The 67,492-nt window shown below is 39.5% G+C and overlaps 1 protein-coding gene across 2 annotated transcripts; it reads left to right on the top strand.

Moving 5' to 3' along the window:
- Nucleotides 1-43,083: 43,083 nt before the first annotated feature.
- STYK1 (serine/threonine/tyrosine kinase 1) lies at nucleotides 43,084-67,264 on the top strand. Of its 2 annotated transcripts, none has more exons than XM_075842425.1 (10): nucleotides 43,084-43,164; nucleotides 45,267-45,365; nucleotides 46,022-46,150; nucleotides 48,917-49,156; nucleotides 51,241-51,422; nucleotides 54,120-54,203; nucleotides 56,061-56,269; nucleotides 60,930-60,970; nucleotides 62,084-62,180; nucleotides 63,758-67,264. In XM_075842425.1, the coding sequence occupies exons 2-10, from the start codon at nucleotides 45,296-45,298 to the stop codon at nucleotides 63,960-63,962; spliced, it is 1,257 nt and encodes a 418-aa protein (XP_075698540.1). In that variant the 5' UTR covers nucleotides 43,084-43,164; nucleotides 45,267-45,295; the 3' UTR covers nucleotides 63,963-67,264. The 2 variants fall into 2 exon arrangements, with proteins under 2 accessions (XP_075698540.1, XP_075698539.1); XM_075842424.1 differs by having other exon boundaries at nucleotides 48,914-49,156.
- Nucleotides 67,265-67,492: the final 228 nt, after the last annotated feature.

Raw genomic sequence — 67,492 nt, 5'->3', positions numbered from 1 at the left:
GGATTTTCGGGGGAATTTCGGCCGCAAAAACACGGTCGTGTGCATGAGGCCTTAGGCTTCTCTATAGGACTTCAAAAATGCCATAAAAAAACACATGTACAAAATGACACTAATTAACAAATGTCACTAAAAATTCCACTAAAAATGTAATAGAAATTGCATGTTACATTCTAATACCGCTAGTGATTTTAGAAGTGATTTTTGATGCAGTTTAAATTGCCAGAAAAAAGTCTGTGTGTGAAGGTAGCCTAAGGTCTCTTTGACAGAATTTATTTGGCGTTTTAAACTGTATAAAAAAAATGCATGTAAAAATGGCAGTTTTGTAAGATGGAACAGTGTTTTTTGAAGGTTTTTAGTGGGGTTTTTAAGTTAGTGTCAGTTTTTCATGCTTTATATCTGGCATAAAAGCCTAAGGGAAAGATTCTTTAAAAACGGCAAACCCAGATGCTGCGTTTGGGAAAAGAACTGACCACAAAATTCCCTCTAAAAAGGTCACAAACCCAAACGTAGTTGTATGTAGTTAATTTTATGTTTCACTATAGATTTTGTAACATCTGGCCGCACTAAAAAAAACACATTAAAAAAACGCCATTAGAAATGCAATAATAATGCACAAAAATGCATCAAAATGCTGTGTGTGCATCTAGCCTTAAAAACAGTTACATTTTACAAAACTCTAGAGTTTTTTTTACATGCAGTTTAAAACACCAGAAAAAAAAATCTGTGTGAAGGCCTAATAACATTAAAAAAAAAAAATCTCTCCAAAAGCAAGAGAAAGACCAAGCTATTTTTATACATAAAATGAGTGTCATACATGACACGTTCAAGTTCTCAGGGTGGAAATATTGATTTTGTGACTCACACTGCGTTAAGTAATGGAGAGCACATCAGATGATGTTTGCTGATTAGGCAAATGTGCAAATATAGTAAATCTATTAGTCTTAAAAACAAGTACAAAAAACATGCAGACTTATGCCTCTGGGTTCATGCCCTCTGCATCTTAATAATGGATATATAGTATTGCCCCAGTCGTAAGGCTATGTTCACACACTTAACAAAAAACGGCTGAGAATACGGGAAAACAGCCTCTGATTTACAGCGGTATTTTAAGCATCAAGCGTTTTTTACGGCCGTTTTTGGAGCCGTTTTTCTATTGAGTCAATGAAAAACGGCTCCAAAAACGGCTGAGGAAGTAACATGCACTCTTTTTGCGAAGCGTTTTTTTACACGGCTGTTTTTAAAAACGGCCACGTAAAAAAGGCCCCGTGGGAACGGAACGCCGTTTTTCCCATTGAAATCAATGGGCAGATGTTTGGAGGCGTTCAGCCCCAGCATTTTTAGCCATTTTTCAGGGTGTTTACGGCCCGAAAAATGTCTGACAATAGGTTGTGTGAACATACCCTAACAACCCATAGAAAAAAATATGTTGTTTTTTTCCCATTCCTCCCATAAAAAGAATTATAAAAATGAAACAAAAAATGATGTGCACCCCAAAATGGTACAAAAAAAACCTCCACATGGCTACTCCCCATATGGCTACGTTGACGGAAAAAAGTTATGATACTCAGAAAGTAGCATCACAAAAATAAATTTTTCCCATAAATCATGGTTTTATTCGGAAAAAGTAGTAGAGCAGAAGTAAACTATATGAGGTCTCATTCACATCTGCGTCGGGCTTCCTTTCATGGGTTCCTTTAGACTTTTCCGTCAGGGGAACCCATGAATGGAAAGCCAAACGGAAACCATAGCTTCCGTTTGCATTACCATTGTTTTCAATGGTAATGCTTCCGTTGCAAATGATTTCCACTTGTCTCCGTTCCGTAAGGTTTCCGTTTGTTTAACAGAAACAATAGCGTAGTCGACTGCACTGTTTCCGCTAAAAAAAAACCAGACTCCTTTATGGAACGGAGACAAACGGAAACCATTTGCAATGAAATCAATAGTAATGCATACGAAGGCTATGGTTTCCATTTGGCTTTTCGTTCATGGCCCTGATGGAAAGGTCTAACGGAACCCATGAACGGAAGCCCGACGCAGATGTGAACGAGGCCTAAATTTGGTATTACCATAATCGTGCTGATTCATAGAATAAACGTAACACGTTATTTATACCTTATGGTCCATGGCATAAAAAAAATTGCTATTTTTTTTCATTCCCCCCAAAAAAAAGACTAATAAAAATTGAATCTATAATTTATATGTAACTTAAAATGGTGCCAATAAAAACAACAACTTGTCCTGCAAAAAACAACCCCTTATACAGCTTTGTCGGCGGAAAATGAATAAGTTATATCTCTTTAAAAGCATAGATAAAAACATGAAAAAAGATCGCTTGGTCCTGAAAACCCAAACAAGACAGGTCCTCAGCCCCTCAGATGGTGCAGGTGCTTCGTCTACAGCGGCGTCTTCTGGTGTCACTGTAAAAAAGGCTCATGAGCGCTCCTGTTAAGTTCATCCTCTAAGCAGGAGCTGTAAATTACAGCTCCTGTACTTAGAGCAGCCTGCTGAACGCAGCTGGGATTGGAAAGCATTCCAACTGTTTAACCCTGACTGTCCGGGACTGCGGCATGATAAAAAGGAACTCCCCTCTTTGATCGTGTCACTGGAAACCTAGTGACACAATCAAAGACCGGGGAACCTCTCTGCAGTCAGCTATGGGGACCTAGAAAGGACCACAGGGCTGTCTGTTCAGTTTGCCTGCTGTTGGGGAACACTACAATATGTGCTGCCCTAACAGCAGCCTGTGTCATAGTGACACAGTGTAATGTATAAGCATACCAGAGTATGCTAATAAATTATAAGTAAAAAATAAAGATGTAAATAAAGTTATCCGTTAATGGGATTCAAAAAAAGTACGGTAACTAAAAAAATAAAAAAATGTCCCCCCAAAAAGAGTCTCTGACACGCAGGATCGAGCTGTTACCGTTCACATCTAAGTTCATAACTTAGATGTGATTGATTACAGGTGGATCCGACCTGCTTTCACTGAACCCGTCAATCCGCGAACCTGACGGATTCAGCTCTTAGTGCATGACACAGCTGCTCTGTATACAGAAGACTGTATGCATATGAAAACGTATAAGCAACTGGTAGTCTAGATAATTAAATAGCCCCCAACACTTGACTTCTTTGAATGTGGGGTTGACCCCGGAGTCGGCCACAGCTTTATTACTTTGAATAAATAATTAAATAACATTTTGTTAACCTTATCAAAATATCAAAACGCTAAATGACCTTAACCAAAGGTCAATGAAAAACCTGTATGCCTGCCTATTCCAAGGACATGTAGGTAAATACCCTTCTAAGGGTCAGTTCACACAGAGTTCTTTGACACGTTTTTTGACACAGAAACCGGGTCGGAAAACGCGCTAAAAAACGGCCGAAAATGCCTCCCATTGATTTCAATGGGAGGCGGAGCCATTTTTTCTCGCGAGCGTTCACACCTCTGACCTCCCATTGACATCAATGGGAGGCAGAGAAAGCGTATTTTGCGGCATTTTTTGCCCGTGGCGCTCAAAACCCTGCCAAAAACGCTGCAAAAATCGGCGTGCAGGCAGAGCAAAATCTGACTCAAATTCCAAATGGAATTTTGAGACAGATTTTCTGCCTGCAAAAAACTCAGTGGGGACCCAGCCTAACACCGCCAGCTCTGACATAAAACAAAACATCATCCAACAAAATTACCCCATCAAGACACCACTGTGCCAGAAATAAAAGGTGTGAAAAAGAACATCTCTTCTTTTTATTTTTTTTATGTGATCGTTGTTTTAGTGGTTATTTTTATTTTATTTTAAAGTATTTTCATGTGTGCGGGTGGCATATTTTTATTTATTTTTTGAAGAGACATCAAATGCAAAATAAACAAAACAGGTACACAAATAAAACCATAAAATTACAAAATAAAAAAACACAATCACCACAACCATCATGCTACCAGGGAGGGAAGGAGGGAAAAAAGTTTGACCAAAAGAAGCTGATGAGGGAGAGGACTAAACTATATACTGCCCCCCATTACCATAACCCCCAGCCTGCACTACCCATACACTCTACCCCTCCTAGAATTGCTGACTCACCGTAGAAAAGGAGTGAGGGAAGACCCCCTCCTACACTACCTCAATCATAATTAACCCCTTAGCCAGCAACAGTCCAATCACACTGATAGACATTTTTATAAAAAATAATACAAAAAAAAAACAACTATTTCAAAGGTGTACATAGCCCTTAAAGACAGTGAGGGATTTTTACTAAACTAAATTCACCAGAACTGTGGTGAAGATTTATTATGTGTTTTAAAAACTTTGCGGATCTCTAGAAAAGAAGGCATAACTTAGCATAAAGTTGGCATGGCTTAAAATGCATCTAAAGTTAGTCAACCAAAAGGTAGCGTAAGGAAAATAAAAGTGTCTAATATTTCTAGCAAGATGCTCCGAATTTATCATACCACATGCACGCTTGTAATAAATTTGGCGCATTGTGTGTGGAATTTATAAAGACTGGCATTTCATACGTCAGTCTTAATCTAAAAAGTGCTGGAGTAAGATGCGCATAATTTATTAAGAGGTGCTCGTCTCTTAATAAATTAGACGCATCTCTGGCCCTCTGTGCACTAGAATGTCAAATGTACATCAGCTATGAGCTGGCGTAGATTTGCGCTATCATTTACGCCAAACTCTGGCACAAATTATAGTAAATTTGTTTGGCCGTGGGTGGTCCCGCTCCCTTTTACTAACTCTGCTGACTGTTCGGTAAAGTGACGTGAGAGGTGCAAACGCAGAAAAAGTTGTGACTTTTGTGGCATTTTAGGGTATTGATAAGTTCCCCCGTCTGCCTTCCTGGTCTAGTATTTTCCTCCAATAAGATTACGAAAAGGGATCTATTTTTTATTCCTAAAACAGCTCAATACCGCTGGAATTTGGTATTGCAACTCAGCCCCTTTGCTGCAATACCAGACACAGCTCATGGTCACGATTGGTGCTGTTTCTTGCAAAGAAGCAAATCCTTTTTTGTAATCTCAGACAACCCCGTAATGTACGCAGCTCATCCATATCATCAGCGGAAGGGACACGTTGTATAACTAGCCCAGTGTGACAATTTGAACTTTGATCTCAATTGATAAAAAATTTTAATCTATATTTTGTTTTGCATATTTTGTTTCCCTGTCCAAAGATCATCAGTGAACAAACAGAGAAAACTGTCATATAAAAGGCTGCACTTTACAAATATTGATCTAGTCATACTGACATACTGGGTGGTTTAGGTAATTTCCATTAAAAGATGCCAAACTGCCGTGATAGCAAACAAATACACACATGACTGGTGAAAGCTGTTATCTGGATCCTGTAGCTTGCATCTATACATTTTTACATAAGGACTTTCACGATCAATTGTACCAAGACGAAAAGAAGGTGCAAAGGTGAATGGAGTAAAGGGACGACTGAAAGATGGCAGATAAGAATTATGCAATGCTGACCAAAGGAGCGTTTATTCAGAGGAATTAAAATTATGGCAGGAAGAGTAAACTAATATGAGAGAAAGAGGAATAAAAGAACAAAGGAAGAAAAAAAACTGTTACAATAGATAACAATACTCAAAACGGGCCCTGAATAGGGAAAAGCCCATTCATCCAGGAATAAGATGTCCTACTAAGGTTTTCTAGTGGCTAGAGCGGCAATCTTGAAATTGCACCCCCTGTATCCTGATGGGGAGTCTGATCATAGCACATCGTATTTTCTTGTGCAGCTCTAATCCTTTTATGCCCAATAGGGTCACTTGTCCAGCGGCTATACAGGTTCAGATCACCAAATCGGTCGGTAATTCGATCTCTCTCAGCACCTAAGTTTGATAGAGAAGGATCAGAAAGACTTATTTAACTACAGTCTGTATTAGACTATGTGAGCCTTTTCAGTGATGCAGCTTCACTCACGTGTACAGCTCCATTAGGAAATCTTATAGATACCCTAATTTAACCCCTTAAAGTCCAGACCAATTTGAGTTTTTCATTTTCGTTTTTTTCCTCCCCGCCTTCCAAAAGCCATAACTTTTTTATTTCTTCATCGACATAGCCGTATGAGGGCTTGAGGGCTTGTTTTTTGTGGGACAAGTTGTAGTTTTTCATGCATGGCACCATTTATTGAAGCTGAAAAAAATTATTTGTGTTGTGAAATGGGCAAAAAACAGTGATTACACCATTTTTTGGGGGATTTTGTTTTTACGGCGTCCATCAGGCGGTAAAAACGACTTAGTCACCTTATTACTACAGGTTGATACAATTACGACGATACCAAATTTATATGTCTTGTTTTATGTTTTTCCACTTTTAGAAAAAACTATTAGCTAAAAAAAAAATGTTTTGTGTGGCCATATTCTGAGAGCCATAACTTTTTTATTTTTCCATCAATTTAGCGGTGTGAGGTTTTAAATGAGAGCTAAGGTGACCAAAAAACAGCAATTTGTGTTTTATATACTTTTTTTTATGGTGTTCACATCATTAGGCTGCTATGATAACCATCGGTACCCCCCGATCGTGTCTAATTCTAACCATTTAAATGCCATGGTTGCAATTGACTGCAGCATTTAAGTTATTAAACGGGCAGAATCTAAGTGATCTTTGATTCTGCCCATTGCAGTGAAGTGTTGGCTGTATAACACCCACTGAGTATGGAGCGTGATAAGCCCGTGAGCCCGACATGTCGTTAAGGGGTTAAAAAAATCTGTATGGTGACAGATCATCTTTAATGCGGTGGGGTAGATTACACATTATGGAGGGTGGCTCTAGGTCCAGAACTTTTAATCTAGTTTTTAGCTCTGGTATCTGTCTAAAGATGACAAAAGTAGGTTTGGCCTCATTACATCTAACCGCAGCTATAGTACAATAGATAATTCAAAGTCATAAGCAGCATGCTGGAAAGCCACAGATGTAAGTGTAAGGCTATGTTCACATGGAGTATTTTGGGGGAGGAATATCTGCCTCAAAATTCCGTTTGGAACTTTGAGGCAGATTTTCCTCTCCCTGCACGCCGATTTTCGCGGCGATTTTCGCGCCGTTTTTCGCGAAATACGCTTTCTCTGCCTCCCATTGAAGTCAATGGGAGGTCAGAGGCGGAAGCGCCCGAAGATAGGGCATGTCGCTTCTTTTTCCCGCGAGGCAGTTTTACTGCTCGCGGGAAAAAGACGCCGACGCCTCCCATTGAAATCAATGGGAAGCGTTCTCGGGCCGATTTTGCCGAGTTTTGCGACGCGGTTTCCGCGTCAAAAAACTCGGCAAAATACTCCGTGTGAACATAGCCTTAGGCACAGGAAAGGGTATAGGAAAGGCTGCGGGTCGAGAGCTGTGCAGCAGCATGTATGTCATAAGCAGTGAATTCTAGCTTAGTGCAAGGAGACACAGAGATGACTGGCTGGCTATAGCGTTACATCATCTACAGTAGGAAGCCTGGATGTAGGGACAGACACAGACAGAAGCGGGCCCCCATGCACGAACAGTATATGTGCCCCTTGCTCTCCGATAGCTCATCATAGATCACCCCCTTTATATCTCTCCAACAATGCACCAGTTATAGTGACCTGTGAAATTCATAAGCTCAGTCCTCATATAATAGGCATTAAGAAACTGTAAGCTACTGTTAGGGGGGCAGTGGGCCACCTTACCTACTGGGTCCTTGTGCAGCTGCACAGGTCGCACGTACGGTGCCTGGAGGAGTTTCTATAACAACAGCAGAATACACAGGGTTATGCAGCTTTGCAGTTATTACCCAGTGCAGTCTTGGATTGCTGCTGTGCAATATTCCAGGCATATTCTGGCACAGACAACAGTGACGTCAAACATCATAAGTGCAAATGAGAATTCACAAGGGAATGTATGGTTTTGATCAAGGTGAAATGACACAGTCTTAAAGGGTACCTCTAATGCTGTTGGTTTTCCTGTCTCCCACTAAAAATTTAACTCTGAAGGCAGAAGACACACTCATCTTGAAGATTAGATAGTACTGTTGCCGGGGAGACCGCACAAAGCCTGAAGCCTATGCTGCAAAACTCCTATGTAGTAGAAGGCTTCTGAAGTCTTACGCTTGCCTTGGCAATGGTACTGTCCTATCAGATATAAACTTTTGGCCGGCGACGAGACAGCCAGAGATACTGGAGGTACCCTTTTGTTATTAGTTTTTTCCACTTTAGTGCATCATAACCACTATTTTTACCATAATCTGGTTCTATGGCCTATATTTCTAATAGTAGTAAAAGGGGCTTTATAAAGTCGGGTTTTTTTCTGAGATGGTGCCAATGTGGTTGAGGTTTTCAATAAATAAAAAAATTGTTTGTTAATGCCGTTGGGTTATAGTGCGTTTTTATGACATGTCTACAGTAAAGCCATTTGAAGTCTCTTGGCATTGGTGTGCGCTATTTATGTTTAGTTATTATGTAAGTTACTCCTTGTGCTTGAACCCATGATATAGCCATACATGATGTATGTCCTGTGTACATTGCAATGTTGTAAACTAAAAGAACAGAACACGGATGTAACATTTCTCAGCAGCTATGCAGTGTGATCAGGTAAAACTTTATAAGTGTTGTAACTTGTAGTTTATCTAGAACTCTATTGATCAGATCTAAAGAAGTGTGTCTCTAAAGCAAACTCCACTGTACATACAGGATCAGAACAGTTCTTAGAAAATCTTACTTTCTCTCAATCAGTTTTCTGATTGTTTTCTGTCAACAACAATGTCACTTTTTTTTGCCTTTGATGCACAAAATCCATAGTGTCATTAGTATTTTGTATGCATAATCAAGTCTATTTCTTGTTTTGAAGCCCCCTTCCTGAACCCGCTACCGCTCTGTGCCGTAACTGTTTGGTGCGGGGATCACACGGTGCTTGCACCATCACCAGGGGTTTTTAGCTGTGAGTAAAACAGTAATGGCCAGGATCGATGATAACTCTGATTCCAGGCGCTTACTCCTTAGATGCTGAAATTAATATCAACAGTAACACCTAAGGGCTTAGACAAAGGTAAGAGGCTCCCTTGTCACCACTATTGCTGGCTGCCCAAGGTGTGCTATGGCAGCTGGGGCCCCCAGGGCTGTCTTCACAAAGATCCTATTAGCACCCTGTTTTCCTGTGCATTATTTTTTAAAACGAAAAATAATCAATAAATATCCCCTAGTGAGACAAAATAATAAAATAAAAATTCAATAAAATTGTGTTGAAGGAAAAGTAAAAAAGAAAAAACTAATTTTTCCATTAAAAGTTTTTTTTATTGACCAAAGGTGAGCAAGCTTAAAAGGACTATACATATTTAGTATGACTGTAACTTTGATGCCCTTAACAATAAGTTGAACCTGTCATTTGTGCAGTGCGGTGAGTAGCGTTTTTGCAGCCACATTTTTTTATGCAGTTGTGGTGCAACAGGGTACCGCATCCGAAGCAAAACATAAACATGTTCTACCACAAGACACATCTCTTCTTCTACTACTTTGATGTATGGCTCCCAGGCCGCCCAAGCATGGGAGCCACTGACTGACGGACAATGTCTTCTTTAATGAGTTTTACCCAGCAGTCTCTGCTTGTGGGGCTGAGTTTTTCATTAACTCCGGAGGTCACAAGCCCATGGGCAACCCTTTTACCGCTATAAAGTCCTCTGCAGGAAGGCCCCTTTTTCCTCTTTGGACCTGCCCAGGCAAGGAAAGACCACCTTCCCACCTATCCTTTTGATATGGTCATCATTGCGCTTGATATTTATATTTATTATTTCTTTTTTATGTGTTAGGTCGTGAACTTGTTCACGAGTGGATGTTATAATAGTTGTATTGGCATATTGTAACATACTTTGTTGCATTTATAGATATCACAGCGGGAAGGGTTGAAAGACTTTGTTCCAGTTAAGAGCTGGAAGTATATTGGTTACCTGACGAACGTACCCGCATGCGACGCAAAGGGGTCCAGCTCTAGTTAGTAAAAAATGTTTACATATATTTGACCAGACAAGCAGACAAGGTTCTCCATGCTTTAATAGAGCTGCGGCCTAACCTGACTTTATACCCAAAACATATGTCTCCGTTTCGTTATTAGTTATTTCTAATTGCCCCACGGATATGTATTTTGTCTTGTCAGTCGTAAATAGGAGACTATTTTGCTGCTGGCATGTTGTGCAGTGCTATACAGAACATGAATGCATGCCACTTCCTACTTCTAGCAGCTTATAGTCCGATTTTCCTATCTCAATATATTTCACTGTATTTAAAACTGGTTCAGCGTTGCGAAACTAAGCAAGTTACTTCACAAATAAGGAAGGCAATAAGCACTCTGTTCAGGAACATACTTTGCTGTATGAAAATTAACCCCCACTGAAAGAATTTTATGGCAGTAAACCTTGATCTATTTAGTTTTCCTAATCTAATATGCAATGGGCAAAGTACACAAATTAATTTGAGATTATTGTCCAACCTTGCAAGAAACATAATCATGTCTTTGGCAAATTTGGGAGGGATTTTATGGTACGCAGAACCCCCCTCTGAGCAGTTTGGGAGTAAGCATATTAGATAGGGTATAAGACATACCTCCCAACTTTCAAGTATCGTAGTGCAGCAATTTTTTCCCCTGTTAAGCCATGCCTCTAACCCCTACCATACACAACCGATTCAGCTCACACAGTATCATGGAACTCCCATAGAAACCCACACACAATATAATGCCTCTATAGCTGCCTCCCACACAGTATAATATCTCATAGGGCCTCCCACACAGTATAATGCCAAATAGCTGCCTCCGAATAGTATAATGCCCGATAGATGCACCCATACATTATAAAGCCAACACAGATGTCCCCATACAGTATAATGCCCACACAGATGCCCCCCTACAGTATAATACCCACACAAATTCCCCCATACAGTATAATGCCCCATAGCTGCCCCATATAGTATAATGTCCCCATATAGTATAATGCCCACGCAGATGCCCCCATAGCTGCCCTATACAGTATAATTTCCACACAGATGCCCCCATACAGTATAATGCCCACACAAATTTCCCCATACAGTATAATGTTCCATAGCTGCCCCCATACAACATAATGCCCCCATAGCTGTCCCATACAGTATAATGCCCACATAGCTGCCCCCTACAGTATAATGCCATATAGCTGCCCCATACAATATAATGTTTCCATAGCTGCTCCCATACAGTATAATGCCCCCATAGCTGCTCTGCTCCCATACAGTATAATGCCCCCTTAGCTGCCACCATACAGTATACTGCCCCATAGTGCCTAATGAAAAAATTATAAAGTAAATACTTACCTTGCCCCGTTTCCACTTGAGTGGAGGAGATTACTCTGCTCCTCCTCTCTGTACTATATGGGTGGCTCGGCGCAGACAGTGATGCAGTGACATCACGGACACTTCACACAGTGAATGCTGAAGCAGCGAGCTGACAGTTTCTTGCTTCAGCATTGGATTCAACTGTATCTGCGTCCTGAGGATGAACATACAGTTGACAGCGGGACATACCTCCCTATGTATTAGATATTAACCTATACTCATGCTAGACCACCATGGATAAGGGATTTCAATATTAATCAATTATTCACCCCAGACCAGCAGTGCTAATAGGATTTTAACCATTAATACACTCTAAACCCACAGGGATATTACAGGAATACTAACTAACCACTTAACCACCTGTAGGTGATGTAGTAAATGTAGAAATGTTGGAAAGTAATATAATGAGGTTTTTGAAGTTCCACAGCCTTGCAGAGAACACAGGGGTTATTTTCAGGGGCAAATACAGGATTTTTTAAAGGTGGGTATACAAGAGCTTTGGTGCCCACAGCAGAGAAAGAAAAATTCCTACGATTATACAGACTTTGCCATCTTTCTACATAAATTGCATTTTACATGTTAACAGTTGGTGGCTTTGGGGTTAGTGATAGTTTTCTTATCACGCTGCTAGTGTTCTACAGTGGTTAAGCGGTTCATACCTAATACTTCTGGTGGTCCAACGCGAATAAGGTGTATTGATATATATTATACATGGAGGTTATTAGTTAATAAGTTAACATTAGGTATGGTGCTTTAAGGGTTAAAACTTAAAGAAGCACTCTTGATTTGTTTTTTTCCGCCCCCCCCCCAGCCCGTTTGCAAATTTAATGTAGTGTAATGTAGTGATATGTATTGACTTACCCGATGCCGTAATTCATGGGACGACACTCTGTTGACACCCTGTATCCTGCAGCATCTGCTATAGGGACCTGTAGTCATGCTCTCAGTGCAAGTTTATGAGAGCCTTGATGTGAGTCTTATAGACTTGCATTGAGAGATTGACATCCAGTTTCTACAGTAGACGCTGTAGGATTTGGGATGTCAGAGTACAGATCACATGACAGGCGCATAATTCTTTATATATGTCACAGTTTTGATTGTAATCTTAGACAGAATATGATCAAAGGAAACAGGGATATTATGCAGGGAATTACTGGGACTTTATTTTTTATTTATTTAGTGTTCCTTTAGGGATTACCTGTCATCACTCACGTTAGTCACAAGAATGCTAAATGCAAGTATTTTTTTTATTGAAATGCCTGCCAAGTTTCCAGCGGTAAATAGTTTGACACACTGGGTATGTGAATTTTGCTTATTTTTAGTTTAAGAGTTATAGCAATTTCACGCAATGTTTTGTCACTATGTCAGTCACATATTATATACATGTAAACTAAAAAAAAGTATCCAGACTTATACTGTAACATAGGCTTCCATTGTGCAGGCGTATGTCAAAAGAGAACTTATGGCCTATGTTTGGCATGTTTAATTCTGGATACTTTTTTTTACCGTACTGAAAAGCATAGGCTATGGTAATCTAAGTTTAGTTCAGCATTATCAAGGGAGGTGCTGGCATTGTGACCGTAATATGGATTCTAAAATATAACTAAATTATGGCTATGTGAAAGCATTTTAAAGGCACGTTCACACGTGGCGGAATTGCTGTGGAATTCCGCTGCAGACAGTCCGCACTGGAATTCCGCAGCAGACAGTCTGTCCATTGGTTTCCACACCTTTTTAGTTATCTTCGTGCAGACGTTGCGGACAACTCCGCTGCGGACCATAGGCTGCGGTGCGGAATTTGGTGTCCACCTTTATACACTGGCTGTTGCGGACTTCATGCGTACTTGTGTTGGAATTTCTCCATTGACTTCAATGGATTTGAAAAATTACGCAATGAAATCCACAGATGTTATGTGTGTTGCGTTGCAGATTGCTTTCACGAACAGCATATTTCATCATTCTGGCTGGACCTATGTGTTTCGAGGCTTATAGCCAGACTGAGATGGAATGTTTTAAAAGAGAGCAGGATGTACTCTTCACCTGAATCCACAACGACTAATCCGCAGCAATTTACTTCACATTTTAGGCAAAGGCGCAACGGAATCTGCAACGCAGATTATGTGCGGCATTGATGCGGACAGTGTCTGCAGAATTCCGCCACGTCTGAACATGCCCTAAGGGTTCATGCACGCAGCCGTATTATGGTTCTGTGCATGAGTCGAATATTTTGAGCCAAGGACAGGTTCCAATCCTGTCCTTTGATATCATTAAACCTGTTTCCAAAGTTTGCGTTGGTAAAAACTTTCCTAATCTCAAAGGACAGGATCAGTTCCTATTCGTGGTAGTGAATATACGGCTCCTGCACATAGCTGTAGTATGGATGATCTCTTATGCATAAGCTCTTAGGCTAAGTGTGCAGTTGTAATATATATTTCAGTAATCTGGTTGAAAATGTTGGATGTGTAATGAATGGTCATAAATATTAGATCCATCCAAACACCCTTATTGCTATTATTGTAGCATGTAAATGGTGGTTTCAAACAATACTGTTACCGTGGCTGGAATTTATCTTGCTAGAATGAGAATGATTATTCCTGTTCCTATCCTATCAATATATCTCTCGGATCAGAACAATATCAATGCTCAAATAAAACATACACCAATATTGATTTGATAATTGACTGAGGTTGATGGTGTGCCCTTATCCTAGGTCTGCCTGGAATAATGACACTTTATAACTTTATTTTTTACTTGTAATGTATTAGCATACTCCTGTATGCCAATACATTACACTATGTCACTTTGACACAGGCTGCTGTTAGGGCAGCACATAGAGTGCCCTAACAGCAGGCAAACTGAACATACAGCCCTGGGGTCCTTTCTAGGTCCCCAGGGCTGACTGCTGAGGGATTCCCTGGTCTTTGATTACGTCACCGGGTTTCCGATGACGAGATCAAAGAGGGGAGTTTTCAGATCTGGATTGCGGCGATCAAAGGGTTAAACAGCTGGGGTTGGAATGTTTCCCGACCCCAGCTATGTTCAGCAGGCTGCTTTAAGATCAGGAGCTATTAGTTACAGCTCCTGCTTAGAGGATGAGCGCTCATCAGCCTCTCCTACCGCTGTAGACGAAGCACCTGCACCACCTGCCATAAAAAGACGGTGGGCGGTCTTTAAGGAGTTAATGAGGATCAAAGAGTTTGACAAAAGTTACAGAGATAACATTTGACCATATATAGAGACAGGAAAGCAGAGTTATATACCATAAAATAAAACGTTCAGCGTTGGAAATGAAGGTTCAGCAAAGAGAGAGTTAAATGGCAGGATTGGAATTAAATATGTACCTGTATGAAGAGAAGAGAGATGGATGCCTGCCTGCCTGTCTGTCATAGGATGCCACCTTTCCACAAGTCAGTGGTTTTTAATCTTAAGTGGGAACTCATTACTAGGTTTTTTCTTTTGCTTCTTATTCCTCTGTGATTTGAGCCCTGGAAAAGTTATACAAGTATTCTTGTTGTTTGGACCTTTTACCAATGGTCTGCTCCCAGGCAGCTTAGTGAACAATAGACCTTTACATTAAAAGTTGTCTTATTGTTTTAAATCCATAATAACAGCCATGGTTTTGGAATGGGATTTCCAACAAGCTGATATAGGTGTGATGGTCAAGTGTCCACAATCTTTTAGTCATGTAGTGTAAACGTGGGCCAATATCTATGAATATTTACTAGGTGCCATGGTATGATCAAGGTAGAAAGCTCTGAAAGAATTCAAATTAGTGTACTATTAGTTTATTGTATAAAATGCTTAAGAGCATTGTCAGTTTTAATGGTTGCTATAAAATGTTAGGTGCTCTTTAAACTTTCCGTTGCAATGCAGCCCGGAACTTTTAAGGAAAAGTCTTTAAATAGAACAATAATCTGTGTGACGCATGAATGTATATCTCAGGTCAGGAGTCATGCAGAGCAAGTACATACACATGACTTTGCAATGCTCGTACAGGTGTGGCTTTGCAGTTCATTCCACCCAACAGGTCTGACAAGATTGTTTGCTATCACCTCACTCAATAATAATCACTCACATTGTTTCGCCTTCGATTCTGATCTTTACAGAATGCATACAGGGGGGTATATATATATATATATATATATATATATATATATATATATATATATATATATATATATATATATATATATATTACCTGATATGTCAGTAGTGTCTTTACAAAAGTGCTTCATCCACTTGGCCATACATTACAAAACATATACAGTATTTCAATTTATAATACAGTATAATTACCTGTAGCTTTCTCCTAACAGCTGTCTATTTCATCATTCTGTAAATTGCCATTTTAGGAATTCCTGACATTCTTGTGATAGACACAATGCAACAAGTGAAATATATTTTTGTAATATGTACTTGTTTGAGTGCTGATATTTCCTCCAGTTCTTCTATTCCTCAGCACTAGCACCAGGCATCTAAGTCTATGAGAAATGTCTAATATAATCATGTATTTGTTTTCTATAACTCAGTTTACAACAGAACTCACGGATTCTGTCTACTGCAGTGTTAGGGTATGTTCACACGCTTAAGGATATGTTCACACGCAGTGGTTTTAGATGTAATTCGGGCGTTTTACTCCTCGAATTTCGCCTGAAAAACGCCCCTAATACGCCTACAAACATCTGCCCATTGCTTTCAATGGGAATTACGATGTTCCGTTCCCACAAGCCTTTATTTTACGCGTCGCTGTCAAAATACAGCGCGTAAAATGACGGCTTGTCAAAAGAAGTGTAGGACACTTCTTGGGACGTTTTTGGAGGCGTTTTTCATTGACTCCATTGAAAAACAGCTCCAAAAACAGCCGTAAAAAACGCAGCGAAAAACGCGAGATGTTAAAAAAAGTCTGAAAATCAGGAGCTGTTTTCGCTTGAAAACAGCTTCGTATTTTCAGACGTTTTTGCTCACTGCGTGTGAACATACCCTAACAAAAAACATCTGAAAATACATAATAATCATGATTTTAAGACGTTTTTTGAGCAACTCGCGTTTTTCGCTGCGTTTTTTTACAGCTGTTTTTGGAGCAGTTTTCAATAGAGTCTATGAAAAACGGCTCCAAAAACGTCCCAAGAAGTGTCCTGCACTTCTTATGACGAGCCGTCATTTTACAGAAAAAAAAATTTAGACTTCCCCACATTCCTAAAAGACAATGCAGCTAAAGGGAGTTTTACACTGGGCAATTATTGGGTAAACGATCGTTCATAGAACGCTCACTGACGATAATTGTCCTGTATAAACAGGGCAGCGATGAGCAGATGAACGAGAAAACGATCGGTCATTAGCTGATCGTATCGTTTTAAAAAAGTCAAATATTATCATGTCGGCAGTACATCTCCCTGTGTAAACTGCCGACATGATAATAATGTATGGGGACGAGCGATAGGAGTAACGAGCTCCTTGTGACAGGAGCAAACGAGCACCGATCATCGAGCTGTCTCATTGATCGGCACTCGCTGCACTGGCCAAAATCGTCCGGTGTAATAGGGCCTTTACAAGCAATGACTGATCTCTCTCTAATGGAGCTGAGCTAAAAAGTAGACAAGCTGTCAATTATAAAGAAAACAAATAGCCGGTAAAGATTGCACAAAAGCCATAACTTACATGTAACTTGTGTCCTATTGAACGATTATTTTAGTCTAATACCCATCTTCGTCTCTCCCAAAAGATGCTGATGGGAGTTAAAGAAGCAGCCCCTTCATTCTAGTGGTTGGCAGGGATCTTTTTTTATGAGAAATTGACAGGGTCAGGCTTCTATAGGATATACCATAAATGCCTGATAAGTGGGGTCCTATGTCTGGGACTCCAACCTATTGGAAGAAGGTGGCTGCCTAGACTACCATTCTGCATGAGCAGGCAACTAGGCCCATGCAGGGTGAATGGAGTGGACTGTTCTCCCAATTGAAGTCTTTGGGAGTTACGGAAACTTGTAATTCACAGACTTCAGTAGACAGTGGTATGTACATGCCCGGTCTCCTTTCCATTCAGTTTCTGCCTTGATGCAGAACTGGCTAAGGGGACTCCCGTTCTCCCAATAGGTGGGGGTCCCAAAGGTGGGATCTCCACCTCTCAGATATATATGGCAAATTTTGTCTAAAATGGAAAAAACACTGTACAATGCTCGAAAACAATAGAAGTGAATTGTACCTAAGCATCAAGTAGTCACTATGAGCACTTCTAAAGGAGATGAACACTAGCAGCTTGTCCCATACATATTCAGTGTGGCCACCACGTCACTTTGAGGACATCTACTTTATCCCTACCTCATAGATATCTGGCTAGTGATTACCACATAAAAAATGTAAGAAAGGTAGCCCTGATGTTGTATGGTTCTTCTCTTGTTTGATGTTTGGACTTACATGTTTTTTTTTTCAAGTTTTGGTTAATCCACCTCAGTTCTCTTCTGCATGGGCATTTGGTGGGAATGGAGCATCAGCTTTGACATCTACAGAAAAAAGGGGGGGGGGAATTTCCTTCAGCTCACCTTGTCACAGGTACACAGGTATGGTAGTCAGCGCACGGATCCTCGTGTCGGCACACGCAAGGGAAATGGCAGAAAAAGAAAGTTGGAACCAGCGCTGAGAGTGATGAATCTGTTAAAAACTGGAAACTTCTTCCAAGTTTTAATGTTGCTTTTGTAAATACAATGGACAAAGAAATAATAGTGACGGGCGGGTAATGTCCAGAGTACAGAGAGTGATGAGAAGATAGGCGGTAGCCTACGCGTTTCAGACCCCTGCTGGGTCCTTAGTCATGGCTTTGACATCTACCATGTGCTGTAACTAATAAAAATTGCTACACCAACCTTGATTTTTCCTAAATTATTTGACCTATATTGTATTTTTCTGAGCTGCTACAGTATTTGTAGTTACAGTTTGTGTTAGGTGCATCAAGGGCAGTCATCAAGGCAGTATAGGCGGTACTGCTGTCAGGAGCCAAATTTGGGGCCAGCTTACTATCAGAAGAAGCAACCTCACAGCCAGGTTTAAAGAAATAAATTTCTGGTTGCCAGAAAATGCAACTGGGGCGAGCTCACTAATTTATACAGCTCCCATTGAGTTCAATAGAAGCTGTATATCTGTCTTTTAGAGAAGAGAAGTAAAAAGTAATCAAAGGGGTACATCACTCCAACTGGGATATACAAAGGGCGCAGAATTTTTAATTGAATGAGTCCCTGAAATTCCTGATGGAGGCCCTGCGTGCACCCACTAATGGTTCTTCAGCTATGTGCCGTAGCTTATTTCAATAAACACTCATCCTGTTCAAATGTAGCTACCAAAAAATAGTACAAACAGTGTTACACTGTTACACAGACCAATTAGTAAGAACATACTTCAGTAAACCAGAGGAAATTCTACAATGTTACATAAATTAACAAAGTGTTGAAGCTGGAGTGTAAACATTAAAAATTGTAAAGGTAGTAGGAATATTTGCTTTGGCACAGTATCATTTGTTATAAAATCCAAACTCCAGAGAGTGTGCAAGCAAGGAGCAGACGTGCTTATACCCATTTGTAAAAGAAATTAACCTGCACTTGTCATTTTGTGATGATCCTTGTGACCTAAGATGGTATATATGCTCACCAAGATGGAATCTTTGCAAAGAATTCTTAATTCACGTAACTTAGCCCATAGATATTGTAATTTGTAAGTAAAAGACTAAAACGAAAAAGTTATAGCACATATATTACAAAGTGTGAGAATGTGAGTTAAGAATAAAGTAATATGGATCTCAACAGTGTATTGAATTGGCAAAAGCTAAAATAAGGTGTACAGTTCAGGAACACTTTGTCATCCCCTTTAACTTGGACAAAGAATTATGGTCTTTGCTGGATGTGAATCCTCAAGTCATGGCTCTTAAAATGATATCCAAAGAAGTATTTACCAGAAGCGTAGTGGCCACAGACTGGAATGAACAGCCAAAACCACAGTCAAGGTCCAGGAGCCAATGTCACAGATAGAATATATACCAGAATTGGAACCAAATTAAAAGATGTAACCAGAAGTCATAACCAAAAGACAATAAAAGCCAGTCTTCAGGACAGAAATATTGAAGTTCACACAATAAATGCCTCAATAGGTCTGGTTAAAAAACCCACTGCCCAATAACATAAATCGGGTCACGCTCAAAACTTACATGAAGTAGAAGAAAAACCGCAGCACAACAAAGTTTAGAAATCCAAAAAAAGGTGTTTATTTACCAGAACATGTGTAACGTTTCAACCTCCATGAGGTCTTTGTAAAGCTTTTTATGGATTTCTAAACTTGGAGTTCTGCAGTTTCTCTTCTACTTTATGGTATAGGCTGTGTAGAAATCGGGATGGTGACTTCTGTGCACCCCCATCTCTAATACTAAAGAGTGCTGCTTTCGCTTACTACAAAGCTTACACGAGGCAGCTGGGGTTGACCACTAGATCATGGAGAGGTGAGCCCAATTACATTACTTGGCAGCATTGGTTGCCAAAGGCGTGACCAGATAGACCTAATCAGAATAAGTGAGCAACATACAGTCCTAGAGATCCACTTTAAAGGTAATACCAATCTAAATACTTTCATGAATTTGTTAGTTTACTCTTGATGCACACATTCAACCATTTTACATTTTCAGGCGACTAAACTTATTAATGAAAACAATATTGCTTTACATGAGTGACAGACACTTTCTTTTTCATGAAAATAAATATAATAGCCTTTTTACAAGCATTGTTGAACTGTAATGTGATCTTCTTTAAAGTTCTGGTCTTTTATATTATACATAGTAAAAAATATATAACGTATATAGTAAACATAAAACTGAATGGAGTTTGTATGTTCTCCCTGTGCTTGTGTACTTTTCTTTACTCAGGTTTCTTCTCAAGCACTAAAAAGTTATACTGGTTAACTGACTTCCAATGAAATCTGATTTTGATTCCCATTGAGTAGAAGCTCAGATGTGAGTGAGGAATATGTTAGCTAATGTAATTAAATGGGTTGTCTAAGACTTTAACATTATGGTCTATCTTCTGGATAAGGAGTTTGACCCTCGGTACTCTACAGGTTGCCATTGCTCCTTCATTGTTTATCTGAGATGTGTCTGGTACTGCCACTCAGCACAAAAAGTGAATGATGAGCAGGACTGAGCTGAGAATATGAGAGTGTTATTATTTGAAAATATATGATATATATATATATATATATATATATATATATATATATATATATATATAAATATATATATATATAAAAGGAGGTATATTAGTCTTTGCTATTGGATATATATATATATATATATATATATATATATATATATGTGTGTGTATATATATATATATATATATATATATATTTATATATATATATATATATATATATATATATATATATATATATATATATATATATATACAGTGAAGGAAATAAGTATTTGATCTCTTGCTGATTTTGTAAGTTTGCCCACTGTCAAAGTCATGAACAGTCTAGAATTTTTAGGCTAGGTTAATTTTACCAGTGAGAGATAGATTATATTAAAAAAATAAAATAAAATCACATAGTCAAAATTCTATATATTTATTTGCATTGTGCACAGAGAAATAAGTATTTGATCCCCTACCAACCATTAAGAGTTCAGCCTCCTCCAGACCAGTTACACGCTCCAAATCAACTTGGTGCCTGCATTAAATGGTCACCTGTATAAAAGACTCCTGTCCACAGACTCAATTAATCAGTCTGACTCTAACCTCTACAACATGGGCAAGACAAAAGAGCTTTCTAAGGATGTCAGGGACAAGATCATAGACCTGCACAAGGCTGGAATGGGCTACAAAACCATAAGTAAGACGCTGGGTGAGAAGGAGACAACTGTTGGTGCAATAGTAAGAAAATGGAAGACATACAAAATGACTGTCAATCGACATCGATCTGGGGTTCCATGCAAAATCTCACCTCGTGGGGTATCCTGAGGAAGGTGAGAGCTCAGCCGAAAACTACACAGGGGGAACTTGTTAATGATCTCAAGGCAGCTGGGACCACAGTCACCAAGAAAACCATTGGTAACACATTACGCCGTAATGGATTAAAAACCTGCAGTGCCCGCAAGATCCCCCTGCTCAAGAAGGCACATGTACAGGCCCATCTGAAGTTTGCAAATGAACATCTGGATGATTGGATGATTCTGAGAGTGATTGGGAGAAGGTGCTGTGGTCAGATGAGACTAAAATTGAGCTCTTTGGCATTAACTCAACTCGCCGTGTTTGGAGGAAGAGAAATGCTGCCTATGACCCAAAGAACACCGTCCCCACTGTCAAGCATGGAGGTGGAAACATTATGTTTTCGGGGTGTTTCTCTGCTAAGGGAACAGGACTACTTCACCGCATCAATGGGAGAATGGACGGAGCCATGTACCGTCAAATCCTGAGTGACAACCTCCTTCCCTCCACCAGGACATTAAAAATGACTCGTGGCTGGGTCTTCCAGCACGACAATGACCCGAAAGATACAGCCAAGGCAACAAAGGAGTGGCTCAAAAAGAAGCACATTAAGGTCATGGAGTGGCCTAGCCAGTCTCCAGACCTTAATCCCATCGAAAACTTATGGAGGGAGCTGAAGATCCGAGTTGCCAAGCGAAAGCCTCGAAATCTTAATGATTTACATGTGATCTGCAAAGAGGAGTGGGCCAAAATTCCATCTAACATGTGTGCAAACCTCATCATCAACTACAAAAAAAACGTCTGACTGCTGTGCTTGCCAACAAGGATTTTGCCACCAAGTATTAAGTCTTGTTTGCCAAAGGGATCAAATACTTATTTCTCTGTGCACAATGCAAATAAATATATATAATTTTGACAATGTGATTTTCTGTTTTTTTTTTTAAATATAATCTATCTCTCACTGGTAAAATTAACCTAGCCTAAAAATTCTAGACTGTTCATGTCTTTGACAGTGGGCAAACTTACAAAATCAGCAAGGGATCAAATACTTATTTCCTTCACTTTATATATATAAATATATCCAATAACGAAGAATAATATGCTTCATGAGAGCATTCTCCTTTAAAATCTATCAGAAAATCATCTGTAATTGTAAATTGTTCCCTTGAATTGTTCTCCTCTTTCAAGGTCTTGTAAAATAATATTTTAACGGTTTATAGTATTGGTTAAATAGTTGTATTCAGTCTGCTAAGTATACACACATCACAAATCTTTCTCCTGTCCTGATAGTTTGCTACAATGTATCACTGTAATTAAAATGTCTCTTCCCTTTAGATTGTTTAGCTCACAGAGTTTTGCTTACACTGGATACAATTTAGCAAACCTTCAGCTATGAGAAGTACTAGGTATGAATGGATTTTCAACTTGTCTTGTCTGTAAACATGAATGTTCCCATTCACTGATAGAAAACAGAGATATGGATAATGGTGAGGAACTGAAACAGAAAGTGTATTACAAAGTTACATACCTTTTCAATATACAATAAATAAACTGTATTTCCATAAAAACAAAAAACTCCATTAACACTAGCACAGAACCATTTTAGAAAAAAAATTAAATTATAACAAGTGGTGCAATGCAATGAAGTTTGAATGGGATCAAATATCCTGTTGCAGCTTCCACATTTAAAGGGGTATTCCGGTTACCGCCTATTTTTTAAAAAACAGAAAATAATTGATTGTTCTCCTGTATATTCTCTAATGTAATATGTGTGGCTGTGCTGATATTCCTCCCTACTTGATTTTCCTCTCAAACTGTTGAAGCAGCGATGCTTTTTTTTACTGAACTAACATGGCGCCGCCGCTATTACTACGTGACCTCCTCGCCTACATATCCCATCATACCCCATCGAACAAATCTGTGTTTGCACGTTAACAAGATTCTCTGCTCCGTCATTCGTTAGAAACAGAGAGTCCCTACTAAACCTCGATTGTACTCTCCGGCACCCACAGCATCCTGTGCCACCTAGTAAAGATGGTGAGTGTTTTTTCCCTCAATGTGCATGTATGACCAGAGACTACAGATCGTCGCTATTAAGAACGGAGAACAAAATACAAGATCAGGGTACTATAAAATTATTTTGTACTGACAGAACGATGCAAAATGGGTTATTTCCAACTAATTAGAGACTTTTATATTTTGCAAAGATGTATGACATAGGTCCTATTTGTAACCGGAATACCCCTTTAAGTCCCTTAATACTGTGGACACTTGGACATTACAGGACTGCCTATCCATTTATTCTGCCTCTGTCATACCATTAACCTGGTGTTCAAATATTGTCAGTGTATGTAGTCTATCACAATATTTCTCAATATTTCTAAGCCAAGTTCCCCTGACTCAATAAATTATATCAAAGTGCCCACAAAGCTTTGATCATACACTGTGCGGCATATTAAAAGGACAGCATAAGTACAATGAGACATGGCATGTACCGACTTGGGTACACATATCACATGGTGAAAGCCTAATCTCTATAAAGACCTTTTTACAGGGATGAACAAGCTCTTGAACAAACGCTCGTTCCTGTTCAGCCGATGAACGAGCAAACACATGTTCATCGGCTGGTCGTATCTTTTATACGAACTAGAAAAGGGTCGCTATGTCGACTGCTGACATGATTCACATGCATGGGGACGAACAATCATAGTAAAAATCGTTTGTCCCCATACATTACCAATTATTGCTCCTTGTAAATGGAGCAAACGAGCGCCAATCAACATGCTGTATCGTCGATCAGCGCTCATTTTCATAGCCAATATCGGTCCATCTAAAACAAGGGTCTCAAACAGCACTGGCGCATTCCTCCTTTAGTCTGCTCTCTCCTTTCACGAGGGAGCTAGAGTGCCCCACAAGCCACATATGACAGTCTCAGAGGACGCATGCGGACCGCGGGGCACCCTAGCTCCTTCGTGAGAGGAGAGAGCAGAACGAAGGAGGAATGCGCCGGCGCTCCTTCATGATGTCATGAAGGAGCACAGTGTGTTGGTGGTAGGTGAGCAATGGCAGCATAGCCCCCTGTAGATATCGGCCCACACACCCCACCCCCTTGTAGATAGCGCTACAGTCCCCCTGGGGCATACCTCTCAACCGTCCAGGATTCAGTGGGACAGTCCCGGATTCTGGGCGGTGTCCCACTGTCCTGGGTGGCCGAGTGGTATGTCCCACTGTCAACTCTATCTGCATCTTCAGGCTGCAGATACAGTTGAACCCAATGCTGAAGTAAGGACCCATCAGCTCCCTGCTTCAGCATTAGTTCAGAGGGGAGGAGCAGAGGGAGATCCTCCTCTTGCCGAGGCTCCCTGGACACAGCACTACTTTAAGCGCTGTGCCCGAGGAAGCCCTTGACGTCACTGTCCATATATGGGCAGTGACGTCAGTGGCTATTCCTAGAGCGGAATCCTCATTGCCGTCACTCTGGCAGGGGATTCCGCTCCAGGAGGAAGTCCAAAAAGCGCTATCTACGGGGGAGGGGGTAGCTCTATCTACAGGGGGTAGCGCTATCTTCAAGGGGGTGTGGCACTATATACAGGGGGCACTGTGGCATTATCTACAGAGGGCAGTGTGGCTTTATCTACAGAGGGCACTGTGGCAGTATATACAGAGGGCACTATGGCAGTATATACAGAGGGCACTGTGGCAATATCTACAGAGGGCACTGTGGCATTACCTGCAGAAGGCACTGTGGCATTATATACAGGTGGTGTGGCATTATCTACAGAGGGTACTGTGGCATTATCTACAGAGGGCATTGTGGCATTATCTACAGAGGGCACTGTGGTAAAATCTAGGAGGGGGTGTGGCATTATCTACAGGGGGTGTGGCATTATCTACAGAGGGCACTGTGGCACTATCTAAGAAGGGGCTGCCCAATCTTGACATTCTTGTGTCTGCCAAACGCTGCCAACTGAGCAGCCAGACTGCATTTAGCAACACCTAAACTGGAAAACTGGATTCTTAAGATAAGCACGTGGAGAAAACTTGCAAATTTCCGGTAAGTTTGAACCTAGCGGTATTATTCTAGTAATATAGTATAGTTATAGGTAATGGTAGTATTGTTATAGTAATGTAGTATTATTCTAGTAATGTAGTATAGTTATAGTAATGTAGTATTATTCTAGTAATGTAGTATAGTTATTGTAATGTAGTATTATTATAGTAATGTAGTACTGTTATAGTAATGCAGTATTTATATAGTAATGTAGCATTATTATAGTAATGTAACATTATTATAGTCATGTAGTATTGTTATAGTAATGTAGTATTATAGTAATGTAGTATTATTATAGTCATGTATTATTATAGTAATGTAGTATTATTATAGTCATGTAGTATTGTTATAGTCATGTATTATTATATTAATGTAGTATTATAGTAATGTATTATTGTTATAGTACTGTAGTATTATTATAGTAGTGTAGTATTGTTATAGTAATGCAGTATTTATATAGTAATGTAATATTATTATAGTAATGTAGTATTGTTATAGTAATGTAGTATTCTTATAGTAATGTAGTATTATTATAGTAATGTAGTACTGTTATAGTAATGCAGTATTTATATAGTAATGCAGTATTTATATAGTAATGTAATATTATTATAGTAATATAACATTATTATAGTCATGTAGTATTGTTATAGTAATGTAGTATTATAGTAATGTAGTATTATTATAGTCATGTATTATTATAGTAATGTAGTATTATTATAGTCATGTAGTATTGTTATAGTAATGTAGTATTATAGTAATGTAGTATTATTATAGTAATGTAGTATTATTATAGTCATGTAGTACTGTTATAGTAATGTAGTATTATAGTAATGTAGTATTATTATAGTCATGTATTATTATAGTAATGTAGTATTATTATAGTCATGTAGTATTATTATAGTCATGTATTATTATATTAATGTAGTATTATAGTAATGTATTATTGTTATAGTAGTGTAGTATTATTATAGTAGTGTAGTATTGTTATAGTAATGTAGTATTGTTATAGTAATGTGGTATTATTATAGTAATGTGGTATAGTTATTGTAATGTAGTATTATTATAGTAATGTAGTATTGTTATAGTAATGCAGTATTTATATAGTAATGTAATATAATTATAGTAATGTAACATTATTATAGTCATGTAGTATTGTTATAGTAATGTAGTATTATTATAGTCATGTATTATTATAGTAATGTAGTATTATTATAGTCATGTATTATTATAGTAGTGTAGTATTATTATAGTAGTGTAGTATTGTTATAGTAATGTAGTATTATTATAGTAGTGTAGTATTATTATAGTAGTGTAGTATTGTTATAGTAATGTAGTATTATTATAGTAACGTAGTATTATAGTAATGTAGTATTATTATAGTAATGTAGTATTATTATAGTAACATAGTATTATAGTAATGTAGTATTATTATAGTAATGTATTATTGTTATAGTTATGTAGTATTGTTATAGTAATGTAGTATTATAGTAATGTATTATTGTTATAGTAATGTAGTATTATTATAGTAACATAGTATTATAGTAATGTAACATTATTATAGTCATGTAGTATTGTTATAGTAATGTAGTATTGTTATAGTAATGTAGTATTATAGAAATGTATTATTGTTATAGTTATGTAGTATTATTATAGTAATGTAGTATTATTATAGTAGTTCAAATAACTAATTGATTAACAATAATTTTCTATTGTATCAAATTTAAAAGTAATACAGCCGGTCAACTTCGCATTTTTTCTATGTGCGGCCCATTTACCCGGCCGAGTTTGAGACCCCTGATCTAAAAGGACCTCAAGACAACTATACAAAACTCAAAATGCAAATGTTTTAATCTTTCCTATGAACATAATTTCACTGGTTCTATTTGATTTTCCAGTAATAATAACTGAACAACAACATGAAACATTTTTTCAAATTCATATTTTCCATACAACTATATTTGTTGCCCCTTTCATACACCTTTAGATACCTTACTATTGCTTTATTTACATGATTATTTTTTTTTACCCAGGCTCATTATAGTCCACAAGTTTATATGTTGCAAAATGAACAGCAATTTAGTATGTGATGCTCTATGTTGCCCTTCTTGTCACTCATCCCAGTGTTGTCTATGTTACTGGAAGGTACTATGTGTGTCTCTAATACATGTTGTTACTTTGCTGCTGCACCCTGTAGAGATTGCCTGCACTACACACAGCATAGGGGTGGAGAGTCATTCAGTACACATCAGAGCCAGAAAGACCCGTCAGACAGGTGTGAAGTAAGTGGAAATCCGATCACAGACGTGTATCCTGGGACCGTCCTGTCTGTCTGAAGAGTTCTACAGTTGGGAAGAGTCACAGAGGAAGACACACAGAAACTGTTGAGGGGCCATCGCAATCGCTAACATAGTAGGCGACGGTAAAATAAACATGTTAACAAGGAAAGGACAAAGGCTACAAAAAGGTAAATGAATGGACAGGAGAAGGAAATGTAATGCAGCTCCATGACAATGGTATACATTGATAGAACAGAAAAGGATAGACACTGTACACGTTAGATGCATCACAAGAGTTAAACCTTAAAAATTCATTTCAGGGAACAACTCCAGTCTAAATAGCTGATTTTATTACTTTTAGTATCGTTTTTATTGTATGGGTATTTATGTTGCTGTATACAATTATAGGGGGTTTGATTAATTTTTTACTCCGCATTTCAGCTGTTTGTAGCTTTTTTTGTTGTGTTTACTAATCCGTAGTTATCTGACATTTTGTATCATATGTTTCGATTACTTTTGGGATACGTTTTTAAAGATCAAGGATGAGTTTCAAGGAGTTATATGGCTGATAACCTGACACCATTATACAAAATAGTTCAATACTGAAAGAACCTTTAGAAGTTTTCTGTTTTAATTCATTATTTGTGAAACTAAGATCAGTCTTTTATCTTTGGAACAAGAAAAATACAAGAGATACAATAAAGGAGTATACAAAAAAATAATCAATACTATCATAAACTCAAAAACGACACAAACAATGTACATAATGCTTTGCCAAATTTTTGTTATGACACTTGACAATTACCATTATAATAGTATAGTTCTTCCCTTTTTTATTATTTTTGCCCAGCGCAAAAGGAGAAGCATGAGGGTTTTGTATAAGGAGAGAATAGATATATGCTGATTGGAGCCCTATTAATATTCCTCACCTTGTATGACTGTTATTTATGTATTTCACCATCTCACACATACTAGAATGCAGACACATGTGCCAATATGTATATCTTGTTTATGTTTAACGATGTAAGAATTTTAATTGTTATGATAATGAATTACTGCATTTGGCAAAGTAACAAATAAGGGCTGTGTATATCCTTACATATTTAGCTCTATAGCATAACATCTCAGAACCCGCTCAGTATGTCTGTACATATTAACAGAATTCTATGGTTTTTAGAATATAACTTAGGTTTCATTAATTATATTTTAGATAACATATTTCAGTCTCATATATGAAACTTGTAGATAATGATATTTATGTGATCATAAGTAATATTAACTGCTTATTCTTGTATATCCTCTGTAGAGTGTAATTTGTAAGAACAGTTGACTTTATCCAGTCGCACGTAGTCCTTTCTGTATGAGCCTTTATGTCAAATGTTATCTTTAAAGGTGTTGTCCGGAATTAGAGACTCTGAATTAGTACCCTCAGCTCAGAGAGTTCATAAACTTTGTAATGTACTTTCTTAGGGCTCAATTTATCTGGACATCTATATGTCTATATACACAGAATCGCTGAATGTATGTAAATATGTTAAGAAGCTCTTCGGTGTAAAGTCCCCTTAAGCTTCAAGGGAGCCCTTCATTCGACTGGATTAAAAAGGTTTAGTCTCCAGAGATGAAAAAGGCTTCTTTACTGTAAGAGCTCCGAATCTGTGGAATAGTCACAATGGTTTTAGCATCAACAGGTGATGCTTTCAAGAAAGGCTTGGATAATTTATTAAATCAAAGCAGCATAAACTGGTTTCCTTGGATTAATAGGCATAAACTAAGTTCTAAGATTCACACACGCCTCTTCCTTTCATCCAGAAATGAAACGGGTAGGACTTCAAAATGTGAGTCCTTGGCACATCCAGTAAATGCCTGTGGAAGAATCCTGCTAGGCCTGTCCTTAGGTATTTGTTATGTGGTGATATAAGCCAGACATGTGCTGTCATGATGATTTGCAGCTTTTACATATAATATATGAATACTTCTAAAATATTTTTTATGTTAAACCCCTGTCTGTGTGGCCTATGAGGGCATATTGTAAGTCATAGAATCGAGTTCCCCACTCGGGACCCGCAATATGACCCAGAACATAGCTGTTCTGTAAGAGCAGTTCCTGCTCTAGCACCGAGCCCACCCATGCATTACATGCAGCCACTACAGAGGAAATGTCTCGCCACCTCCGGCTTCCCCCAGGGGTCACAGGCTTCCATTTGAAAATGAGAGAACCCCTTTCCCAATGTAAAAAAAATAAACTCACAAAGCCTGTCATTTAAGTCTTGCTATTTTTCTTACACAATGAAATGTACTATTATATTTGAAAGAGCTGGAGGTTGTTTAGAATAGTGTTGGAAATACGTGTGCAGATGTCCCACCAACACCTGAGGGGCATCCTACAGTATATGTCTCCAGCAAGATTAATATTACTAGCTGTGAGAATATGAATTTATGGTGTCAAATGTCTAACATGTTGAAAATCTATTAACGACCCCTTCATCTCCCCCATACTTGCTTTGTGCCCAATTGTTGGGTCTCAGCATATTAAACAAGACTATTTGTTATTTCTTACAGCTTCAATGGGTGAAGTGCATGTCCACGTTTGAGCTTAATATAGTTTACATATAGATATACTCGACATAACAAAAGTTAAGTAACTTTGAAAATATGTTACATTAATTAATTTGGACGCATCCCGAGTGACAGCCTGCATTATATCCACAGCTGGTCGTCATTGGAAACAGTCGACAATATTGTTGTCGACAATATTATTATTATAATGTAGTTTGGGGATCATATTTTCCGATTTATCAGATTATTGTACAGCGCCTGGTGTAAAGACTATACTTCCCAGACTGTAAATTACCATAGCAGAGATTGAGCCAGCAGGGAATGCTGAAACAGTTTAGGTCGGAATTATATACATGTGTTAATAATATGTGTTAAGGTCATTTTACATGGCCAATGATCAGGAAAACAAGCGTTTATACCAATGGTCGTTCACGATCATTGCCCTGTGTTAATAGGATGATCATACGTTTAACGAGTAAACGCTCATTTGTCGTCTTATCGGATCTTTTATGCAGCCAAAAAATGGTTGCTAGTCTGGCAGTACATAACGTGTAAACAGGGAAATGTGCTGCCGCCATGATGCAAATGCATAGACATATACGATCATATTAACCATCTTTTGTCCCAATTTTTTAACAATCTTTGCTCCTTGTTAATGGAGCTAAGGAGCAGCGACTGATGTGCTGTATTGTTAATCGGCGCTTGTTTTTCAGTCCAGTATTGGGCCGCGTAACAGCACCTTAATATGCGCCATATTCATAATGTTTCTGATAGGTGGGGAATTGTCTGAATAGATTTCATTAAACGTCCCCTCTTATTGTTGAGTACTGTGATAACACAGGACCCTATGGTAAATAAACGAAACCTATTCAGACCTAATTGCGTTGTGTTCTTGGAACAGTTTGAGCAGTTCTATGAATGTGTGTGGAATAATTGATACAGCTCAGTTAATAGACTGTAATAAAAAGTTGTAATTAAAATAGTAATGATACCTTATACTTATGCATAAAAAGACAATGTGATTTTTAGATATAGCACAATTCTCAGTAGATTATGCCAGGATTAGGCAAAACATATGCCTGTATTCTATAAGAGAATGAATTATAGCTGATATTACATCAGTCATGATTGAACCACAACAGTGTTTCTATGTGTGAAATGCAGCACCTACAGTACTTGTCCCCGGACCTGGCAAATAAAAACCTTTAAACTGGCAGTATTATCAAGACTTTCATGTCTATATGCCCTAATAGTGCACAGGAGCGTAGCTAGGGTGGCTGACAGGCCAAGCTCCATGGGTGCTGTGTGTCCAGGGGGTACCAGCAAGCCCAGGGTATTTAGATACAGGGCTTGGGCAGGGCACCGAATCTTTGCCCTGGGTGAAGAAAAGCGTCCCCTACTTGTGACCTCCCTCTATTAGCCAGGTTGGCGAGACAATAATTCAGAATGTTTCCTGCTCCGGCAGCCTTGAACCAGTCATGTATTACATAGTCGCCTCTGCAGGAGAAATAAGTGGCCTGACTACACCCCCAGCTTCCCCCCCCCCCCCCCGACAAAATCAGCTAATAATTGGTGGTCTCAGGAGCCGGACCTGCTTTAGGGTGGCTTTCTTTATAGTAAGGGTTGTCTTCAGGAGAATTGTAGTATCTATATCAGGGGACAGCAAACTTGGGCACCCCAGCTGTTGTGCAACTACAACTCTCAGCATGCCCTGACAGCCAAAGTCTGTGAGTTGTAGTTTCTCAACAGTTGGAGTGATGAAGGTTGCTGACCGCTGATCTATATCATATATGTGTATGTGATTGCTTCACTGTAAACATTCTATATAAATTCAAAAACTTTTCAGATATAATATAACACTATGGTATTAGGTGTCACTAAATGCATGGGTGACCAAATCTTATGGATAGTGTTTTAAAAAAGAGACTCTCACATAGGTCAAAGGAGACTCAAGTCTGATGACAGCTGCTCTATAACCTGACCTCCCCTACTTAGTGCAGTCTGGCTCTTCCTCCGCAGGGAGCTGTAATGTTAATGTTTTGTCTACAAATTTCACCTGCATCAAAAGTTTTTGCCTTTAACCAACCCAAATGTCAACTTTCTTTCATCGCTTGCTCTAAACCTACTGTGCCAATCGGGTAATGACTCAGGTTCAGGTTTGTACCTATTTCTTATTGCTTCATTTGAGTTCTATCATGACACCGTTCTCTTCCATTTAAAACACAGAACATTTATGACATGCATGAGAGCAATTTTTTCGTATCAAGCATTTTCGAGGTCTTGACTAGCTTGAAGTAAGGAGCCAGTGTGTATAGTATATACTTCCTTGTGTGGTGCGGGGATTAGCAGTGCCATTTGGGCGGTGTTGGTTTGTATAAACTGTCTTGTATTCTGAAGTTCATAGGGCATATGGCAATTTTTCTTTTTTAAAAACTGCTGTTTTTCCCTAATTTTTCCACTGCCATTTTGAATCTGTGTCACAGTCCTTTTGGCCGTTCTGTAGTTCTGACATTATATTATTGATGAGTTGAGATACTCAGGATGAACAGTGATATAAGTCACATCCAGATAGGGGAGTCCTGCCGTGCATAGGATTGTAAGGGGAAAAAGTGTTCAATCTATAATGAGGAGAAGTGATTCAAGTAGTAGGTTTGCATAGGTATAGCAACTCTTCCTGGCTGGGTCAACAGTGTTTATGCACCTGTATTATGTTAACGGGACAAGGAGAGGGACTGTCATGATGGAAGTCAGACAGGAGCTGAAGATCGGCCATAGATTTGCAAAATAGTCTATCGCCCATTTTCAGATCTGCTGAGTAAAGCAGTAAAAAGCCATCTGGGGCTGAAGCTGCTATACGACCTCCTAACTAGCGCTTAAGTATTTATTTCAGTTGCTTATATAGCGCCAACATATTCTGCAGCGTTGCACAGAAATTTTCATCACTCACCTGGAAGTAGCTTTCTTCTAACTAGAACATTCAAATAGGAAGAACAATCTATCTTTTTTGTCAAAACCTTCAGCACACAATGAGTCTAAATAATAGGGGAACCTGCTTGTTAGAGCTTTTAGAATCTAAGAGGATCATGAAACAGTGAGAAGAATTGCTTTTTCATGGACAGTTGACTAGTCACATGTAAGTAACAAGGGGATTTAAAATAATGCTAAATGAGATTGTCACCCATGTGTGAGTGAGCTCAGCAAGCTGAAGTCTAGTGGATTGAGGAGAAGAATATGGAATAGAGGAGGAAGGAAGATTTAATCTGCGTAGTAATTGAGTTTAGTAAAACTGCCAAAAAGCAATTATTGTGAAATCGAAAAACACTTCTAAATATTGTGGTAATATTTACTACTCTATAAATACCAAATTTGAAAATCAGAATCTCCTGACATATATATCTACAGTGAAATCTCTTAGAGACGACTACACATAATTGCAGTGAAAAATAGTATTTAGTGGGATCAAAGAAGAGGGACAAGTTATATGGGAACTAAAAATTCATCACAGAAACAACTGGTCTAGATCAAAAGTGTTCTTCTCAAGGAAAAGGTCTTTTGTAGAGGGTTTTGTATATGTATGTATGTATGTATGTATGTATGTATGTATGTATGTATGTATGTATGTATGTATGTATGTATAAAACAACATATAACTCACCATGTTAGGGAGAGTAGGACACCAATTACTTCCCCCATCCATGATGGCTCGAATAATCACCAGAATATAATAAGGAGTTCCAGCAACAAAATTTTATTAAGAACTTTCGACAAACATTTATCCAAAGTGTTTTAGGGGCTTTTCTGCGGTTCCCCCTTCCTTGGAGATATGGTTCTGTGGCACCAGTTCACATTATAAATGGAGTGTTGATTCCTCCAGACTGAGAGACACTCTTTGGTTCTAAGACATCTACAACGGCAGGAATTTCGAACAGAAAACCATTTAAAGTGGATGTTTCCCCTGAATATGCTGCTCTATTTAAAGGCAGCATATTACAGGGACAGATCCGCTTTACTATTAGTCCAAATGGCACAAAAAATATTGTGCTATTTGTCTAATAGAGCCTAACAAAGAATACAGCAGACTTATAATTATGAGTCTGCTGTTCTCATTAGGGGAGAGCTTCTCCCGCTCCTCTCACCATGTATATACAGTATGAAGATACATAGCAGTCACTGGGAGGGGTGGGAAAGCTTCGCTCAAGGATAAAGCGGACTCATAATAACTATTCTGCTAGCCAAACTACAGAATATATATATTTAAAATATATGTAAAAATAAAATTTCTGTATGAGCTAATAGTAGAGAAAATCTGTCCCCATAATATGCTGCCCTTAAATAGGGCAGCACATTAAGGTGACAAATCCACTTTAAAGAGGCTCTGTCACCACATTATAAGTGCCCTGTCTCCTACATAAGGAGATCAGCGCTGTAATGTAGGTGACAGTAATGCTTTTTATTTAAAAAAACGATCTATTTTCACAACGTTAGGAGCGATTTTGGTTTATGCTAATGAGTGTCTTAATGCCCAAGTGGGCGTATTTTTACTTTCGACCAAGTGGGCGTTGTACAGAGGAGTGCATGACGCTGACCAATCGGCATCATGCACTCCTCTCCATTCATTTACACAGCAGAATCGCGTTCTTACTAGAACATGATCTGCAGCCACATACACAGCGATTCTGCTTGATTAACATTAATCCAGTGTCCTGATAATGAATACACATGACCATCCAGCCTGGACGTCATGTGTATTCAGAATCCTGACACTTCTGAATCTTTTCTGTGAGATTCCAGCAACGGAAACGAAATCTCGCGAGATTACGGAGGTAAACGAGATTTCGTTTCCCTTGCTGTAAATCTCACAGAAAAGAGTCAGAAGTGTCAGGATTCTGAATACACATGACGTCCAGGCTGGATGGTCATGTGTATTCATTATCAGGACACTGGATTAACGTTAATCAAGCAGAATCGCTGTGTATGTGGCTGCAGATCATGTTCTAGTAAGAACGCGATTCTGCTGTGTAAATGAATGGAGAGGAGTGCATGATGCCGATTGGTCAGCGTCATGCACTCCTCTGTACAACGCCCACTTGGTTGAAAGTAAAAATACGCCCACTTGGGCATTAAGAAACTCATTAGCATAAACCAAAATCGCTCCTAACGTTGTGAAAATAGATCGTTTTTTTAAATAAAAAGCATTACTGTCACCTACATTACAGCGCCGATCTCCTTATGTAGGAGACAGGGCACTTATAATGTGGTGACAGAGCCTCTTTAATATGTGCTTGACCAGTGTTGTCTGCCAAGAAAGAAGCAATATACTGTGGACCAAGAAGGTTGTGCAACTAGACTTCCGGTCCACCGGCAGCACTATAGAAATCAATGAAAATCTCAGAATCAGTGCGATGGGGGACCGGAATGTATATTAGCGAGTCTACTCACATACTGCAGTGAGTATACTGCTAATAATTTTTTGATCCCCACATAACCCCTTTAAGGCCAGGATCACACACACAGTTTTGATGCCGTTTTTGGCTTTGAAGGAAAGGTATTAGGGTATGTTCACACGAGGGCGTCCGTTACGGCTGAAATTACGGGGATGTTTCAGCCTGAAAACATCCCCGTAATTTCAGCCGTACCGGCATGTGCAGGCGTTTGATCGCCGCGTCAATTACGGGCGTAATTAGCGCTGCTATTCATTGGAGTCAATGAATAACGGCTCTAATTACGGCCAAAGAAGTGACAGGTCACTTCTTTGACGCGGGCGTCTATTTACGCGCCGTCATTTGACAGCGGCGCGTAAATATACGCCTCGTGTGAACAGACAAACGTCTGCCCATTGCTTTCAATGGGCAGATGTTTGTCAGCGCTATTGAGGCGCTATTTTCAGACGTAATTCGGGGCAAAAACGCCCGAATTACGTCCGTAAATAGGCCGTGTGAACATACCCTTAAGAAGAGACTGATGCCTTTCCTTTCTTTTGTGTCCACTGCTGTGTTTGGCTCAAAATATGGAGCCAAACACTGTATCAAAACCGCATGTGTAATCCTGGCAAATTGTTCACTGCTGGGAAAATACACTATTTACAAAACAAATATCAGGATGGGACTGCTGACAGTCCTACTGTAATACAGATATAATGAGCAGCACGTCACACCCAGCTGTCTTTCTGCAAACATTTCACTATGAAACAATGTCACCTCGTATAAACCTGGTTCAATAGCCTTTCTGTCTGGTTAGCTCTGCTGCTGGCACGTACAAGGAAAGTGGGAACTAGTTTTGATTGCAGTTACTAAACCACTGCTTCTTATGGTGTGTTATCTTAAGCTGGGTTCACATTGTGCATTTTCATTGTCTTTTTTGGTGCATTTTTGAAATGCTGGAAAGAAAAATGCATCTGAAAAACCTTTTTATTTACCCATACGTTTTACAAATTATTTAAATTGTAAGCCTATGACTAGTTTATTAAAAACCAGATTGCAGCAGAAATGTAAAAACGCATGGGTATTAAAAAAACGCATGAGTTTTTACATGCGTTCTTTTCCCCAGCAGTTAAAAAATCGCAACAAAAACGCTAAATAATGTGAACCCAGTCCACCATTAGGGCGGGTTCACACATAGCGGAATTTCACTTAAATTCCGCTGCGGACACTCCGCAGCGTTAATCCGCAGCGGAGCCGTTTTTCCATTGACTTTCACTTTAATTTAGCAGTGTTCGTTTACACGATGCGTACAATTCCGCTGCGGAGCATAGGCTGCGGAGCGGAATTTGGTGTCCGCAGCATGCTCTGTCTGTTGCGGAGCAGTGGCGGACTGGTTGCGGACTCATGGCGGAATTTCTCCATTGACTTCAATGGAGAGTCAAAATTCCGCAATGAAGTCCGCAGATCTTATGTGTGCTGCGGAGCGTATTGTTTTTACTACCATGACATTTCTTCATTCTGGCTGGACCTATGTATTTCTAGGTCTACAGCCAGACTGAGGAAGTCAATGGGGCTCCCGTAATGACGGGAGCGTTGCTAGGAGACGTCTGTAAATAGTCACTGTCCAGGGTGCTGAAAGAGTTACGCGATCGGCAGTAACTGTTTCTGCACCCGGGACAGTGACTACCGATCTCAATATACATGTATCTGTAAAAAAAAATATAAGTTCATACTTACCGAGAACTCCCTGCGTCTGTCTCCAGTCCGGCCTCCCAGGATGACGTTTCAGTGTAAGTGACGGCTGCAGCCAATCACAGGCCAAGCACAGGCTGCAGCGGTCACATGGACTGGAGCGTCATCCAGGGAGGTCGGGCCGGATGCCGAAAGAGGGACGCGTCACCAAGACAACGGGCGGTAAGTATGAATTTCTTTGACTTTCACTAGGGAAAGTGCTGTCCCTTCTCTCTATCCTGCACTGAATAGGGAGAAGAGAAGCACTTTTCCTGCAGTCCGCAGCGGCCAGTCCGCATCAATTTTCTGCACATTTTGTGCAGATCCGCTGCAGAATCTGCAACGCAGATTCTGTGCGGCATTGATGCGGACAGTTGCGGAGGAATTCCGCCATGTGTGGTCATGCCCTTAGAAGATTGTGACTATAATGAGATGCACAAGGTGAGCAACAACTTAAAATTAAGCAAAAGTATTTAAATAATGTTTAATTGGATTCAGGCTTTTGTGTTCACGTGTCGCGTTCAAATTGTGGTCTTTGCTATGATTCACACAAAATCACAGCAAAATCGTGCAAAAATGCTAATTGAACGCGACATGTGAACACAGCCTAAAGGCTATGTCTAATTTTACATCCTGGGTAGTCTAATCCAGGGGTAGACATACAATAGGTGCAACCTGTGCTGCTGCACAGGGGGGGTCCAGTGGTTAGAGTGTCCACTGCCCCCTAAAAGTAGCTTTGTACTGTCTATTGATTTGCATGTAAGGGGCTATTGACAATGGCTCACAATTATTAGTGAATTGCTAGGCTGGATTCACACGAGCACATTACGTCCGTAATGGACGGAACGTATTTCGGCCGCAAGTCCCGGACCGGACACACTGCAGGGAGCCGCGCTCCTAGCATCATAGTTATGTACGATGCTAGGAGTCCCTGCCTCTCCGTGGAACTACTGTCCCGTACTGAAAACATGATTACAGTACGGGACTGTTGTCCGGCAGCGAGGCAGGGACTCCTAGCATCGTACATAACTATGATGCTAGGAGCCCGGCTCCCTGCAGTGTGTTCGGTCCGGGACTTCCGGCCGAAATACGTCCGTCCATGACGGACGTAATGTGCTCGTGTGAATCCAGCCTAGCAATTCACTAATAATTGTGAGCCATTGTCAATAGCCCCTTACATGCAAATCAATAGACAGTACAAAGCTACTTTTAGGGGGCAGTGGACCCTCTAACCACTGGACCCCCCCTGTGCAGCGGACGTAATGTGCTCGTGTGAATCCAGCCCTAGAGAGCCATAAGGGTGGGTGTTCTTTGATGAGCTATTGGAGAATAAGCGTGCATTCACATTTAGCATATTTGCCTTATATTTCCTCAGCGTAAAAATATGCTGTGAATAACTGTACTAGGCCCAACAGCTAAAATATTCTGCAATTCAGACAGATTTCTCAATTTCTTGCGTTTTTCACGTTGCGGAAAACATTGTAACAGTTTCCGCAAGATATTTTGTATGCTGCAGAAATACGAGACAAATACGCAACATGTGACTGTACCCTAAGGGGCTCGTAGACTGTTCTTGCACAAGGGTCTTCTGCTGTTTGTGTTCGCCACTTTTTCAAAACGCTGCATGCTCTGGGTTTGGTGTTTTTTCCAGCGCTTTTTTCCTTAAACTTAAAAAAGTCATAAAAAACTCCACAGAAATGCCATAAAAAACACTGCCACATTAAACAAAACGCTGACGTTTATGCATTTTTTCAAAATGTCTACAAAAATCACTATATTAAAACAATCTCAAATAAAAATATATTTTGCATTCAGAAAGAATCAAAGTGTTCATATTACACATGTAGATACCTATGAGATTGCAGTTTGTCAGGTTCATCAACCTTTATAGGTGATGTTGAAGTAACACAGTGTAATGCAATATCCTGCTGGTTACTATGTGGTGAATTAAATATAACAACTGCTTGACGGAGTTGTTAAATGGTCTGTTCTTGTCTTCATGGTGACTTCAAGACATCCTGAAGGGTTTAACTTTGGACACATGAGCTGTTTATACTGTAACAGGAACCTGGCTCCCGCATAAGTCTACAGTCCACACCTATACATTCTTTATTTATGGCTTAAGGGATGATATCACAATATGTGGGCGAGGTTTTCGATCTAGTTCTAATGTTACTTATTAGGCCAGGACCACACACACAGTTTTGATGCAGTTTTTGGCTCAGTTTTTGAGCCAAACACAGGAGTGAACGCCAAACAACGGAGATGCATTAGTCTTTTCTATACACCTAATCTTTTCTTTAGACCCACATCTCGCTTTGGTTAAAAAAACGGCACACAAAAAACTGCGCGTAATTTTACCCTTAGGCCGGGTTCCCACGTAGTGTAAACGCTGCAGAATTTCTGCAACGGAATTCTGTGCGGAAATTCCGCAGCATTTACTGTAGCAGCAAAGTGGATGAAATTCAGAAAATCTCATGCCCACACTGCGGAAAAAAAAGCAGCGTAAACGTTAATAAATTGACCTGAGGTCGGAATTTAATTCCGCAGCATGTCAATGCTGCATTTTTGTTTATTTTCCGTTGCGGGTTTTCCCCATTGAATTTAATGGGGATGCAAATCCTGCAACAGAAAGCCCAGTGTTGCGACTTTTGTGGCGTATTCACAGCGATTAAGCCGTAAAAATCGCAACTACGGAAAATAAAAAAAATTATACTTACCCAGTACGCCCCCCTGCTGTCCGGCCTCCTGGGATGACGTTACATCCCATGTGACCGCTGCAGCCAATCACAGGCTGCTGCATCATCCAGGGTGGCCGGACCGGACTGTGATGGTGGGACGCATTGCCATAACAACGACCTACGTAAGTATGAGCGGTTTTTACTGCGGCTTTCCACAGTGTAAATTCCGTCCGAACAAATGCACCACAATGTTTTCGCACAGAATGTACTGCGGGTTCCAGGTCGGATACGTTGCATGGTTTTTATGTAGCGTATCAGTTCCGTGGGAACCCGGCCTTACAGTTTGTTTACACTTTATAAGGATAGAGTGTTAAACAGGAGCGTACCCACCATGTGTGCAACCTTGTAGCTGCACAGTGGCCCAGTAAGTAAGGGGGCTCACTGGCACCTTAAAAGCAGCCAGCAGCATCCTACTATTTATTGTAAGGGTCTGAACTAAATAATTTCATGGCTCACAATTACTGGTGGATTGTAAAAGAGACATAAGGGGGTGCCCTATAATGAGCTGTTAGCAAGGTGCTCTTGAAGTGGGCCCTCTGCTATCTTCGTCCTTCCCTGGTGTACATTTTTGGGAACATACTAGTATATCATCTTCCATTTGCCTAAATAGCAGCTGAACAAATTATCAACATATCAGTCCATAAGGGACTAGCAACATTTCTGAAGAAGCATTTATTTATTGTTTTGCTGTGTTATATACATTCCAGTTAGGAAGGGTTTTTCAGATTTTATTGTTATTTACCTAGCCCTCTTATTTATGAAGAATAAGAGGGGTTTCCCTTTATGTGAGGCCCTATTCCATACACTGACCTAGACGCCGCTGCATGTAAACATTGCAGCGTCGCTCAGGTCCGTACATGCTTCCACCGCTCTCGCTCTCTATGCAGTAGTGTATGGGACACCGGTACATTGCACAGAGATTGTTTCTCCACTGTGGCCATATTGCATAATGTCGGACGCAGAAAGTAAATTCTTTCTGTGCATCGTAAAGATGTACATATAATGGGAAAGCCTTGTTATTCTTCAATAATTCGAGGGCTATGTAAATAACAAAAAAATGGGAAACCCCTTTAAGAATAAATTCACTTTATTTTATTTAACAATGAATGATGTATAATAGATCTGATAAAGATTGAATTTGACGGACATTTTTTAACCTAAGTCACTATGTAACAATACTATTAATAAATAGCTGATAAACATAGAAATAAACTTATTTTTTAATGTACTTTTATTAGTCTGACATCTGTTATCACAGGAGTTCCAGACTAATCCAGACTGCTTTTATAGGGGGAGGTTCAGACTACACAACTAGGGCCGGCCTTACGTTGGATGGTGTCTTATGCGATGCCGTTTATTAGTGCCCCGCCATATATTATACTATCATACATTGTACAAATAAACATACCAAACACTGCCTAAAGCTGGATATTCACATTAGATGTATCTTGGCCAAACATGCCAATTTTTCTTGGCCAAACATGCCTGACTGACCATCTAATGTATATAACGCCGTCCTGACTCTCTCCTAACGATAGTCGGGAGAGAGGAGGGTCGGGCATGTTGAATTTCAACTTGCCCATATCCTTTTGTTCGTTAGTCGTTAAGAGTCCTCTGGCCGCAACATCTTTTTCCCCCTTATTGAAAATACATGCACGAGCCGAGAGTGCATGTGTATGGGGGAGTCGGAAAAATAGCTATCAGCCGAAGGAATATTCAGCCAACAGCGATCTAAAGTGTATGGCCAGATAAAGTATAAGCACCAAATAACATACTTTGGCCAAAAATCACTTTCCTACAGCTGCTTAATAACAGTACAATACCCTGCCGCTACCACCAAAATAATAAGTAGCAGTGCCATACAAAGTCACACAAAGTAAATACCACCGTACAGTGCTCATATAATAACATCATACACAGATCAAATAACAACTCCATGTATAAAGTAAGAAATAACATTTAGACATTGTGTATCACTAACACTGCCTTACAATTAATGGAGATGTTCAAAATTAGTGAAAAGGGTTTGCTTTTTTTTCCATAAACAATGCCAAATCTGTTCATGGGGTGCGTCTGGTTTTGCAGCTCATCCCCATTCAATTTGACAAACCCCTGAGACCAGCCCTGTACCCAACCAGACTGCTGCTATAGGGGGAGGTCTAGATTACAATGCCAGACTGTTTTGTAACTGCTTGGGGCAGGTTATTATGGAAGTATGCGGAACATGTGAGACTATCTATCTATCTATCTATCTATCTATCTATCTATCTATCTATCTATCTATCTATCTATCTATCTATCTATCTATCTATCTATCTATCTATCTATCTATCTATCTATCTATCTATCTATCTATCTATCTAGATTTAGGCCCCATGCACACGAATGTATTTTTGCGGCCGCAATTCAGTTGCAAATCTGCGGGTGAATTGCGGCCCCATTCATTTCAATCGGCTCATGCACACGACCTTGGTTTCCACGGTCCGTGCATAGCTCAGGAGCCTGAACCGCAAAAAGCATGGACATGTCTTATTACGGCCGTGTTTTGCGGTCCAGGCTCATAGAAATTAATGCACGCGGCCGTGTGCACGGCCCACAATTTGTGGGCAGCCCGCGGGTGACACTCCGCGGCCGTCCGACCCGAAAATCACGGCCGTGATGGTTTGTTGTGAAACTCATGATGATGTCCCATCTAAATGTAACCTTTGCTCAGACTGTGTTTGCATATTGCACTGTGTACACACTGGGTACCTGCATACATCCCAACGGTCCCAGATCCGGCGGAACAGTCCCGGTTTCTCACCACTGTCCCGCCGTCCCGGGCAGTCTGCAAAATGTCCCGCTGGGCGCTGCGGCTGTATCAAAACAGCTGATCGCTGCTGACAGGCGCCCTGCATGCCAGACGTCTGCAGCAGCGATCAGCATCAGAAGAAGGCAGGAGTCTTGCGGCGGTGTTCTGACTGGGATCGATGCCTACCCGGGAGTGGACCAGTCCAGTCACCTGACCTGTCATCTGACCTCACCGGTCGGTTGACAGGTCAGGTGACTGGACTGGTCCACTCCCTGGCCGGCATCGACACCAGTGAGAATGCCGCTGCAAGACTCCTGCCTTCTTCTGACGGTGAGTGACATCAAAGCAGAGCGGAGAGTGGCAGCAGTAGGGCCGGCTACCTCTACCGCTCTCCGCTCTGGCAGCATTGTGGCACAAAGTATAAGGGGGTTGTGTGGCCCTATGTATAACGGGGAGGGGGGTTGTGTGGCAATATGTACAAGGGGGAGGGGGGTTGTGTGGCACTATGTACAAGGGGGAGGGGGGTTGTGTGGCACTATGTACAAGGGGGAGGGGGGTTGTGTGGCACTATGTACAAGGGGGAGGGGGCTTGTGTGGCACTATGTACAAAAGGAGGCTGTGTGTGGCGCTATATACAGGGGGCCCGTGTGTGGAGCTATCTACAGGGGTGCTCTGTGTGGAGCTATCTACAGGGGGGGGGCTGTGTGTGGAGCTATCTACAGGGGGGATGTGTGTGGAGCAATCTACAGGGGGGCTATGTGTGGAGCAATCTACAGGGGGGCTGTGTCTGGAGCTATCTACATGGGGGCTGTGTCTGGAGCTATCTACAGGGAGCTGTGTCTGGAGCTATCTACATGGGGGCTGTGTCTGGAGCTATCTACAGGGGGCTGTGTGCGGAGCTATATACAGGGGGCTGTGTATGGAGCTATCTATAGGGCGGCTGTGTGTGGAGCTATCTACAGGGGGGGCTGTGTGTGGAGCTATCTACAGGGGGGGCTGTGAGTTGGAGCTATCTACAGGGGGGGCTGTGTCTGGCGCTATGTACAGGGGGGCTGTGTGTGGAGCAATCTACAAGGGGGCTCATGTGGATGATTTTTCCATTGACCGGTAGCAGAGTTACACAACTGGAAAAAAAATCCCCATCATGTAACTCTGCTACCTGTCAATTGAAAAGTCATCCACCACAGGGTCTCCCTCTTGATTTTCATTGTTCTCAGCCTTTTGGTTTGTCCTGCAGCTGCCACCGTGATGAGCAAATGTTATACACAAGATAGGAAAAGTAACACAAAGACGATATAACCTGAAATATAATATCTGTGATATCCAGACAGTCTAGAGATCCGCAGTGAGAATGTGCGCTTGTTATTTGAAGAAGGATCTGGCAGTGATTTGATGTGTTTATGCGGGATGTTGGGCGTGGTTAGGGGACATGGCTTAAAATGACCCTTTTTTTCTGAATTCAAACGTTGGGAGGTATGGATACCTGTCTCACTATAGCAGATACGCTTTGTGTGAGCATTACACTAGTCAGAGATTACTTGAAAGGAGTCTAACAATTACAACATCCTGAATATGTGGCACTTCTTAACAATTTAGCACCTTAATTACAGTAAAAGTTGCCTCATAAAATGACTTATAAATAGGTCTTATCCTAAAAATAAACATAAAAATAATTTACCAGCTTTTTAGCGTTAGGCTACATTGAGACAAGCATAGCTAACCTCGGACGTGAAAAACTGCAGTTTTTCACATCCGAGGTGCACCCGTGCGGGGCGCGTTGTCACATATCCCCCGTAGACTAGAGTCTATGGAGAGATGCGTGTCACGCAGGAAAATAGGACATGTCCTATTTTTTCACAGACACTTCACACACTCCGTTGAACCGACATTCGTGTGAACAGCCTATTTGAAGTACATGAGTCCGTGTGACAACTGTTGTTTTAATGGCCGTCCCACGCACTACATATACTCTCGTCTGAATGAGCCCTAAGGGAGCCAATTTATAGTGCAATTATTTTATTATCCTGCTCATGTTTCACAATACTGGATTATCTGAAGCTATGGATAGCCTTTCACTTCTTCAAGTGCATCAAGTATGGTGCAAGCTCACAGATATATGTACAAGTCTACCATGCCTAGTTGTAACTCCACAGCCTATTTAATATTATATATTTTTTGACAGCCACTTCAATGCAAAACACATTTGGGAAGGGAATACATGTTAATGCTAAAAGGTACAAACTGGGGTCAAGTCCTGTTTCTATTAACTTATTATTCTGCGATTATTGTAAATTTACAGTATACTTGAAAAACATATTGCAAGTAAATCTGATCTAATGGTTCAGGTTATAACAAAAAAAAAAAAAACAGTCAAACAATTCTGTATTTTTAATAAGTCTTTTTTAACCTATAATTTATGCTTTCCTACACAGACTGTACGAAGTAACCCAAGTATTTAACAATGGACGACCAACATGTCAGACCACCTGCACGTACCCTACTGGACTGCGCAAGCACTGATCAACTTTGCAGTAAGTAAAATCCAGTTGTTCAGTTATTGCATATTAAATTAACATTACACCAACTTCAGTTGTCACATAAAGGACAAAGCAGAGCTGAAGAATTGAAGAATTTAGAGTTCTTCTGTGGCGGAATCTGTTATGGGCGCACTGCCGCTAGCACTGTTATGGAGGCACTAATGCTGTCTCTGTTATGAGGTCACTAATTCACAGTTCCTCTACAACAGCCAAAGGAAATGGTACTTGCAATTCTAACATGCTAAGCAAGTATGGTACACGGGTCCTATTCTAATGAAATGGACCCATGCACGATACTCGCTGGGCATCATATGGTTGTCTCGGCAACTGTGCCGCCCAGAGTACACTAGTGGCTTTCTACGCCAAATCTCAGATTGGGAGGGGAAATTTACATTGGAGGAACACTTTAAGTTATTTATGATCAGAGCTTTGGGGGATAGTTGGTTGAAACTTCTTTGGTAGTTTCTCGATCAGAGAAACACTGGTTTAGAGATGAAGTATAAGTGTTACCTCAGGGGGAAATGTCAAGCGGGCAAGTAGCTGATGGTATCTAAACTGCCAACTAGTACTGATTGATAGACGAGAATACCCTTGTACAGTATATGGTATACAAAATTAATTTTATTCAACTTCTTATGTTTCTGTGGTAGTTGTCCAGACGTACCAGTATGAGGTGATCGTGGTCCCTGTCTTCCTCGTAGGAATAACTTTAATTTTGCTTGCCATTATTCTCTGGCTTCGATTTCGAGGGCTGAAACTGAACAAAAGGACAACCCAAGGTAATTAACCTGCTTAAACAATTAAAGGGGTTATGTGTGGACGTTAAATTATTAGCAGTGTACTCACTGCAGTATGTGAGTACACTGCTAATATAGATTCCGGTCCCCGTCGCTCTGATTATGATATTTTAATAGATTTTTACAGTGCTGCCAAGGGACTGAAAGTTCTGTGGCACAGTCTAACTTCATGACGACACGACTCGTCATCATGTGACTGGCCCCCGCTGTACTCTATGTACTCACTGTACTACTGTTACAGCGATTACATAGCGTACAGCGGGACCGGTCACACAGCGTACAGCGGGACCGGTCACATGCTGGCGAGTAGTGTCGTCATGAAGTCAGACTGTGCCACTAGACATCCGGTCCTCCGGCAGTGCTGTAAAAATCGATAATAATATCATAATCAGCGCAACGGGGGACCGGATTATATATTAGCAGTGTACTCACATACTGCAGTGAGGACATGCGCTAATACTTTTTCCGTCCCCACATAACCCCTTTAAACTATAGTTTGTGGTCCCCTTTAAAGAGGTTGAGCAGGATAAGAAAAACATGGCTGCGTTTTCCAGAAATAGCATCACATCTGTCCAAGGGTTGTGTCTGGTATTGCAGCTAAACTCTTTTGAAGTTAATGCAGCTGAGCTGCGATACCACACACAACTTTTGTATATTTAATGTGGCTCTCTTTTTGGAAGGAAGCAGACATGTTTTCGACAGCAGTTAAAGTAGCACTATGTCCCTTCAACTGCTGTCGATTATTTCCACCTTCCAACTCTGAACAACTGAAATATACATGATGAGAACGGCATCAATTCCTAAACTAAATTGAACACCATTCGTTTTTTATCTTTAATATAAAGTCCCCTGCACATAAAATGGAAATGCTGCGAACTTTCTGTGCAGATATTCCGCAGCAGATTACAATCCCAGCCATGAGGAGGAGATTGTAACTCATCCACACGCTGTCCACATTTTCTGCACAGACATCAGATCATGCTGAGGATTTTTAAATCTGCAGTTTACACGTTGTGTTACAGATGTAAAATTTGCATCAAAATCTGCAAGTAACAGATTTTGCTGCGGGTAACCCGCAACAAATTTGCTACTGGTGTGGGTTCCCAAAGAGGTTAAAAATTCTGTGCTGAATAATTGGGCTTAGAGCTCAATTTTTTCACACAGAGCTCCAAATCCCCTGCATAGATATCAATTAAGAGATAACACGCCGCCAGCCTGCAGCCGCCACTAACGGGAGGTTAGGAATTTACTGAGTACTGTTTTATTATTGAGTTCAAACAGTATGTAGTTAGATCCGATTTTGTATGGAGCCGTAATACAGCACACACAGCAGTGTATGGGGCCTTATTGTACCCCGGTATGCTTAACATTTTCCATATACTAAGACATAGTGAGACATATGGATGTTTTACTACCAGATTTCTTGATGAATCGAGTAGAAAAGAATGAGTCCCATGTTCAATAAAAAATAGCATTACCGATGTATTCTTCCCTAGAATCATTGCATGCATCTAGGGGAAAATATCTCCGAAATACAGCCTCACATGGAGCATCATATGGCAGCACATGGAGTAGTGTATTATGCGGGAACTCCATGCGTGTCCCTACAGCTTCCTGCAAATGGCTCAATGTACAAAAGGTCACAATACAAATGAAATAACAAGCTGAATTATAAGTTCTGCTCTACTACATTTCTAGATCATGATATTATCTTCATGATAAAAATATTTAGAAACATTAGGACAGAATTGTGTAGTCATAATACATATATAATATATACTGCACATACATACATACATACATACATACATACATACATACATACATACATACATACATACATACAATAACATTGTAAATATATACACCAGCAATGGTTACTCTTATCCTTCCTATACTTTCATTAGTACAAAACCCTTCTTTCATATAATCTGTTCTTTGCACTGAACAGATTATATGAATGGATGAATGGTAAACACTTTAATTTCACTGGGGCAAACAAAGAATGGGTGGGATTATTATTGATTCACTGGTAACTGGTTTAACACAAACTAGAGAGTAGAGGTGCTAAAAAATAATATAGGCTATTGGAGTTTATTTCTCAAGTGGTTGCAGTACCTCCAAATTAGAAATATACTTTTCAGATCAGAACATGTCACATAAGGCAGTATTTTCAAGTACATGTTGTTGTTTTTTACAAAAAAAAAATTGTAAGTGTTTTTGTTGCAGTTTTGGTACAAGAAAACTGAATTTTCCTGAAACTTTAGACAGTAAAATTGTGCATAAAATAAGGGAGTTTTCCACTTTTTGCAATCACTTTTGGTTAGATGGGTCTCTCAGAAATAAACTAAATACAGCTCCCGCTACTGGGTGCCCCAGGGATCAACTATAATCGGTGGGGAATCCTGGCATCAAGTGATCAATTACACTACAATGCCACCACAGGTCATGTGAGTTCTTACATGGTGCCCATAAAATCATGGATTAGCCGTGTCCCCCAGAGACAAACTGTTACCAGTCTTTTCTCAGGATAATTTTCTCAGGATAATGGATGAAGGCTTGAATGAGGGATCCCTCTCTATTAATTCTCTTGCCTATTAGGGTGCTTGAAATTTTTTTTTTTAAACCGCACATCCTCTTTAAATTGACATACCTGTTATTCTAGTATATGGTGTGTGTTTTTTAAAAAATATAGTAGAAATTGTATTCCATTATACTCCATTCTCTTTGAATGTTTATTTGCAGCAGAGCATTACCCTCAGGAGAACTACAGAGGTGTGAACTCAGGGATCAATCTTGAAGAGCTATCAGTAGACGACGTGTTGAGATCACGAGATCCCAGTCTTGTGGCTCTTGAAATCCCTAGTGAGAGGATCAGTATACCATTCCAGCTAATACGTGAAGGAAGGTTTGGCCCAGTCTACAGGACGGAGTTGAGAGATAAAGATGGAAGGAAAGACAGAGAAATTGTTGTTAAACAACTGAAAGGTAGGACGACAGGTTTACCAATTTATAACAGCATATAGTGTATATATATGTTTATGTATATAGCAAAACTTTATTTGATATAAGTGACATATATTTGCTGTACATGGATGATGAACACAAGATATTGGGTGTGGAGGACAATTCATGCAGTTTTAGGTTTGACAATTTTGGTAGCTGCAATGCCCCACCATCCAAATATGAAGTAAGTCTGCTGCCACCTAGCACTCTCAAAACCTTGAAACACACCCTAAAATCTCATCTCTTCCAACAAGTTTATAAAGTGACTTGAGGTTCAAACAGCAGCACCCGTTTTTAAGGTTTTATAGTCAACTGTAGTATAAAACATATATACCTAGCCTGCATGTAGATTTATTACAGACAAACCTTATAAGGCCTCATTGACATTTAGTATTTTTTTTTTTATTAAGGTATAGATGTTAAATTTTTTACATGGTAAAATGTTACATGAATAGGATTTTATTTATTCCACTTTATATTATTTCAGGGATTACACATTTAAAGTAAATGTCCTTCCTTGAACAACATTTTGTCCTTGCATAGCCAGAGAGTTAAATGATAGAACTGTGCCACCACTAGGGGTCGCTAAGGAGCTTACTGCATACTATTCCTACATTCAGTTTAATAATAACAGTGCGCAGTAAGCTCTTAAACTTCTTCTAGTGGTGGTTCACACACAGAGCTTTGGACCTAAAATGAACATGGTAATAAATTGTGGACATTCACAACAGGAGCTAGTCTCCCCATTGAGAAAAGCAGGGATTTCAACATGTAAAAGACATATATGTGGCTTTTACATGCAGTACTGTGATGCACTTTTTGATCGAAGCACTAGACCACATTCTAGCACTAAGCTTTATACATTTACAACTTGTTTTGTGAACAGTGAAATAAAAAAATAAAAAATGAAATTGTATCTCGGAATAATGAGGGAAAAGGAATAAGAAAAAAATAACTATTTGTTCTTAGGAGGCTAAATTTGCCTTTGTTGGTGTCTGCATAAAAGTGAATGCCCACTTTTAAAAATCATGTCATTTTAGGCTCAATGTTGTTTGTTTAATTTCTTAATATATGTTTATACAGGGCCGGAGCTCAGTTTTTTCTAATTAAGCTCCAAATCCACTGCACAGACATAAATTTGAATGAATAACTTTCTGGCTGCCTGTAGTCTCCACTAGAGGGAGCTCAAGAGCTTACTGCATACTGTCTTATTGAGTTTAATGTATAACAGCATTCAGTTAAAGGGGTTTTCCAGCAAGTAAAAATTGATGATCTATCCTCAGGATAGGCCATCAATAGCTAAATGGTCAGGGTCCGACTCCCAGGACCCCCACCGATCAGCTAGCCTGAAGGGGTTGCAGTACTCGTACGAGCACTGCTTCCCCTTCATTTCTACTTGTTTACTGTGAATCGTCTACACACATGTAGCAGCAATTCATAGGTATTACAGCTTTTTTCTTCCATTGAAGTGAATGAATGAAAAGGCTGTAATACCTGTGAATCGCCGCTACATGCGTGTCTAAGATTCACAGTGAGCAAATAGAAATCAAGGGTAAGCAGCATTTGTATGAGCGCTGCACCCCCTTCAAAATAGCTGATTGGTGGGGGTCCCGGGAGTCGGACCCCGACCCATCAGCTATTGATGGTCTATCCTCAGGATAGGCCATACATTTTTACTGGCTGGAAAGCCCCTTTAACTCCTCTGAATATTTTAATTTAGCGTTTTGCCCATGCAGGGGATTTGAATGTGTCTCAGAAAACCGGCACTTCAACATCAAATATAATATGAAATTCATTAGGACAGAATCTTGGACCTATTTAGGTTGCAAAAAAATGAAATAGTCTTCAAGGGTGGACATTCACTTTAAGGAGTTAAATAAAAGGTATATTGTTTGGATATGGATTTGGATTTTCCAAGAATTGACATGTAATATTGATAAATATTTATAGATATTTAAGTAATAATGCGAAGCTGGCATTTTCTTACTGTAGCTAGCATTATATATTTTTGTTAACATTTTTATATCTTAATTTCTTTTCGTTTTTCTTTACCTTTTCTACTGAAGGAACTGCTGAGCCCTATGAGGTGCGTGATTTCCTGCAGAGGGCAGCTTTTCAAGCAGGGTTGGGCTCACACCCTCATTTGGTGGAGATTGTTGGGTGCTGCACTGAAACAAAGCCATTTCGCATGGTGCTGGAGTGTGTGGAGCCCGGGTTACTCTTACAATTTCTCTGGGACTGTCGAAGAGTGAGTAAAAGCAAAGATTAATATTAATAGCATTTCCATGTAATACATGGTTAGGAGGATTTATATATGATTGTAATACTTGAGTATGGCTTCGTGTATAACTTTCGGATCTGACTGTAGCACTTTTATAAGATGTTGAATTTAGAATTAATTTTTAATTTAGTTACCATGTAGAGTTATTTCTATATTTCATTCTAAGCTTTTAAAGACCTTTCATAGAGAATATATCCCCATTTGCTTCTTTGAAACATAACATCAAACATTTATCTAGAAGCATCCAACTCATTCTGAGTTTTATATGTCTATATAAACCGATTCCTGTAATAAAAAAAAAAGATATATTACTATTTATTCAGGTGCCAAGTTCGCCAACCTGTATTGGTTTTCTGGCTTTGCTCAATTTAATAAAAAACTTCAAAGAAATTGAACAATGAGGACAAAGTCGATGCAGTTAAAGTAAATCTAGTTATGTTTTATACAAGAATATAAAGATAAAATTTTTTATTTTAATCAAGGATTCTACATACAGCTCACTTCACTTTACAAAACTGGAGTATTGTATAGCAACTCCACTCAACTGCTGCATAATGTATAATGACCACTAGGGGCACTGATTTACCAGTTTCTATAAATGCAAGAGAATATGAAACAATGTATGGTTAGTCTATTCTATACCATGTTTGATTTCAGTTTCTTAATGCAATGCTCCATTGGGTCTTCTTTATTTATAACCTAGTAAAATAAAATGTGCAAATCAGCTGTAAACCATTAAAACTAAATAGGTTACAACTATCACTTGTCCACTATTGGTTACAAAATAAAATAATAAAAGAGTTAGAAAACGTGTAGAAAAAGGTGAAGGGATCAAAGAAGACCTATTTCTTAGGGCTTTACAATACTACTAGGACTTGACAATGACCAGGAGCCTACACAAAAATTATAGGGCAGCATAGAAAACTTAGAATGGGCGCAGCTTCACCTAATATACTTTGTCTTTATTAATTTAATCATTCCTTTTTAGGTCCAAATTTCCGTGTTGTTTAATTAATTATATATATATATATATATATATATATATATATATATATATATATATATAAATAATATGTAAATAATATTATAAATATTATACATTATAAATCATATTATATGAGAACTTATATAGTTCTGGCTGCATGCAGCCACCACTAGGGGGAGCTAACAGCTTATGGAATTATACAGCTAATATTGAACTTAACGGGAGCTATATAAATATGTATCTGTGAGCTCCCCCTCATAGTAGTGGCAAGTAGCAGCTATGACAGTGTCACAGCAAGCAGGGAAAGCAGTACAGGGCCAGGCTAGCTCCCACCTTAGGCCCCATGGCTGTTGTATGCCCTGTGTCTATTGTAAGTACAATGCTGGCATTGACATAACTGTTTTTTTACATCAGTTAACTGTGTTATCACTTCTAAAGAGCGTTCCAAAAAAATTATTCAGTTATCCACTCAAGTAAAAAAAAATGTAAAATAACATCTGCTACTACAATCAAGTTATTCCAGACATACTATTCTTCTTTGCTGGGATTGGCAATATGGAATTTATTTATAAAATGGGATTCCCAAAATCAGTCTTATACTATATGTCAATCATATATGTGGGAATATGGCAGCTTGGACTTGAACTGATGCCTAGATTGAGACAATCTTGGTCTTTATACTCAGTGTAGAGGTTAGCTTTCATAAGTGGAGGCAACCATAGTTCATCAATAATTTCAATGGAGAGTAAGGGAGTCAATTCATGGATATCTCTCCATAATGAGCCAGCATGAGGACTTACTTGTTATTGGAATTGGTGGAGGCCCCTGCTGCAATACTGCACTGATGAAATGTCTGAACAATATTTAAAAAATATTTTTCATCAGGGTAAACCGTATATTATTTTAGTTTTATTTATTCGATTTAAAGTGTACCTCCAGTGAGAAATTAGAAAATGATAGTATATTATAGAAATGATAGTACTTACTTTGCCATGTAGTTGATTAGCAGAGTCCTCCACCTTTCTGACTGTCTGTAAAGCCCTGTTCACATGTGTCGGACTTCAAATTTCAGGGCAGATTCCACAACCCTGTTCACGTGCCACAGAAAATGTCCATGCAAATTTGTGCCTGTATTGCAGGAAAAAAATCTGCTGAGGAGATAAGTAGCATGCTACCTGTTCTGAACGGAAAGTCAGTTGCAAAAAACAGGAAGCTTCAGACTATTGTGTTTGCCCTAGTGGCCAGTGTCAGAACTGGAATATTCCAAGATTTAATGATCACATAAAAAACAGAACCAAATATAAAAAATATATATATCATTTTCTAATGATACATTCCTTTTAAACGAACGCTCTGGGCGAAACTGATACACTGTGCAGGGTCTGTTTTTGTTTGAATCCTTGTGTCATGCTCCGCCCCCTTAAGCCCTGCACTGGGTATAACAGAGTATAGGTTTTGCCTAGAGTCTTTCTTTAAATAAACACAGATCAGATTAGACCTGTGCGTCTTTTTTTCAACGTTCAAGGATTATTTGAATAACTGGTTGAACAAGGAAAGTCCCTTCTTTGCTCAGATCACTGTTATACTTTGACACAACAAACAATTGGACAATAAACTTTTTTAGTGACTTAAGATATCTACTATTAATGTAATCTAAACTGTATCATTTTATTTAACAGGATTTCGTGTCCATGGATGGAATACTTTATGACATCACTGAGTGCCAAGTTTACACAATAGCACTACAGATCCTGTCAGCTCTGGTATATATGACTAAAAACCCGGATTGTTTTTTTTTTACGTATTTGCATGCTTTGTGAGGCTTTGTTCACACTGGCGTCATGATTTCCATTTTTAAATGATCAATGATGAGTATGACATGCCACTGACTTATGACACGATTTGTAAAGTTAACCTTTTTCCTACGTAGAATAGTGCAACAGACTGTGCTGTTCTGTCCATCAGGGGCAATAAAAACCAGATCTAATACAACGTAAACCTCAGTATGAACAGAGTATCAAGCTTCATTCTTTTATATAAAACTGTGTTTGTCCCCATAGCAAATGATCATTAATGTCCCATTAGTACACCATGGCACTATGGCACCAACAACATGTGCACATTTACCTCTTCCTGAACTAGAATGTAAAAATGGGCAGAGAGATTTCTAAAAAAGTAAAATGCAGTGTTGCAGACCGTAGTAATCAATCAAATTGCTTTGATTTTTAGGCCAAGTGAGCAATTGTAAGCAGTGACTTTTGCTATGAACTAACTCCATTCCTACACACTGAAAATATCCACTTATTCTGTTGATTGTTTGTCTCCCATTCACTTTGAACCTACAGTTCTGAGCACATCTTTTGGAGGTTGTCTGTCATGAGTAGAGAGGGGCTTCCATCATGGGTTAGCCTTAAATGAGTCGTCTCATCAGGTATGCCTTAATAGAGGATATGGATGTCAGAGAGGAGTCCCCCGCTTAGGTCCGCCCCCCCCCCCCCATGAGCCAGAGTGGAAAACTGCAAATGTGTCCTTATCTCAACACATCCGAAAAGGTGTGGCCCGAGATGATCAACCTTGAAAAAAACAACAACATTATCTGTCACAAGATGTCTATGCTATGTGTGTCTTTGCGTTGTGAACTTCAGCCTGTCAAGGGTTTTGCTAGCATGTCGCGATATTATGTTGAATTGGTTTCATAAAAAAATGAGTCCTTAACCAAATTCAAGCAAAGGTAAGTGTGGACACAGCTGTACAACGTAATGTGCAGCTTCCATTCTGGTGGTGCGTCCATGTACAGCACGGCATGGTTACAAGTCATATTGTATCTCTATGGTCTAGTGTAATTGTGAGATTACTGCACACATTAGCTGATGATTTTCATCCTGCAATCTCACCAACATGACTCAAATTTATATTGAGCATTACAACAGAGGCAATACATAAGGCTGGATTCACACGAGCATGTTCGGTCCGTAAAGGACGGAACGTATTTCGGCCGCAAGTCCCGGACCGAACACACTACAGGGTGCCGGCTCCTAGCATCATAGTTATGTACGACGCTAGGAGTCCCTGCCTCGCTGCCGGACAACTGTCCCGTACTGTAATCATGTTTTCAGTACAGGACAGTAGTACCACGGAGAGGCAGGGACTCCTAGCGTCGTACATAACTATGATGTTAGGAGCCCGGCTCCCTGCAGTGTGTTCGGTCCGGGACTTGCGGCCGAAATACGTTCCGTCCTTTACGGACCGAATATGCTCGTGTGAATCCAGCCTAATAGTTAACTCAATTTCCATGAAGACCAGTAGATATTGCATTTCTAATGGTTCTAAAGATGTCATAAATGGTGGAGTCATCTGATTCCCAGACTACAGTACACAGGACTCTGTGAGAATAGAAATGGATGAATTGCAAGTTTTCATACACGTTGGGAAATCTCCTTGTCTTCATGATGACTAGGAATTCTCTAAAAATACCATGTACAGTGCCATAATTTACTTCGTAGATTGCTTTGTATATCGCTAGGTTTATGTAAAAAGGGTTCAGTAATTTCCCCTTTATTATACAAGGTAAATGTCATGGATACTCTGCTGTCACTAATCTATCTTGCTTTCTGTCACAGGAGTTTCTACATGAACGGAATCTAGTGCATGGAGATGTCGCAGCCCGCAATGTTCTCATCCAGAACAATTTCACCACAAAACTGACTGGGCTGGGTGGAGCGTGTGATATGCATTTAAGAGGGAATTTTCCTATTCGACGCCCTGCACCAATGAAATGGATGTCTCCTGAACGTCTCCTTCGCCTGTCTATTACAGAGAAATCTGATGTGTGAGTTCACCTGAATGTGCCCTACTTTATAAGTTAAAGAGGTTATCCATTCTAGACAACCACTTTTTAATTGAAATTAATCTAGTGATGAATTGATCGTTGCAAGTCAAGCTTCAAAAACCTGCGCCAAGTCAGCTATTATTGTTGGGATAGGCTGCGGCTTCAAATGAATGCATGACCATGTAATACATGGACACTTTCTGTCTGCCATAGCAAGAGACGCACTTTCTTAGCAGCCCTCTGTCCGGCAAATAGAAGGGGTCCGTCTCTGTCTCCGTATGCCCCAATTGGAAGAGAGATAATCCTTTTAATAGGTAATTTGATTATTTTGGTTTAGGGTATGTTCACAGTAAATGCCCGAAAAACGGACGAAAAATTGGAAGCAGAACGCCTCCAAACATCTGCTCATTGATTTCAATGGAAAAATGGCATTCTGTTCCGACCGGCCATTTTTTTACGTAAAAAAACGGCCGCGAAATAGAAGTGCTGGTCACTTCTTGGGACATTTTTGGAGCCATTTTTCAAAGACTATTGAAAACAGCTAAAAAAAAGGCTGTAAAAAACGGCACGAAAATAGCGAGTGGCATAAAAAACGTGTGAAAATCAAGAGCTGTTTTACCTTGAAAACAGCTCCGTATTTTGAGACGTTTTTGAGTTTGTGTGTGAACATACCCTTAAAGTTATCAACAGTTTTCAGATGTCTTTATAAGGGTATGTTCACACGGCCAAATTTCAGACGTAAACGAGGCGTATTATGCCTCGTTTTACGTCTGAAAATAGGGCTACAATACGTCGGCAAACATCTGCCCATTCATTTGAATGGGTTTGCCGACGTACTGTGCAGACGACCTGTTATTTACGCGTCGTCGTTTGACAGCTGTCAAACGACGACGCGTAAAAATACAGCCTCGTCAAAAGAAGTGCAGGACACTTCTTTGAACGTTTTTGGAGCTGTTTTCTCATAGACTCCAATGAAAACAGCTCCAAAAACGGACGTAAAAAACGCCGCGAAAACGGCGTGAAAACGTCGCGAAAAATGCGAGTTGGTAAAAAAACGTCTGAAAAGCAGGGTCTGTTTTCCCTTGAAAACAGCTCTGGATTTTCAGACGTTTTTGTTGACTACGTGTGAACATACCCTAACAATTATACTTCACCTGACGCTGACAGTTAAATACCACCCATTTGGGATGTACCCATGCCAAGTGGTAACACACAGTTGTAACAATCGAGACTCTTGACTTGTTAAATACACTGTGGCAAGAAACTATAACTTGGCTTTTTCAATGACTTTTCAATGGCTTTTGTTGTGTGAAATTGAGCTGCAGCAAGTTATCAGAGTCAAGTTAAACTTTGCTGCATCTGTACAGCAAGTTTTTGATGTGCACTGACATTTCTTGTTGACATGCACAACATTAACATGACATTCGATAACGTAAGAAAATATATTTAGCAGGAAGAAGATTCATGATCTTAAAGATAACATTGTGTACAGTTTATAAGAAAGAACATGACTAACATGAATAACATTTACTCATTCTGGACTTACAAATTACCATCATGCCGTATGTTGGGGTTTGGCCTTTCCCAGCACGGGATATAATTTTTTTTTAAAGGGAGTCGGTCATCAGATTTTAACACCGCAAGTTAGCAATAGGGCAAAGCAGTTGAAACATATTAGTGTCGAATAGCTTAGATTTTGCATCAGTGTAAAAAAAATATGTTTTATTCTGCAACGCGCCTTGTGCAAATTTGCTTTCCACCTTTGCTTGTCTTCATCATCGTCATACAAGCAAAGCCATCATTCCAGTGGTGTAGCTAGTGGGGGGCAGAGGGTGGTGGCCCCGGGCCCCCTGAGATGGTGGGGCCCACCATAACTGCCTCCACCCCCACCATGACCGTCATCCTCGCCATAACCGCCACACCCACTGTCCCCGCCATGGACACTGCCAAAATACTCTTCAATCTAGCAGACGTGCCACGCGCTAGGCACGTCTGCTGGAGCACACCTCCAACGCTGCCTGCCAGTGAGGAGCAGAACAACGTAAGAAGAATGTGTGTGAGGAGAGGGTAAGCAGCTCTCGCCAATAAATGGATTGATGGATGGATAGAAGGATGATGGGGGTTGTATCCCTGTATATAACCCCATCAACCCTGTATATATCAGCCAGGCTGGTATATACAGGGATGATGGGGATTATAAACGGGGATGATAGCTAGTATATACAGGGATGACGGTTATATACAGAGATGATGGCTGGTATATACAGGGATGATGGGAGTTATATACGGCAATGAAGGATGGTATATACAGGAATTATAGTGGTTATATACAGCGAGCATGACTGGACCAGCCATCATCCATGTATATAACCCCCATCATCCCTGTATACAACCACATCATCCCTGTATATACCAGTCATCATCCCTGTATATAACCCCATCAACCCTGTATATAAATGCATCACCCCTGTATATACCAGCCATCATCCCTGTATATAACCCCCATCATCCCTGTATATACCAGCCTGGATGGTATATACAGGGATGATGAAGGTTATACACAGGGATGAAGAATGGTATATACAGGGATGATGGTTGTTATATACAGGGATGATGGTTGTTATATACAGGGATAATGGGGTTATATACAGGGATGATGGCTGATATATAAAGGGATGATGGGGTTATATAGAGGGATGATGGGGTTATATACAGGGATGATGGCTGGTATATACAGGGATGATGGTGGTTATTTACAGAGATGATGGCTGGTATATATAGGAATGATGGGAGTTTTGTACGGGGATGATGGCTGGTATATACAGGGATGTTGGTGGTTATATACAGTGATCATGGCTGGACCGGCCATCATCCATGTATATAACAATCATCATCCCTGTATATAACCCCATCCCCTCTGTATATAGCAGCCATCATCCCTGTATATAACCCCCATCATCCCTGTATATATCAGCCTGGCTGGTATATACAGGGATGATGGAGGTTATAAAGAAGGGATGATGGATGGTATATTCAGGGAACATAGTTGTTATATACAGGGATAATGGGTAGTCCAGCCATCATCCCTGCATTAACCTTCAACATATCTTTAAATACCAGCCATCATCCCTGTATATAAACCCCATCGTCCCTGTATACACCAGCAATCATCCCTGTTTATAACCCCCATCTTACCTGTATATACTAGCCAGGCTGGTACATACAGGCATGATAGGAGTTATATAAAGGGATGATAGCTGGAATATACAGGGACGATGAGGGTTATATACAGGTATGATGGCTGGTTTATACAGGGATGATAGGGGTTATATACAGGGATGATGGCTGGTATATACAGGGATGATCGCTGGTAGGTATATACAAGGATGATGGGGGTTATATACAGGGGTGATGTCTGGCATATACGGGGATGATTGGGGTTATATATTCTTTCATTCACTTTCTAATGCAAACTCCTCTGTCAGAGAAAAGATTAAACTTTATTAAGAATGGATGATATAGCAGCATATGCAGAACTCTTGCTCATTCAGAATGATGACCACTATAATTAGAATGCGTCTCTTCAGTTCTAAAGATGCGTTAGAGGGGCCCACTGGGCGGACCCTAAAAAGCTAATTTGCATGCGGCACACGGCAAAATAAAACTTATTTTTTACCCGTATGGAAACACTAAGATGTTTAAGGCTGGTGTGTTTCTATTGCTTTACTCTACCACTAACTCTATCGCTAACTAGCGGTGTCAGTCATTTGGGAGGCTAAAATCTGATGACAGACTCCCTTTAATATTGTAATTGTACAGGTAATTAATTACCTTTTCCCTTTCAGCAAAAATGAGGTTCACTATTGAAGGACTCACCATTCCCCTTAAACAGGTTGTCTGCGACTATAAAAAGATTTAAGTTAACACATATCAAAAATATACGTTTCTCGCTAATATAGATAATATGCTCTCATTTAGAATATCACAATTATCACTTACTCTACGGCTGTGTGTAAATAATACGACCATTCAAGTCTTCGGGATGGTGTCAGGCCCTTCGTGGTAAAGTGACATAATCACATGACCACATCGGCCATAACCTCAGCTGCTGCATGTGCAGATCACTGATAATGCGATCAGAGCATGCATAGAAACGTGCAGTGGAGGACGTGGTCACCTAATTATATCACATGACCACAAAAGGGCCTGGGCTCATCTGGACAAAAGTATCATCAGTTCAACATACATTGCCCTGTGAGTTAAACTACACAAAAGCCACAACTTCATAAGTCACAACAATCATGTAATATGTGTTTTGGGCCAGACACAACATGGCACAAGTAGCCATCTAGCTCTAGCCCTAGAATATGGTATATCGCTTAATGCTGCAATCTTGGATTAATAAATCAAAAGGTTAAAAAAAAAATCATGTTTTACAATATTAGACAGTCCGGACATGCAATGTGGGTAAAATTTGGAGTTTGTACTAGTAAATGCAGAAAAAAAAGTTTGTGCAGCTGTAGGTGACTTTCAGAAAACAAGATCAGAAAGTTAATGCGCAACTTCAGTTTGACTAAATTAATAGTTTTGTTCACATTTTCCCCTAATTCTATACATACTGCACTATTATTCTATAATAATATCTTTACATTTTCTTCAGATGGTCCTTTGGAATTCTGCTTTATGAGATGATTACATTGGGTAAGGATGGCTCGTCGCTTCATGGTTTTATTTTCTTACTGTAGAGAGTACTGATGCATTACGGATAACATATGGATAGCATCTGTAGTGAATCTGTAGAGCATGCTGCCTTTGTAAAAGACGTGTGTATTTCTGTTCCCATGTGTATAGCCCATAGATTAACATTGGCCCTGTGTTATACGCTAATAAATACAGATTTAATACTGATGAAAAATACGCTCGTGTGAATGGTGCCAAACACCATCATATGTCGTTTATTAGTGATTGTAGCAATGACTCAATTTTATAAAAATATTTTTATAGTATAAATGTAAATGTTACCAATTTTGACTAATTTGCAGAGGATACCGTATTTGCAAATGTATAATTCCACTTTAGCAATTTACACAGTTTAAATCTACCTAAAAAAAAATTCACTTTTTTGCATTTCCAGTTTTTTTTTTCCTCTATTCATATACCTACAAACAAAAAAGTCAGTTCCTGCCGAAACATAAAATTAATATGCAGGTGCCAGTCTGCTGTGACTTATATGCGACAAGGCGCTAAGATATATATATATACTTTATATTTATTATGCATTTTTATTTTTTTGTTTGCATTACTGCCATAATTGATATGTTTATAAAAGTGAAGTTCTTAGTGCTCAGTTTGATCAAATTATGCGAGCCCACCTGCCACAACAAGGCGACTTCATACAGGGGGTCCCTATACTGAACATTATATCCCTACAATAGGAGACTATTCATACATCTACTACTTTCAAATTTCTTTTAGTGGCCATTGGAAACTGACAGCAGTTTAGCTCCGCCCTGCTGTCAAACATGTGACATTACAGCTCAGATTTCACCGTGTAGTTATCATTTGAGCTTGCACAGTGTACGTCTCATTGGTAACAAGAAACTAGCAAAATTCTAAATGTAATTTTAGACATGAATGGAGAAAAAAAACTTTTCATTTTATGGAGATTTTAATTTTAGAATGTTGTAAATTGTTGTTTATAAAGTGTTGTTACTCCATTTCCTACAAGTCCATATATTCAGTAATATAACAGTAATTGACAATAGTCATGTATAAATAACTCTATAGACTAAACAGTCGTTTTCGATGTTCTAGGTGCTCCTCCGTACCCCGAGGTTCCTCCCTCTAATATCTTGCAGCACTTACAACGTGGAAACATTATGAAGAGACCCTCCAACTGCAAGCAGCATTTGTAAGGAATAAGCTGTTATTATTATCTGTCGCTTTCATCTTGGGAGCCATGCTATATGAATGTGTGTTAGTTTATTTTTAATATCCACATCCATTTACCCCTGTATATGAATGCACTCTCTGATGTTGTTTATGCTAACCTGCAATAGACCTCATGCATATGGTCATATTATGGATCATTGTTGTATGAATACATAATAGGGGGCTCATAGACTGCTATAGGCCCATCCTGTACCCTATACTGTTCAAATGAATGGGACAATGCTGCAATACCACGCACAGCTGCTACCAAAGCAACGGTGCGTGCAAGTATGATCGAGTAAGAAACTGATGTAAAAAATGAAAAGGCTGCAGCGCTCCCCCAAACACCGCGGCCCGTTTAAACAGCTGTTCGCCACCCCTTAAGGTCTATGCCACAATATAAAGTCACCAATGAATAAATGTAGCAGAGTAAATATGTTTACAGCAAAGTAAACGCACATTAGAACAAAACTTTACAGACATATGTACATAGGAGTTTCACATAATATGATTAATGGCATATTGCCAGTGAGAACCGGTCTAGATAAGCAACATCGGAGAGTACATCCCAGTACGGTGCTTTATAGAGTTGGATGTGAGGCGGATGTGTGTATGGTAAAAGTCGAAAAGATTGATGCCCCTTTGTTCACAAGATCATTGTGGGTTTTAGAGGTTAGACCCATACAGATCACATAATAATGGCATAATATACAGTAGAAATACTATGACTGAGTGATTTGCTAGAAAAATCATACATACTGTACTTTTCACATTTAAGTAGTGTTAGGTGACTATACTATTACTCTATAGAAAAAAGTCAAGTGACTAAAAACCTGTGTGTAGTCCTCATAGCCCATTAACTTTTATGATATTGCTATTTTGGAAACAAACGTCTCCATTTATGGCTTTGTACACGTCACTTTTTTGCCCACTTTTAACATATATACGTCGGGAAAAAACTTCTGATGTATTTGTTAAACATAGGCAGTGATGGATGCCATAAAGTAGCTTTTATCACTATAGACTTTGATGGTATCCATTATATGAATACGCCGTGAACATGGGTCATGAGAGCTCATGACTTATCCTTTAAACAGATACAATTATAGTCCTTTGGGATACGGATGACTCTATTAGGCATCCGTTCAACTAAACCATCACACATAGACCATAATGGTATCCAATTATTGGATACGTCATGACAGGCTATTGGAAGGTCTAACACTCAAAGGACACTCTTTTGGCCTCCAGCTGACAATAGAGCCCTATGGATATGTTTTCGGAGCTTACCCGATGTACACGCTATATATGATGTGAACAGGGCTTACACCTGTTTTTTGCAGTGTCTGTCCAGAACTGATTTTGTGAGGTGTAATTTTTACAAGTGGCACTGTCCAGTAATCATATATAATGACAAATAATGCTCCCAGATTATATCTATTCATCTACATTCACTGAACAATGGTCAAAGGTTGACCAAAGTTGTTTCATAGAACTTTGAAACTATCTATTTAAAATATTACCATATACTTACATACAATAAATCTCTGTTTACAGATACAATATTATGAAGCCATGCTGGACATGGAAGGCAGTGGACCGGATTTCACTTCCAGAACTGCGAAAAAGACTAGAAGCTGGGAAGAAATCTTCTAATGACAAGACGGTGTTGCAGATCCCTGAGCTGATAGTACCAGAGCTGTACGAGGGAGTGGCAGGGACAGAAGCTGTAAAAATGGAGACTGATTATACTGTCCTTTAACAACAAAATCTTGGAAGATTGTTTCAGTTACCCAGACTGATATTATTGACTTATAGAGTTTATTTATGGAGACCATGAAAGACTCCTTTTTAAATGAAGGGTTCATTTGTCTCATTAGAGGTCAAAACCATGAGAGACAAATATAGGACAATGAACTGATCATAGGAATGTTACATTAACATTTTCTATAGCTTGCCAATGGTCCCACTGACAGTGAAGAAGTCACAAAACACCATCTTTTGTTCGAGGATATCGATACCAATTGACAACTGGCATCCAGCTCTGCTGTCACATTTCTCATCTATATTCCTTATTTGGTTTACATTTTTCTCTGTTTTTTTTCTCTTACTTGAAGCTAAGAATACCCCTTTTGCCTAGAATGAAGGCGCCAACGTATCATCAAAGTTATGCTTACTTGGTCCCCAGCCATTCTAGAGATCCATGCGGTCTTCATACAGGCGTCTTCTTTAGCATGTCTGTACATTACGTTTTAGCAGGAGTGAGCCGTGCACAGAGAGTAATTTCCCGTACAGGTTCCCTTGCAGCTCATGGCAACCACTCAGGACCTGAGCACACAACCATGATGAAGGAATAGCCTGTATGAAGACCCTCATGAATCTCTAGGATGGCAGGGACCAGGTAGCGCTCTATTCACACTGCAGTGTATGTTCAGCGTATACACATGGAAAGCTCCTGGCGCATACACCAAACATACTCATAGGGAGTGTCATTTTGGCATACGTTGGAAGATATGTGTTGGCATACTTTTTTAACTGTACTGATGAGTGTAGTCATCTATTCTACAAAACAGAGGCATCCAGTAAAAAACATATACCGTGCGGGTAAAGTAGGGTGGGTCGTCTACCAAGCCAGGAGCCCTCCCTTCTTCATTCAGTCCTGTGTTGGGGAAAAAAAAGGGAATGGAAATGGCTACCTTTTATGACTTACACAAAATGGCCAAATTGCCTCCTGGACCATCAGGAATATGTTGCTAAAGCTGGCCACCAGCTGGCAGATCATCATACATAGGGCCTCTTTCATCATATTTGTCTAATAGAAAAACTGGTCTCTGTGCCCCATAGCAACCAATCAGAACTTAGTTTTCATTCCGTAAACTGCTTTCAACAATGAAAGCTGTGCTCTGATTGGTTTTAATGGGCAACGAGGCCAGTTTTTCTAATAGACAGTTTTGATAAAAGTAATTTGCTAAACTTGCCATTGGCTTAAAGCAAATGTCCAGCTTTGATCAGAATTTTACAATTTGCATATAGAACATAAAAAGTTGAGTACCTTTAAATGTAAATACAGTGTGTATTTTGTACAGCTCCTGAGTTACAACTTGTATACCCTTCCATTAACACCTTTCCGCCGATACCTTGTAAATGAACGAGCTAATGGACTAGTCCCTGTGCCAGAAGCCTTTTTTAATTTACTTGCTAAGTTTGATGACACTGCGCGCTCCTACACTCAGTGCCATCGACAGGATCTGGCTGTTAGTTCCCTGTCACAAAAACCCTAAACACAGCGCTCATATTAAGCGCTGTGTTCCTGAATGAAGAAGCTGTCGCTTCTGCATTCGGGTTATTGCTAGGTAACCCTGTGACATTACTGATGACCTCACAGGGATTCCCTGTGCAGAGGGGGCTTGGAGGCATGCTGAGAAGATGCGATCTGCATCTTCTCTTAATCTCTGGCTATACAGAGCACTAGAAACAATAATCTAATGGGCTGTTAGCATTAGATCACTATTATCAGTGATCTGTATATAGGAACAGCAGGGAACATAAATAATGTGTTCCCTGCTAACCTGTGTCCTTATAGTAAAAAAAATAATTATTCATAAATAAATAGAATAAATAAAAATTTATAAAATGAGAAAAAAATATTAAGAAAGTTAAAAAAAATGTGCACACTTCTCCAAACCCAGACGGACCAATTTTAGACATTCTGTGCGATACTAACACATTTTCCATGGGGTAAGGTGCTTAGGCATTACTACGTTCCTGTCAGGCAGAATGTACTTTGCGGCAAACATAAAATAATTATTCCAGGCCACCAATTTAGTCTGTTCTACCCCGTCCCTATCTGCTTTTTCTCTTTTAATAAAAGTATTATCTATGTACAGATGCTGCATCTAAAGCTAAGGGAGGGAGATACATTTAAAGCAAAAATAGGGTTTTTGTTCTCGGCGCTATATCGACGTCATACGTTGCACATATTTGAAATTGCTATGTTCCCGGGCAATTAGAGGATTTATTTTTGTGGTAAATATTATTCATTGAACAAACTATCTTGCACTATCTCCTGTTTTTGAACATTGCTCTCTAAAAAAAACCTACAAAATTTATTGATATCTGCTCCAATTTTAGATAATAAGAACGTCCCATGTATACTGCAAAAAAATAAATAAACCATTTGGGGTAGACTAAGAAACTAAAAAATAAAATAAAAAAATATTCAACTTTAGAATGCAGCATTCCAAAAAGGGACATTTTGCTCTACGCATGAAAGCCCAAACACCCCCAGTCATGATAGGGTTAAACCCAATAATAAATAAGTTTAAAAGCTCCCCCTAGTTGTAGTTGTAGGCAGCCAAAATGTTATAATTTCATTGCATGGCTTTACAGTGTATCTGGAGCTCTGTATCACAAAAATTTATATCAGACCCCCCAAAAAATATATTGTAAAATTAATCAGCACTGACTTTCTTTCCCTAAAAACGATACAGTGTTCAAAGGTGGACATTCACTTTCAATCTTTAAACTCAGTGTCTGCACATATACCGTGGATATACTCTTTAATTATCCTTGAGGATCCGGTGCCATCCAGTCATAAAAAAAAGGTAAGATGTCATTGGTTCCTCAAGAATGCGTAGGCTATATTTTCGTGAATGTTGGCTAAGTCCTTTCTATCCCTCCAGGCAAGGTGACGGGTTGTCTCGTAACAAACAAACAGTGAATTCAGGAAAGAGCATGATAAAGAATTCAGGGAGGAAGTAGCAATTCTTATTATTAAGAACCTCTCAGGATACATATACTGTACATATATTGTTATAATAAAACAAATGAAAAATGTTACAACAAAGATACCTCCATTTTTGTTATGAGGGGCAATTGTTGTCATCAGGCTTGTTAATGCCCTACGTTATACAGATAATTAGCAAAATTTGTAGAAAAATGTTTATAGCGTTAAGATTAATCTCAGGTCAATGCACATGTTGACTGAACATGCGCAGAAGAAACTTGCACCTTCTCATATATGTAAACATGTTAAATATTTAATAAAATATTTTTGTTTGATAAGGTTTACAGTTTTTTTATTCCTAGTTTTATCATTAATTCTTCTTGCTTTGTTACATTAAAATTCAGGTTTGGATAACCTTTGGCTGACTTATTCCTTGTCTGTATGTAACTTGCTATAGAAATTCTGGGAAGCGTTATCCTCATACCAGGCACTGTATATTAATCTGTCACAAGAATAGCTACCTCTTCCAGAATGCAATGCATTCGAGTGCATAACGTTATAGGAGC

This window comes from Rhinoderma darwinii, chromosome 11 (genome assembly GCF_050947455.1).
Source record: "Rhinoderma darwinii isolate aRhiDar2 chromosome 11, aRhiDar2.hap1, whole genome shotgun sequence".
Lineage (NCBI taxonomy): Eukaryota > Metazoa > Chordata > Amphibia > Anura > Rhinodermatidae > Rhinoderma > Rhinoderma darwinii.
The sequence above is the reverse complement of the archived record's forward strand: the minus strand, read 5'-3'. Positions and strand labels throughout refer to the sequence as shown.

Coding starts and splice junctions, on each gene's coding strand:
- STYK1 (XM_075842424.1), top strand. CDS start 45,296: ATGGACGACCAACATGTCAGACCACCTGCACGTACCCTACTGGACTGC. Junction 49,157..51,240: donor TGTTGTTAAACAACTGAAAG/GTAGGACGACAG, acceptor TTTCTACTGAAG/GAACTGCTGAGCCCTATGAG. Junction 56,270..60,929: donor ATTACAGAGAAATCTGATGT/GTGAGTTCACCT, acceptor CATTTTCTTCAG/ATGGTCCTTTGGAATTCTGC.